Source organism: Ammodytes marinus (assembly GCF_949987685.1).
Source record: "Ammodytes marinus genome assembly, chromosome: 6".
Lineage (NCBI taxonomy): Eukaryota > Metazoa > Chordata > Actinopteri > Uranoscopiformes > Ammodytidae > Ammodytes > Ammodytes marinus.
The window spans coordinates 16,446,744-16,507,691 of record NC_137235.1 but is presented as its reverse complement, the minus strand read 5'-3'; the positions used below and the strand labels follow the sequence as shown (position 1 = coordinate 16,507,691).

Sequence of the window (60,948 nt, the reverse complement as noted above, 5' to 3'; positions counted from 1 at the left end):
GTTTCATACTTAAGGTACAAATGTAAGAGTGGTATCTATCCTTTATTTTACTCTGCAAGAAAGCAAATAGGTACTGTATATATCTTCAATGTTGAATTCTTCCTTTTCATTACTAATAGGTAACCACCTTTTTAAAAGATGAACACTTTAAGGGCTGCCCTCTTCTCTCTTTAGTTCAACCCTAGTATGGGTCCCACTTCAATTTATAGTATTCAAAAACATAAACAAATGGCTCTTGTTAGTAATTAAACATCATCACCTTCCCGTTATCCCATTTTCATAGCTGCAGACGTCATCAACAATCTTAAAATAAAAGAAATAAAAACAAAACAAATCCTATTCTCTAAATTTCACAAATTCAAACTGGGAACATGATCCCAGGCCTGTTTTAATCCCTCTACTGTTCTCACTCGCTCTTCTTCCGCAGGACGAGGTAGGTGATTGCTAAGATGAAGGTGAGGACAAATGAGATCCAGGCCAGGACATAGCAGTGTCCGTACCCTCCCTCCTTCATGGTTTGCAACTCGGCCGTGTAGATCGAGGCTGCTATCATTATACACAGGCCTATAGAGGGAAAGGGGGAATATTGTCACACACACATACTAACACATTCACACACCCATGAGGCAATTAAGAAGTCATTATTTTTCCTATTACAAGATAAATTTTGTGAACAAGGACGGTGCAGCAGAGGGTTCAACTGTAGCCACAAAATGTGAAAGGTTCATCTTGCTTCTGTTCCCACGACATAAACTCCAGACAATATTAAAAGCCTGTTACTTGTACTTTCTTTACATTTTTATGTAATTCTCAGATATTTTAGAATTTTCCTTCTTTATTTAATCTTGGAGATATTATAGTTCAGTTTTTTTTGTTGATTATTTGAAAAGATTATCTGCAGATTACTCGATCATTTGTGAGCCCTTATTGGCACATTGGTATTTGCAAAAAACACCCCAGACAATCGTTCACATATAGTTTAACGATCCCCATTTTTTCACCTCTGAAGATATATTTTTGGTTTAAGCCAACATTGGAACAGTAACATATTGAAGTTACAATAGTAGAGGCTGAAGTTTGTGAAGATGAATCCAAACACAATAACAGCTTCTCGGTTAATCTTAGCAACTGAAGACTTTTATTTCTAATCCTTGATCGGTAGATCAGTGGCCTTCGATGTCTGCGTCCATGTTTGTTTTAACACTATTCAACCCATACTGCGGCTGAGCTCTGCCTTCACAGATTTTGTGTTTAGTGTCATGTAAGAGAAGATGCAAACAGATGTGCTCTCTACATTGTTAGAGACAAGTCTTGTCTTATTCCTCCTCAACTCATCTGAGAGAAAACTTGAATTACTTGAACATTTACTTTCCGAAGCCTAGCCATTTTATCAAATGAAATTTACAGTTGCACAGAAATACAAGCCTTGGTCCTTTATGGTCAAACATTTATCACGCATCCTCCATGGAAATATGTAGACGTAGGAAGCAAATACACCAATATTTCTCAGAGCTGCAGGTGAAAACCTCTGACTCCAGGTAACTTACAAGCAAGTAGCTGTAAAATGCCGGTGAAAGTGAACCTCTGGCCTTTGGGCAGGGTGAAAAGCTGAGCCACGAACACGAACAAGGCCAGAATGGTGAAAACACACGCCAGCACCGAGGTAGCCTGCACCGTCTGGAGATATTCTGCAGCAGCACGATGACAAGACAAACATGAAGAGTGACAACAGCACAGACAAAAGGCAATGAAGCCCAATAGGTGCTTTATAACGGCTTCATTCATAATATTTAAATTTGTAAAACTATTACTGATCCCTTATGGACATACCACCAATTTTAGCAACATATGATCTCTGATTTCTGGTTATAATAAATTATCATGTTTGATCTGTTACGATCCTAAGATCAGCATCTTATTGGTTTATACATCTGAACATCTGAAATTTCCACTCAAATCAAGTCAACATATGAAAGTAACAACCCTCAGAGGTTCCTGATCACATTCATAGAGCTTACCCTCTGGGTAGTTTTTCAGGTTGGTGTAATGCCACACTGAGTTAGTCAACTCCCACCTGCCCCACAAGTCAGTTGACACTGTATTAGTGACCCACCAGGCCTGCAGACACAGAGTGAGTTATGAATGAACACATATATCAAGAACATAAAGTGGTTGCATCGAAGGTCAAGAAATATTTAAAGTTTGACAGATTTTTGCATCAACACATTTTTAAACTTGTCCCCAATGACTTGTATGTCTTTTGACATTTTCAGAGTGGCCTGATATTCCATAGAAAAATGCATACAGCCTTGAGGTAAACATACTTATAAACTATTTTGCTCTTCCTCAAAGCACAACAACAAAATACAACATTATCCACACTTACATTATCAATGGTGGCCACCAGAAGCAGGATGATGGTGGTAATGTGCACAACAACGATTCCAGCAAGCATCAACATTGTGGCCCCCTGAAAACTGATAACAGGGGAAAGGCGGAAACCTGAGCACACCATTATTTATTTTTTTGTAGCACAGGATTTTACACAAGGAAGCGTCCATTCACACAGAGAGACGAACACACACACACACACACACACACACACACACACGGAGAGAGAGAGAGAGAGAGAGACACACAGACACAGCTGTCTCAATTAAATAATGTGACAAAAATAAAAATAAAATACTGACGAGACCCTTTGCACGCAAGCCCAGACTTGCCTCACCAAGTTTTATAGATTCAGCTCAAACAATGATTTCGCATCTTAAAACCAACAAAAACAGACAAATAAAAACGTATTTTCTATAATTTGACACCACAAATAAACTAGCATCTTTTTGCAGCTACCAAAAACACCAATCCGTCTGCTTAAAGACTCGTCTTTTACGTAGCCTATTGAGACTATTTCCGTCGACAAGAAAGGCGCATTTGTGTAGATGGAGTTAGGACATTCCCAAACGGTGCTGCTCCGTTGCCAGCGAGCGAGCACACACACACACACACACACACACACACACACACACACACACACACACACACACACACACACACACACACACACACACACACACACACACACACACACAGGCCCTGTAATAACTTTGAAAAGAGCGCGAGAATACGGCCACCGAAAATAATAAACACACATTTAACTTATAGACTCGAATATAAACACTTTTGACTAATCGACTGTGTTCGTCTTCACAGATTGGACTCGCGTGTCCTCTTAATACTTAAACAGTACGTTGTATGCGTTCAGTCATATCCGTACACTTCTTTCAAGATTCAAGGCGCTGATGAAAATCTGTACACGGCTTAAGATAACTTTTCCTTCACTTTACAGGAGAAATAAACACACGAATAATGCACGAGACTGTCTCGCAGCCATTAGGTATAACTTTACAATTACGTAATGAGGGAAGATAAACGTTACCTGAAAAGAGCTTTACGCACGGCACGGGAGTTTTTTGGGGGGAATGTGAAACACTGTAGACCCACCCAGCTTTGAATTCACAGCGCACACATCACCCTGTTTTTGTCTCCATTCCCTCTCACCAAGCCACACCCAGAAAGTTCCACTTTTTTTTCCTCGGCTCAGTCAAAACCTTCAGGCGAACCAAAGGAGTAAGCCGCCTTCAAAGTCCAAACGGTGCGTAAAAGGGGGGAAAGTGTCATTGTCACAGGGATTTTTAACACCTCCAGCTGCTATAGATGTGTTACCTTTCCTGCTCTCTTTTCATCCCTGCAGTACCTTTCCCACAGGCTGCTTCAAAGTGATTTGAAAGCAGTATTCTCCATGAATATGAAATATAATTTTGGACATGCATCTAATTAAATGTTTCTTTATACAGCAGCTTTACTCTGATGGCTACATGTTTTAAACAAGCAAAAAAGGAAGAGAGAAATGAAATATTGCCTGATGTGGAGGCATTTTTTCAATTGATGCATGTGAAACAAGCGGAATCAAAATTAATCTTAGTCAATAAAAGGCCTTTACCAGATTTTTAAGCGTGCCTGTCAGTTTTAAACAGCATTGGTTCTGCTCTCACTGCAGTAAACACATGTCGTGGATGACAAGAATCTGTGCTGAAACACAATGGGATTTTGGGTGGAGATGGTCTTACTGTCTGAAACAATGACACTCAAAATCCTACAGCAGGGCATTTCGTCACTGAGTTATGTTAATCTGCATTCACAACAAAAACATTTTTAAATCCGTTTTTGTGTGAAGGAAACTGATCCTCTCCCAGCGTTCATATGACAGTACAAAACATAAAATTATATGCATAAAATAAAGACACATAAGTGGTAAGATTTGTACAAATAAGAAGGACTTCCAGTCACATGCAAATATCAGTCAAAGTTTTGCAAAAATTCACTGTTATTCAAAATGTTCACAAATAGTTTCCCCCTACTTTGCTGTCATTCCACACACATGTCGGTATGAAGACCTATTCATTGTGCCCTGACATTCAAATCCTAGGTATTTCCAAGTGGTTTTATAATAGACGCAGTGGCCTCAGCTTTCACAGGAAATGTACCTAAGTCATATAATATATGTATAGGAACCTTTTTCTGACATTTCTAAGCTCTTAAATTGACTGCAAGACATTTTAGTTTCCTGCAAGCTGACCGCTGGTAATGTAAACAAAAAGGGTACAGGAAGGAGTACATTATCTGAACAGTGTAGCGTGTTAAAGACAAGCGGACACATTTGAACCACAAACTGTCATATTTTTAATAGATCCTGTCAGATGGGTATTATTATTGGCTGCAGTCAAATGATATGTTATTATGGGATTACTAGGCAGACAGTGCAGATCAAGTAAAGCCTTTTATCACCTGTCTCAGATGAGAGAAAGCTTGAGCAGTCATAGAAGCAGTGTATAATGTATACAGTACAAATTCTCAAGCACAATGAATATGCACTTGCCTTTAAGCACTGCACATTGCTACTACTGCATTTTGCACATGCACACATCACATCAGAACTTTCCTTCTTACCATGTGCTGTACTTTATTAATTAATGCTGCTTATTTTATGGAAGTTTAATTTGTATTTGTCAATTTGAATGTCTCTTTATAATATTGTAGTGAATGTTCCTCCTCGTTTTGTTTCCTTACACAATTGTTAAGGTGCTCTCCATCTCCTCTAACCCAGAGGCAAGGTTTATTACAATATGTGTCTGTTTTAATGTGACCATGAACTGATTCGGATTATAAAAAAAAGTAGAAGGCTCATCTCTGACTGTGCCTTATATTCTCCCTTGAATCCCTCAGTGAAGATGACTTTGACTGATCCTAGTTCTACAATGGCTGCCTTATCCTCCAGGAGGTGGGCTGAGGATGGATGTATACTATAACTGCGTCCTTTGCTCTTTTAACAACTATCATTTGTTGAAAGTACAGCTTCGCTCAGTACTAACAGCCTAACCTGGAAACACACCAGGATGAGGAATTATACCAACCCTTTCCCACTCAGGTCATCTGTGGCCGGTATAATAATACTAATAATATGAAGCAAGAATGCACAGTTAACATGGCTCACTGCCTAAAGCAGAGAAGGTACAGGATGTACTATGATTGGAGTCAAACAGGAAGAGGAATGTATTTTCTCTGTGTTCTCTGTGGTTTGGCATGGCTCTACTGACGGCTCCCCTCTCTCCTACATTTGTTTATAAAACATCATTAATGGACCGAGATATCTTTAGAGATATTTTTTTAAAAGCATCACAGCTGCTCTGAAGTTGTTTCCAGAATCCTCAAAGACCCGACGTTTCTACTGTATTATCTAATCCAAGTATGTATAACGTATCGTAAAAAATTAACAAAGCATCATACACCAATACAACTACTAATTCAATGTTGAATGTTGGTTTGTGTTGTACAAACGAAGCGAAGAGATACGTAATTTTTGCAACCATTTCTGCTTTTGATGAAGTTACAGCAGTGGCAGAAGAAGTATTCAGATTATCTTCTCAAGTACAAGAGCTAATACCACTCTGTAAAAAATAATGCATTACAATTAAAAGCCCTGCAATCAAAAGTAGAATATTATGAAAGTATAATCATCTTAATCTAAACGTGAAGTATGAAAGGAAAATAACAAAATGCAATAAAATGTCACCCGTGACATATCATATATTCACATATCTGACATAATGTGTAGGCAGCATGTTACTGTTGGAGCTCATCCAGCTGGAGCAATATTTCTGCTGTAACTTACGATTACTTTAATTATGGCTTCATCAGCTACCATTTTCTCTGTTAACCGATTTATTGTTTCGTTGTTTTCAATTTAAGAAAATAGTTAGAAATACTATCACAATTACAGAGAGCTCAAAGAGACAACTTCCCACTGCTTGTTTTGTCTGAATAACTGGACAAAAATGATCTTAAACTTTTTTAGATGCTGGGACCATGCATGGTAACCTGTGGAGTTTTCCTGAGTTTTAACAAACATACAGCGCAGTGTCATCTCTGAAAAAGCACAATTAACTCTTCACATGTTGTGTAAAATCCAAATGTGTAAAGTAACTAGTCACTAGTGAGATAATTGTAGTGGAGTAAAATGTACAATCTGTATAACCTTAATTTAGGTAGCCTCACTGAGATCAAGATCTCCTTTAAGTAAAGAAGTAAGTAAGTAAAGAAAAACAACTTTAGTCCTGGATAAACAAAAAGGACAAATGCAATAGTAGGAAGTAGCATCAAATGGAAAGATTCAAGTAATGGACTTTAAAGCTATAGGACTTGAGTAAATTCAATAACTTTCCACCTCTGTGAAACAGTGGCACAACTCCTTTTTTTATTGTGCAGCAGACAAAATATTTTTTCCTCCCGACTGTTGAAAGAGTCTTTGGGAATTGTGGAAATACCTTCAGAACAGCAATAAATGTCAGATACTCAGCTTTGTGACTCCAATGTGGTAATACATGAGAGGCCCAGGCTGGGGCTTGGTTTTGTTAAAGTCTAGTATCTGCAGACCTATTGAAGCCAAATATCTTTTTTCAGAGCGATTACATTTCTCTCACATTCTGTGTTACACAACTTTGTGCAATGCAGAGTGGGTGCTGATAGAGCCATTAATGTAAGTCTCTGTTTTTATGGCAGGACTGCTGAGATGAAAATCATTTGAGAGACATATTATTGTCAGAGGATGTAGGAATGTAGGAAAGAACCAGGGGAAACACTTCCCCTGGTTGTAAGCATGACTAGAAGTCAAGTAATTGAAGCCATTATATCTGACCCCCGATGGTTTTCCATATCCTCAAAGTGAATAGTGAGTGGGTGCTTAGCAGTGCATGGTTCCCCTCGTACCGTGTCTCTTCTGAGTCACTAGAGTTTTCTATTCCCATCACAACATGTGGGCCCGACAGAAAGTCCTTTCTAACAGCCTTTGTGCAGCGGGTGTGTAGTGGGAAGACATTACACAGAAGAAGCTGAAAAGAACTGATATAAAATAGTGAAATCTTTCAGGAATAAATCTGAAATAATCTTATTTCTAACTGTGGCATTTTGTCTTAACAGGCTGTTAATTGTGGACATTCTGTGATGTTTGTGAATTAAAACTTAATACAAACTTCCAATTAGAAACTGAGTGAAAGTGTAATGGTCTTCTATAAATAAAAACAAAATTTCTTTACATTAGACATGTCTAAAATGTCATGTTTTTCATATGCATTTAATTTGCATCATCAGAAAAAATACCAAAATATTGTCTCACTTTCTAACACCAAGTTAACTTAAATTACAGTTATAAATAGCAAGTCCCAACATGATCTTCTTGATAAGCAGCTGTTTGTGTAAACCTCATCAGTGCAGGCACTTAAACACTGCACATGCTAAACTGCAATTATTATTCACAGAAAGTAGGTAAAGTGTCACAAAGTATTAACCTAGGCTATCACACTTCTTATTCCGCCTCACCTTCTGTGCCCTATTTGATTGGTCCGTCCTTGATGACTCTTAATTGATCGGCCTCATGTTCAGGTGACAGTGTCTGTGCCCATGTGAGCAAAAAGCATCAACAGTCAGGAGATGTCTCGCAAACTGAGAACAGAAATAACCTCGTTTTTAATTGTGGTAACCGTTTTCTTTAACACGTATCGAATTTGTCATTCAATAAGTTTAGGACAGCGGGAGGATGATGATTTTAGGACGAACCAACTTCAAGAGTCAACCTCGATCAAGAAGGACGGGATTAAACTAACCAACGACGCCCAGCACAAACTGCGAGACACGGTTGAACGGGTTACCCGGGGCCCCAATGTGCTAGAATCTAGCCAGCCGAATCTCCGGGAGCCTTGGCTTGATTCCACTGCTTCTTTTGACCCTGACATTAACTTTGTCCTAACTGTTGGTAATATCAGTAGGCAGGCGAGGTCTCCGGGTCCACGCTCTGGAGATGGATATCAATCACAGTTTACAGGTTAAATATACTTAAAGGGGAACTGTGTTTGCATGAGTTGAGGAGCCGTCTTGCTCAGACCCGCGCAATTATGACGCGCGGCTTGCTGAGCGCACAGCATTTTTGCAGTGTTTTTGCTGTGCGCTCAGCAAGACGCTTACGTCGTGTGTGCGTCTGTGTGTGTGTGTGTGTGTGTTTGTGTGTGTGTGTGTGTTGCCCACTCAATTTTATATGTGTGCTTTGCTTATCAGTGGTGTAGTTTTTCAAGAGATGCATGTGTGCTTTGACATGGATACGTTCAGGGGTAAACCTAAACCACTCTTTATCTGCATGTTGTTTTATATCTTTTAGATTTCGATGTTATCCATGGGAATGTTTTTGGCCCATCAATTGCCTTGAGTCCACATTTTTCTGAGTGGCTGGGAATGAGGCCTTTGGTTCAGTGTGATGATAGTGTCATGACCTTAACTGTCACCGGACAAGAATTTACACACCTTTTGGTGGACAGAGGTAAGATATATGATGCTACTCATGAATGTGACCGTGGTGATTGGACTGGTGCTGTTTAAGAATATTCTTGAACATGCTCAGATTGAACATGCAAATATAGGGAGGGGTGTCTTGTTTGCTGAGGATGCCTGGATGTCTTTGTTCAGAGGACACACAGCTTCAGTGCAGAAGCTTAAGGGCTTCATTTCACATGGCATGAAAAATGCATATTTTCAAAGGTTTAACATGCATGAGCCTGTTTCTCCATGTTATGCTGTAGAAAATGAGTACAACAGCAGCTAAAGTTATATACACGGGTTATCTAAAATGTACATTACACAGGTTTTGTAGGCCTACTATACCTCAGTCAGTCTAAAGCTAGAGCTATTAAAAATACAATCCTCTACAACAAAGGAAATGGGATAATCTTCACATTTTAGAAGCTGGAGCTAGATGATAAGTATTGAAGCTTTTCAAATGCTTAAACCATTAATCAATTAAGAATATTGTTAGTTAATTTTTCTGTGGATCAATTAAACATCCAATCCCCCCACCCCACACTACAGTTAGCTGTTCAACATTTTCTCTTTACAGTGGGAGCCTCTCCGCTCTCCCTCTTCCAGTTGCCTCCGGTCTGTGGTTACTCAGTGAAGAGGTCATGGGTTGACCTTGAGATGAACATGCCTTATGATGCATGTTACATTATGCAGAAGGTACCAGCAGCACCTGCATTACATATCCACCAGCAGCTATTCCCGTTTCCTGTGTTCATCAGCCCATTTGTTTTTCTGTCTGTCAGAATGGCAGATATGTGCAGCCCATGTTGTGGTGGGGCAGCCCACTGTATCTCTCCTGCCCGGTGCAGATGTCCACTGTTCCCCCCCCATCGGTCCACTCTGTCCCCTCAGTCTTCTGCTCCGCCTACGGCATGGCAGTGCAGATACATGGACAGGAGCATGTTGTACCGATGCTCGGGACCAATGGTATGTTGGCTTGCTTGGGGTACAGGTCTTTCATATAATTTCCTCCTGACATTTACATAAACATTTAACTGAACTCTAAACTGTTTCTCTGTAATTAGTACAGTTATACAGTTATTTCTAGGACACCTTGGACATTATTTATTTATTATTATTCTTTCGGACAATTCCACCAATACACAATTTTCTCTTTCATATCTTCATACATCTTACTTTGTGTTGTCCGAAGGGTGACGGAAGAAGCCAAAGGCTTATGCACTGATAGAATACATTGTAACAGTTTTATTTCCCAACATGTCTATATGCTTTTTTCAAAGCCCTCTTCTCACTATCGGGAATACAAATATGGTGGAGATATTTACAAATACTTTATTTATTTATTTATTTATGACCTAAAAGTAGTAACATTTTGAATATTCAGTGTCGCTGTATATGCCTAAAAATGTGATTTCTGTAGAACTGCAGAATGTTAACTTCTTTGAGGTCATTAAAATCCTTGAATCCCCCACCCCAAAAAATATATCTCTGAATCTGAACCTGCATTGACTGAATGAAACTACACAATTATGTATACTCTGGTTTACAGTGAATGGAAAGTTAAGTCCATTTGTATCCGAGGAGTGTGCTTTCCTTATCCACTCCCATCATGGCGACATTGCCTTCTTCGTCTCCTTCATTGCTCGTTGTATCAATCGTGGAGTAAGTTATTTACCTTGAGTGAATTATTTCAGCATGCTTCCGGTTGGCACCAATAATATGTACATTTATTTTTTCTCCAGGATAATCTTTATCTCCATCTTATAGTAGATGATCGGAGATACACCCTCTCATGTCCAATCAATTATCCGTTTCCCTACGTCCCCTCTCCTCCTCCCGGTAAACCTCAGTCTCCCTATATCCCAGACCCTGTTAGCCCTGCACCAACCTCCCCTACCACCCCTCCTCCTCAAACTCCAACCCAGGGGCAGATTTCTCAGTTTCCTGACCACCACCACTACACAGACCCTCAAAAACCTTACTTCCCCCCTCTGTCGCCTGCCAAAGAGACGACTCAAACTATTGCCCAGTCCCCACGGTCCCCACGGCCCACCTGCCCCCCTGACACTTACACCATTTGTAGCCGCTACCCACACCCCCATCATCATGCTCTATACCCACCACACAAGCCTCCAGCTTACCCCCCTGTGCCCCAGCATCTTCACCCTGCTCCAGCTTACCCCCCTGTGCCCCAACATCCTCACCCTCAACCACGAATAATCACCCAAAAGCCTTATACCCCAGCCACCGCCACTGGGGCTTCCAGCACTCCAAGTTTAACACTGCCCCCCCAAACTGAGCACACTCCACAGGTCCCCTATCTCCAGTGTCTGATGGGGAGGATGGTTGTCTTCCTGGCTTTTGCTCACCCAGACTCCATAGAGGTCAGAGGTCAGTGTGTTTGTGGATTTGTCTAAAATGTTGTACAGTCATCCATGAAGTGTTCCCCCGGCTTTTTTTAACACTACCAGCTGATCAAAGTGTTTACCTTTTTCTACTTGAGGAATAGATACAAAATGTTGTACAGAGATTCATGACCACCAGATAATTGTATTATAATTACTTTGGTGATCTTGTGACCCATAATATAATGACAGAATCTGGAAAACACTTAAATTTATTTAATACTTTTGTTTCTTTAGTTCTCTCTCTCTCTAATGCTTCCAAAACTCATGACACAACTCATACAGATATCAAAGTTCTTACAATCATTGTTTGTAACATCAGACAATAGGAAGACATGGCTGTCCCTCTCCAGCATCGATCCACGGTGTGGGTTCAAGCTACAGATGGCTGAGGGCTTCGGGGTGATCCTTCACTCTCCTCTGCCTGCCTGCCACAGCTGGCACCAGGTGAGAACCTCCATAATGCCTCGTCCCTGCCTGAGAATGTGTCATCTTAATATAATACCATTGTTTTAATCAAAAGTCCCTGTTAAAATCAAAGATATGATGAAATTGTGTTTCTCAGTTAAAATTTATTTTATTTTATATTTAATGTCCCTATGAAATTGCGTCATAAGAGCCTTCTTTACTTTGTAATACTGGTATGTAAACAAAGGAGCCCACTGTAGCTAGCAAACTGCTTGTTTACAGAGCCTAGGCTGTGTATGAACACTGGTCTTTTCCCCCCCTGCGCTTTCACATTACAATTGAGGAGAATCTGCACAATCTGCAGACTCTTTTAGGTACACTAGCTGGATCGCGTGTGTGGTGTTTTTAAACTGACTTAATTATTCTTTGTCTTTAGACTCCCACGACCATATCCTTACCTGTGAAGTTTTGGGACCTCTCCACAGGGAAGTTTAATACAATGGTCCTGCAATGCCCATTTCAAACTACCCATGAAACTCCTCCTGATACCACACCAGTGTTCCCTTACCAACCCGTGTTCCCTTCCCCACCCAGCTCCACCAAGGGCACGGGCCCGTCTGTTGTCACAAAGCCTAAAGTCTTCTGCTTCTCCGATCAGATGACTGTAGAGCTCCCCTCTGGTCCCATCTCTGAAATTGTTGTTCAAGGTGTGTGTGTGTGTGTGTGTGTGTGTGTGTGTGTGTGTGTGTGTGTGTGTGTGTGTGTGTGTGTGTGTGTGTGTGTGCTGGCTTGTGTATGTTGGTGTTTATGTTCTTGGTGCAAATGGTTGCCGTCAGCTCTGCAAGAGATGCATTTTAGCATGTCATGTGAGCCGCTCTGAAGCACGGTTGAATGAGGGGGAGAAGGTTTTTGTTTGGACTGGGCAACACATATACTTTGTCTTACGATGCTGAGAACTATAATTGTGGCATTTTAAATACCAAACAAAAATAACATTGTATTTTTCCACCTGTACTTTTTCAGACATCAAAGGGAACCATATGAACATCAAGGATGCCCCAAAACACTGTGGGTATTCCGCGAGAAAAAGCAAAGATGGAAAAATCCGTTTGAGCCTTCAGTTACACTCACGCTGCCACGGGAGGGTGGAGGCAAGTATTGACTCCGATTTCACACTGTGAACATGACCTTTCTAATAACCGATCATTCGCTGTACCCATTAACTCTTGTATAAACGTTCTTCTGTTAAAGGGTAAAATGTACATCATCGTTGTTCACTACACGACAATAGATGGGAGACACGAGGCTCAATTTTCCTGTCCAGTTGTCACCCCAGTGTCTGGACAAGGTAAGTGGATTTAATGTTAACGCCTCTGAAAGGCTATTCAATTTTCCAAAGGGTGTTTTCTCCGGGCCATTCAGAGATATTTTAACTGTGCGGCTGACATTTGTCATGCTGTCCCTCAGAGTGCAACCTTCCCAGCGAACAGCGTCTCCCCTGTGGATCCGGCTCTGTAACCCATGCACAGTGCCTCTCCCTGGGCTGCTGCTCCAGCAAGCACCCCCGTGCCTGCTACTACCCCATGGACGGTGAGCTGCAGCAGTTTGTGTCCCCCGCTGGTATTTCCACGCCTCTTAGCTGAGTACAGTAGAGCCGTCGTTTTGTGTCTGGAAGTGGATGTATAAAGGGTTGCATAGCATGATTCAAGCCGGCAGTGACACAGAATTCCTAAAGGGTCTAGGTTACCTTGGGTCTCATTATCAATTGCCTCCTGAGATGTCTGACCTTTTGTTCATCTGACCTTCATGTAACTATGTATGTGTGTTTGTGTCCTCCTCCTACAGAGTGCACTGTTGACCGCCACTTTGTCTTCACCGTGCCTGCCACCGTCACAGAGCCCCCACTTTCTCCTGCCCTGCTTGTAGCTGCTGGTAACTCTACCTGCAAACCTGAAAGAGTGACGTCTGACTACGCCCTGTTCAAGATCCCCATGGATGGCTGTGGGACACGCAGACTTGTAAGCTTTAATGAATTAAATTTATAAATACAAAATGTTTTAAAGTGGAGTAAGACCACAAGTTTTCATGAGTGTCCAAATACTAAATTGCATGTGTGATCCTGTACTGACAGATGGTTGGACAAACCGTGGTCTACATGCTGGAGGTCGTCAACAAGGTTCATGCAATCAGCCTCAACTATGGCACCATAACAAGGGATTCTCCAGTCAGGTCAGAGCATGTTGCTTTTTATTATCAGTTCCAAGTTTAGAGAGGATTGATGGCTCCAAACACTAAAAAGGTGATCTATAGAAGAGGGAAAAAAGTATCTATTGTTAAGCTAGTCACACTTTAAGGCTAAGTTGGATAAACATGCATTAACGTTCTTTGTGGCTAATTCGAGTCAGCAGAAACAAGTTGTGAGCACATTGGCATATATTCAGCTTTTGAGTTGATTGGGCAAACCAGCAATATCATTCATTTGGAGCTGATCAACTCGTAAAACAGTGTGTCCTAGGCCAATAATGAACTTAAAGTTTTAGCAGTTTTTGTTATGAAATAAAACGGACCTAGGTAGCCCTGGACGTCGTTAGGCCTTTTTTAGGGGGGCCAAAGCATCTGAGCACAGAGCTCTTTTTTTCTGAGCACACTTTCTGACCACACCATAGGTCGGCAGATAGGCATTTTTGTTTACTGGGTCTATTGATCAGTAAACTTGCTGCAAGGGATAAGTAAACTAAGACTCAGAGAGCTATAGCTTCTTATTGTAAATTAATTGGTGATCTAGTAAGTTATTTCAAGAGTAGGGGATAGAAGGTGAGGAGATATCTATAGAATAAAAATGAATTTGAGAGTAATTACGAGAGCTATTTAACTGCTTTTCTAATTTGCTACTCTACATTTCAAGATTTTTTTGCAGAATAGCAATAAAGCACTGCACTTGGAAGTAACTTGCATTACTCTAATGTGTAGTTACCCTTTATTGTGCACTGCAGGCAGTGAGCAGACTAGTACAGTATTACTTAGTGATGCATGTACACTGAATTTAGACTTGAATTATAGGACATGTAGTTACTGTCCAGCTACATTCTGAAAATTAATTATGGCTTCGCTATTAGCTCATATTTTATTATTTTATTTTAGATCCTGCTGGCCTCGATTTTACCTCTACAAAATCGTATACATACATGTTTTGACTGAAGTTAAAAAAAGATAAGAATAAAGTTTTGTAGATTGTTCTGATATGGTTTTAATATTATTCATAGCCTAGATGACCTTTTCCCTAGTCATTTTTACTTGTTTGGTTCCTTAGCTTTAATAAGGAGAGGCTCAATGCAATCCGAGAGGATCTTTTTAATAAATCATTCAGTAAAAATCCTCCTCGTGAACAATCTGCCCTCCTCACTTCTGAAATCATGGCTACACCCCTGAAAAGATATAGCCCAAAAAAGAGGGGCCTATGCCACAAAGCTATTATGTTAACCTATCTTGATGGATTTTTCAAACCAACAGTATGACACTTATGAATTTAAATACTTTTGCGTTTCATGTGAGGTGGCAGATGGTTGTTATACTGGTGTGGAAAGCTTTTGGTAGCAGTGCTATCATGGTTTACCCCCAATGTAGCATTGATGTGTCTAAAAGCTAACATAAAGTAACTGTACCAAAAAGGAAGCACAAAAAATGTCAGCTAACATCACAGGGAACTCTCAAAACCCTAGTGACGGCCAGGTCGGTAGCAACTGTTCACATATTTCTCTTGACTTATCAATAATTTTTCTCTTATTTTATTGAAGCGTAACCCTTACTGCCAATCTGACATTGACTGTCTTTGCGAGACGTGTATTTAATACAGTGAAGGGCGCATCCAATGGTGTAACACACATTCTTGCATTTCTTGATGTTTGTTTTGTCAAAATAAAAGCATTACCATGGTTTCTGTCTCATTCTCAGGGTGTTGGTGGAGTGCAGGTTTATGCCAGGCACTGTTCTGAGTGTGGGCTACATGGTTAAAACTCCAAACCTGGGCCCTCAAGTTCAGACACAGGGGGTATTTGGAGTACAGCTCAGGATTGCCAAAGGTAGATGTTCTTCATTTGAAAACTCTAAGCTGTTTTGAATAATTAAGAATTTTATACTGCTGTGTCTCTGAGCCAGTCACGTTATGCCTCAAACCTTTTCCCCGGAGTGGATGAAAAATGGCTAAAGATATAATGTGCTTTTATTCTTACACTGTTACTCCAGACTCTCACTACAGCAGCTACTACCCTCAGTATCACCAGCCCCTGCATATGCTGCTGGGGAAACCCCTCCACCTGGAAGTACGGCTGCTCAACAACCCTGATCCCAGTTTGGTGCTGTTGGTGCATTTCTGTGTGGCTTACCCCCGCTCGGGAGCTGCTGTATGGCTGCTGCTTTACAATGGGTATGTCGAAGCATCGCCTTGCATAAAGAGCACATCATTGAAAAACACCATTCAGCTCAGCAGCGGAAGGAAGAAAAATTGGAGATTCAATCCACATATCACATTTCGATACGTGTTTGTGACTGAAAGGAGATAACGGAGGAAATTAAAGGAAGTTTATCTTTGACACCCATTGTCTTATTATAGAATTGGCTCTCTTATTCAATGTCATTCCCTAGATGTCCCAACCCCTATGACCCAGCGTCAAAGCAGGCAGTGCTGTCCGACCCTGAACCGCCCTATCCTCAGGCTCAGACGCGCCGCTTCAACATCAGCACCTTCCAGTTCCTTCCTGATGGTGACTTCCAGGACCAGGATGAGGAGGTAAGGATCAGCAGAGATCCCTTGAGATCTGTAAATAATGAGGGGTGACATTGTAGAAAATAATATATTATGCAATAGTTTCATACTTTGGTTAATATACTTGTTTACTTCCTTTTTTGGAGAGTTGGATGAAGGGATAGTTGCCATGCTAATATATGTAGGATAAGTATGAAGCTAATGCAAGGAGACAGTCATTTGAGCTTACCATAAAGACTGGAAAGTTTTTGAAACGGCTATCCAGGGGCCATGTCAAGGTAAAAAAAAAATCAGACTACCTGAGTACCTACAGCTCACCTTTTGAACTCGTTACATCTTGTTTTGTTTAAGCCTTACAAAAACCTAAGTGTAAAAATTACCACGGTGTAGTTCTACATTCTTTTATTTCCTTTGAATAAAGCCAGGCTAGCTGTTTCCCCCCTTGCTTCCATATGCTAAACTTAGCTAATCAGATGTGAGAGCAATATTACATTTTTGGCTAGAAAACTATTATTTTTCTTTCCCAAATATCGTTGACTTCCCAGTGCAAATTTACACTGGTAATTGTTTTATGTAAACGAACAGTGCATGGAAAATTAAACCATTAACAGCTGTGTCACTAAATTTTACAAGTCAGCATTTCATTATGTGGAGAGGTCATTTTGTAAGCTGCAAATTCCTGCCAAATCTCAATTGGCAGCAGCTGTTTGTCATAGCACAGTGCCCGTGTTCAGGACTCTGGACTCTACATGAAATCCTGCTCTACTTTTCTCCCCTCTCAGATCTACTTCATGTGTTCTACTGAAATCTGCTCGCCTCATGACGGACCATGTGTCGAGGGATGTTTTGGCCAATAACGGTGGGGGTAATGAGTTCTGTTCTTAGAACATCCTTTTTATATGAAATCATATGAGCTCACCCATGACTGAGCCCCATTACAGCTCTCTGACAGCAGGACAATGATTTAGTAATGAGGAACGTTTTTAATTATTTATCAAGACTGATCCATTTCCTGTTTTTCCAGTTACTACATGGAAGACACTTGAAGGTGGTGGAAAGGATGATGATCTGGTAAATGATTGTATTAAATGTTTAGCACATGTAAAAATACACTAAGGTTACATTTATTTACTGACCTTTTCTCTTCCTTTTTTCAGACCTCAAAAATCACTGGTCAACCACCAATAAAAGCTCTTGAAGGACACTGGAAGTGTGTGTGTGTGTGTGTGTTTTTGTTCCAACAATTGCAGCCATTTGATTTTACAACAGGAAGTGGCACTCAGTGGCATCAAAAGGTCGGAGACAGCATTGTTTACGTGAACATTTGGCCCTTACGGATTGAGTGTAATTGAGACTTGCAGACTGCATACCGTAGAAGTTAACATGCACACAGCATGATCTCTGCAGGTCTAACACAAGTTTATTTGTCATTGTATCGCTACAATGAAATTTGTGTTTGTACAAACGGAGATACACAAAATTATAATCACACCAACATAAGAAAAGAAAAAAAAAGACAAACTAGCCATAAGTTCACAAAATACCCCCCCCCCCCCCCCCCCCGTGCAACGTTTGCAGTATTCCTCTGCTGGAATACTACATCACCCTAGGGTTACTACTTGGTAATTTGATTAAACACATTAATTCAGGATTGTGCTCTGTGTCAGCACAATATGATAGTCTCTCCTTAAGACGAGGCCTCAAGATCAGGTAATAAAAGCAAACCCCTCCGTTCTTTTTTCCCCCCACAAATACAATTACAATACATCAAATTGCCACAAACCACAGAGGACAATGAGGCTGGGGTTTTCCATGCCCACTAGGTCAGTCACCTACGTTGCCTGTTGACAACTTTTAATTTATTTATAGGGTACATCACCCAAAGAGTGTCTGATGTTTACATTTGTAACCTGTAAAATGTGCAGACACATGGCTAAGAAAGTCACATGTATGCATACACATGGGCAGAATCACATAAAGGTAAGAATGTTAATACAATGACAAAAAAAGGAATAGGTTTGGTTTTATATTTATTCAAATTATCCCCCCAATATCTCCTTTTATAATTGAATAAAGTAAATGGGTAAAAATGTAACACCAAAGTACAGTATTTTGTACTATCATGTCATTTACTAGTGCCGTCATCATCCAAGATGTTAGATGTGTACTTATGTGTAATAGCAATCTAGGAACAGGAAATAAACCAGCACTGCAGGGACACTGGCATGTAGGCTACTGTATGAGATTAGGGGGATGATTTTTAAACGCAGCATTTGCTTGTGCTGTAATTTGCTGCAGCAAATTGGCTCTGAAGTATTTGTCTCACAGTTGCCTTTTGACCACTGGGTGTCATCCAAGCAATAAAAATGCCAAGAGGAACATAAGGTAGGCCTACTCCATGCTGCATGACTCACAGCTGCGTGTGTGTGTGTGTGTGTGTGTGTGTGTGTGTGTTTGTAGACATTGTCCTGTGCGTTGGTTGTGTAATGGGTTAGGAATTACATTTTAGCTGGACTCACTGGCATTGATAGTACTATTGTCTGACGTTTAACGTGACAACCACTTAACGAAAGACGAAATCTGGTCTGTTCAACTAAAAGCATACGTTTTAAACATTATGCACAGAGGAAATGGGTTTGGGTAGCATTCTGTCGGAGCAGGGAATTCTCTCTGGGCTGTAAGACCCTCCTCCCCCTACACACACACACACCTCCCCTCGGTGAAATGTATGGAAGCACTGCGGCACTGCATGCATTAACAGGCTGCATGGCTGCCTGGCCCAGCGTTCAAACGGAGAGCGGAAGATAGGAGGAGGGGAATGACTACACCAAGAGAGTGGGAGGAGGGAGAGAGGACGATTTCCTTTCTGTAACACACACGCCACAAGATCACACCGGGAAAAAACGGAGAGGAATGAAATTAACAGGCAAAAGAGAGAGAGAAGGAAACACCGCAGCCTCTGCGTCCGTTACGTTGTTTTTTTTCTCCCAAGAGTGGGGCAACAATAAATCGTATGTTCTTCATAGGCAGACTTGCGGACTAACATGGGGGGAAAAGAGAGCTCCTGACGAGGATTGACTTTCAGTGAACCTCTGAAGCTCTGTGTTGCAAGTCAGTGGCAAAGGGGGAGAGAAAGAGAGAGAGAGAGAGAGCGAGAGAAAAAGCGACAGGGAAGACATGTTGAGGGGCTTTTCGTCTTTAGGTTACGGTAGGATGTGCTGTTAAAATAAGAAAGAAAAGAAAAACAGACGGCGAAGGAAAACGAGGGCAAATGGAAGTCGGGCGGTAGGCTATGTTCAGGAGCCATTGTTTTTGATCGGTGTTTGTTTAATTGGTTTGTTATGATCTGAAATAACGTAGGCCTTTTAGGAAGCTCCGCAGTAAATAGGCTACACAGTAAGCAAACAGGGGGCTACATAGCTGGGAATTAACCTGCTAATAGCCTATGTCAGGGGACATTTTTGGAATAGAGCCGCTGTGTTTCGTAGTGAAGGTAAAAGCAACATTTATGAGCTATGGGTTGTTGATTTTTTTAATCCAAAGGCGGTGTTTAGATTAAACATTCACATATAAGCTACAGTAACTATTTGGGGCTCATACAAAGGGCCCAGTAAAAAAAGCTATTTGGCAGCATTGAGAGACTGTTTTTAACTGCAGAGAACAGCGTCCACACAGGCTGGCTTTGAGCACAAAGGTGCACGCGAGTAGGTAGGTAGGTCTGCTTCCACCACTATCACCCCCCAGTTAAGCTCAAGGCAGGGGACAAAAGAAGATTTTTAAATGTTAATGTCGACCGACGTTGCATCCATCATGCTGCCTGTGTCCCGGGGTCTCATGGACCGGGATAGAGAGCTGGACGCCATGGCTGGGGTGGGCGCTCCCGCAGTGGTCCGGGGCATGAAGCGCGGAGACCCGGAGCCCGACGGACAGACAGCGGCGGCTCTGGTGGACTCGGCCGGGGCGGAGTGCAAGCGTCCCCGCATCGACGGCTCAGTGGGGATCGGCGAGGTTGGCCAGGTGAGGAGAGGGTCGGGTGAATGGGTTGGTAAGGGGGACTGTTTTGTCCAAATACAGAAAAGGAGCTAGGCACGACTTCTTGAGTTTGATCACCATGCGTGTTTCATGGATAGGCCTATCCGTCTTTCTGGTGCACGTTGACATTGTTTAAGTGCATTTATCTTTGTCATGCTTTTTTTGTTACTGTGTATTTTCATGTGCTTTATTGCTCGTCGAATTCATTGCATATACAGTAGTTGCAGTTAATCTGCAGCATAAGGGCCCTCCATAGAGCCAGTCAATTACCAGCACTGCAGGAAATATCTCCACATTTCACAGCTGTAAATGACTCTACATGCGGTTAATTCAGTTTTAACAGTGGATCGCAGCACCTAATCCACGCTTTTCACTAGGCTGTTTGTAGTTATAGCACTGTAGCTGCTGCGGATTATTTATAAAGAACCATATTAAATAAACTGATTCATTACAGCTAAGACATTTAGGAAATGTATGGGTTGTCACCATATACAGTCTTCTTGTCACAATGCTGCTTGCTTCAAAACTCTCAAAGAGCATCTTCTCTTCTCTAGGCTTTATCTGTAGCCTACAGCCCAGAGTCACAGCAAAGGGTGCGGAATGTAAACAAAGTCGACCTTTTTAATATGCAAAAACAACCCAATGCCATGTGGCAATGGCGAGGACAGCATTTGGTTTCCAATGTAAATTCATGTCCGTGTTTGCTTGTATGAGGGGAGGGGGGGGGGGGGGGGGGGTAGTTGATGTAAACAAGGGCCTCCAGTTTTATTGGTGGGACTATCAGCCCAAACTTCATCAATGTTGTTGCTTTGATCCCCTGCCCCATGCTTTTATCAACATTATTTTTACAGGGTCCAGCCTTACATTCCGTGCTTGGATCAGCAGATGTGATAAACCCTCTGAGGCAATGTTTCTTTTGGTAGCAGTCAAACCCATTTTTCTTCTCACTGTGATCCCAAAAATGGTCAAATATTTCTCAATAGAGCCTCACATGGGGGCAGGAGGGTGCTCTGGACATCATTATGTAGGGTGAAGTGAAGTACACCATTGGGAGACCGGATGCTATTTCTCTGCCTTTTTGAAAGCAACAGTAATGGAGCTGAAGTGGGCTGTTTGGAGAACTAAAAGGCTTGCTTTACATCGTCATGCTGTCCACGAGTGCTGACAGACAGCCTTAGGAACATAATGCACTTAAAAACAGTTGTGAGTGGAAGAGAGTGTGTTTGTTTGTTTGTTTGTGTGTCTGTGTGTGTGTGTGTGTGTGGGTGGGGGGGGGGGGGGGATCAATAGCTTCAGTCCTTAAAATGTATTGAACATGAGTCTACAGCCCGGAAATGAGAATGGGAGAGATGCCCCCCTTCCTCCTCCCCTCTCTCCCTCCCACCCTCCCAGTTGGTGCAGGAGCCGATTTGCCCTATCACTGACAGCAAAGAGGCTTTGTTTCCAGCTAATGGGATCACATCTTATACTGGAGGGGGCATTATAACCACACTGATTCTAAGATCCTTATCTAAGGCATAGCAACACGCATGCACAAGCCCACATACTCTGGTTTGATCAGATTAATAGTATAGCCTTATACATCAAACATTCATGTGTGAAGAGCTCGGGTGAAAAAAAAGAAGCAAAAATCTCTATAGAATATCTGTTTTCAGCCTCTCAGACATAAAGATGCCCTTCTTATCTGTGTTTAGAAGCATTGTGAATTGAATTGATTGGTCAGAAAGAATTATGACACCTTTTGTGGATATCTGTGATGGGTATAGTCTTAATGATTAATCAAGAAAGTAATCAGTGAATTAATCAATAATTAAGTCATTTGTTAGTTACATTTGTAACGTCAACCTTGAGGGTTGAAACCCTTTTTTATAGACACGTTTCCACTGTGGTCTGTGCCCCACACACACAACAACAATTACTCTCTCCGATTCCCGTGCGTGTGAAACATTGTGACGTATTTTTATTCCCCAACCGCTGACAAGATTAATATTCCCAGAGCAAATTGGGTCGAGTGGCATTTAATTTTCCTTCTCTTTAAAATCGGAGCTCTTGGCTTTCAAGGAAACATCTATTAAAATGCACACAAGCACTTCTGTGAAGCTAATCTTCAGAGGAGGGAAAAGGCATGGAAAATATTACAGCAAACTGAATCCTGGCTCTGATAAAGCGCTCCGTCTCCCTTCCTCCATTCTTCCCAGCCTTGATCTTAAAATAAAAAAAAACATTTATTTCCAGCATCATGGCAGGAGTTGAACTCTGACCTGTAAGTGAAGCCAGCTCAGCGGGGGTGTGGTCGTGGCAAAGGGCAATCCATTTTCACCACTGCAGCCCAATAATGGGATCTTTTCACCATTTGGCCACTGTCACGGCTCTCATTCTCATTAAGGCGTGGTGATGTCATCACAATGCGGGGGTGGAAATGCTCTATCAGGTCAAATCTGCAAAGTTTTCGCTGAGCAGCAAGGCATGTATAAATCAGTGCAGCGTGCAGTTCATAACCCGAGTGCTCAGTTAACGGGGGCGAATAAGGCTGGCTGAGTGCGTTTCAGCAGGATGAGTTCAAATGTTCCCTGCTGCGCGTAGAAATGAGCCGCTGACTTCATGGTGCTGACACCGTGCTCATTCAATAGTATGGATTTTAAATGAGTATTAAGTTGCTCAACAGACCACCAACTACAGAGGAAAAAAACAAAACACATTTTCAGTGTATTTTGCATCCCAGGGGAAGTCCAGGGATTTTTCAGGATGATGGGATTCATAAAAACACACCCGCATCTCCAGCCCAGATTTTGGGGAAATGTTGAGAGGAGGTTGTCGGATCCAATATTCATCCAGCAGCCTGTGTTTTGTTGTCACCCGGCACAGGAACCGGGACTCTCTCTAACCTAATAAGGTCTTGCCTGGGGTGACAGCGCCGAGGACAAATGACTTGACTCGGACGTTAATGTTGGTGGATCACCCCTCTGTACTTTCATCTCAACCCTGGCACAGAAATAGAATGAGAAACGTCAGCGAGAATAATGTACTCCCACTGCGTCTTGAGAATATTTATTTCGTTTTTTGGGCCCCTGATTTTTTTTCTATGATAAATTGCCGGCAGAGTTCTGTTGACTGGATTACGTTTGAGTCAGAGAGACCAGCATACTGAAGCCTGCGTCTTCCTGATGCTCTGGGGCAGATGCAATGTGCTCAAAGTATAGTTGTCCCGACTTTCAATTTTCAATTGCAGTATTTAAGTATTCCTGGTGATAATTTTGATACTGTTTGGAGCCATGTCCAGGCTCATCTGTTAAATAAATTAAATGATGAATTGATGAAAAACAAGAAAATCAATCTTCCTCTATGTTGGTAATGATTTTTCTCAAGCAGTTATGACTGAAGATTGGATATTTTATTTGACAACCGTGAAAAGTAAATTTGACATATTTGTGTTTTGGCTGTTGATCAGCTCATTAGTCTTCACTTCGGGCTCTGGGAAATTGTGATGGGACATTTCTTAGACTATACTACGAGGTAATTAATCAAGAAAGCACTCTGCATATTGATTAATCCAGTACAAGCCGTAGACATACTTCACATACAAATGGCCTGAGATGATACGGTCGGTAGAAATACGGTCATCACAACATGTTTTGAAAAGGTTATTTTAATTGCTTCCAGTTTGCATAACTCCCTCCGTTTTAATAAACAATTCTTGCATAATCTCATTTAATGAATTCCAATTAAAATGTCCAAAATAAACAGCAGCCAGAGTGTGAATACTAAAGATGGGCATCAACATCGGCCCCAGTCCAGTATCCAGCTCGAGTTTCAGTGAAACAGTGTTGCAATGACATAATGATGTCGAGTAATCATGATGATGGGCAATCATGTCATGCGGTAAATAATTACATGCGAATACTAATCGTCGCCAATCAGATGCAAAATAAATTGGGGATTAAAATTAAAAGTCTTATCTTGAGATGCAGAACATCGCAGTGGACGTCAGTTCGATTATGTTGCCTGTGATTTGCTTGACGATACTGCTTTGTGATGTTTATTATTATTATTATTATTATTATTATTATTATTATTATTATTATAGTTGTTGTTTATTATTATGCTAGATCTGTAGAAGCAGATTGAGTGCAGCCTACATGTCCCTGAGAAAGCATGTGTAGGTTTACTGTGGAAAGTTGGCGCCTTGTGAAGTGCTTTGAGGGAAAATAAACTTCAGATCATCTGGCCGCCTGTTTGGAGGCTTAGCACATAAGTGCTTTGTGGATGAAATGGATTCACATCCTCCTGAGTGTGTGGAGTGCCCTGCTTTGCAGCAAGGTAGGATGACTCTCAAAGCAGTGAAATGTAGTTCTCTCCTCCTCCTCAAAAGAGCTGCAGTCCCAAGGCACGATGGGAATAGACAAGAGTCTTGTGACCAGATTAGACATCACACACACTCGCTAAACAATCACACACACATGGACACATGGACACACACACACACACCAACCACCACCTGTAGTTTTTGGACAGGGGTAGCAAGGTTCATGAGAAAGAGGGATTACTGTTGCTGTGTGTAAATATGGCGTAAAGGAGTAACTTGCTGAGCTGAGCTCTTCATCCCATTCCTGTGATTTGGATTTTTTTTATTACAGGGATGGTCCTGTACCCTATCCCCTCCTCCCTCTTGAGCTTGTCTCTCCAACCCCCTCCTCCCCTCCTCGCCATCTGTTGACTTTGAGTCATTTTGTGACTTTCTCCTGATTTCTCGCCCAGTCTTCCCCTGCCGTGTCTTCTCTTGTTTTATCCAGCCCGCCCACAAAACTCTGGACCATCACCACCCCCAAACTAGTAATCAGCTGTGCTTCATTTTTCAGCACACAAGAAAAAAAAAAAACAGGCTTAGAGGTCTTTTTTCGTTTTTATAATGTGCTGTGCGAGCAGCGCTGGTGTTGAAAGTGAGGCTGATACACACTCGTCTTGTTCTGCCTCCATGCAGCCCTCCCGCTCTCATTCCTTCCAGTTCCTTAAGGAAATTAAGCACATGACTCCGCTCATGTATGAGTCATTGTCTTTGCTCCCTCCATCTCTTTTCCTTTTTTTTTGCTGTTCATTTCCCGTTGCATTTCCAGCTCTGGTTCCTCCCTCAGCTTCTCGCAATATCAATTCCAGATGTGCGTGTGTTTTTTAACAACACCTCCCCCTTCACTTTGACACAGCGATAAGCCACATAAATCTCTCCCTTTTTTTCCTTCTTTTTTTTCATCCTATTCTACGCCGTACCTTCAGTGCATTTAGTTTTGCGTTTGCCCCCCGCTGCAAAATAAGGTTTATGCTTTATTCATGTTATTCAAGCCTCTAAGAGGTGATTCATTATTTAGAGCTTCTACCTCCCAAAGCTAGTTCACTAAGTACATTTTTGGCTCTGGGATAGACTCGCGCAAACTGAAATTCTTTTCGATTGCGACGACACTTCTTCTTCCTCTTCCAGTCCAAGCCAAGCCTCTTGCAATCGGAGACGTTGTGCTCTGGTTTTGGTGGAATGGCCCCGTGAGGTCCACAGTTAGAGGGCTACAGTATTAATCAGGCAAACTGGAGCTGTGAAGCGCTCCAACAGAGTATCCCCCTTGGGGACGAAGCAGATGAGGGCCATTGGTTCCAGATGAAAGGGAGAGAGGAGGGAGGAGCTGAGTTGTTTTCTAATCTAGTGATTTGAAGCCAGAGAAGCAAATCTCTTTACCCCCCTTTCAAAAGTGTGATGTAATTGCTGTGAAATTTTGCCCCTTTTTTAATTGGAATACATTAGCATAAAGGCTGGAACACAGAGCTACGAGTACAGATTAAGTAAATCACAAAGTTATATTAGGGAGAAGGGACATGCTTTCCCTGTAATATTTGTCTTCTTGTTTAACTGTAATTACTCACCAGATGTTTTGATATAAGCGGCCTTTGCTTTACTCAGCCAGAACATTGAGAGGAACCTGTTTGGAGATTGCATCAGGGCTCTCGATGCCATTTCACACCAATGGGCTTCATGCTCGCTGACACTCCTGACCTATTTATGATTTAAGAGCCGCGGTGACACTCACTTTCTACCCGTCTTTCATCTCCCACTCGCATGATCTCACCCGCCCCCGTTATCACGTCTTTGCGAGCAGACAAAAGATCCGCTGGGTGGAAAGCTCTTGGAGGGGGAGATAGCGGGAGTGTGTCACCGCCGGAGTTAATTTGATTAGGAGTCGGTACCACCGGCAAACTGCAGAGTGCAACGGAGGGAGATCAAAAGTGTAAAGACGGAGTGCAAAAATAGTAATAATGAATGAGTAATAAAGAATGACATCAAGCAACTTGTCCACATGTCTTGCTTCGCTAATTATTAACCACACATCCAAATATCTTGTCTCTTTCTCTTTCAGAATAACGACCCTTTGACCCTTGGTTACCATGGCTACCCATCTCATAGTCAGGTAAGGATGGAATTTCATCTCAAATATGCATACATTTTATGATATTCCTACATTCATCCTAGATTCTGGTATTTCTAATATATCTTTTACAGTCTCCATATAGCATGAACAAGGCTCAGTGACACTCTGTGAACCACAAGGTGGGGTTGTAGATTATAGTTTATGAGTCGTGTAAAATAAGTCATGCCTCCACACCCTTCACTCCCTCAGCCGTACACTCCCACTGCTTTTCCTTCTGTTCACAATCTTCTTTGAGCTTTTAAATCTATTTTACGTTGTTCATTTACCTCTGTTAAACATGCATTGGTTTACAAACAAACACTAATAAACTCCCATACAAACGGAGCAGACTATATTGTGTATTTCAGTGTGTGCATGTGTGACTGTGTGTGTGTAGAAGGCTACAATCTGTTTACTCCGTGTTTGTATTAGCTTGATGGTTGTGTTATTAGCCTGTTCAGTTTATGTGGTTAATCCTTAGATCATCCACCCTTCATCCACTCATCCTCTCATGCTCTGCTCATAATCCCCTCATCCCTCGCTCTCCGCGATGCCCCACAACCTCTGGCTGCTTATCTGCACTTAATCTAAGTCTTTAAACCTTCACTTGCATTCTCTTAATGGCGTCAGTACAATTCAGTTTTCTTTTGTTGTCTGTCGTACTGTTTAGCGGATGTATTGCGGAAGCCAATTAGCCATTTTTAATTTCAGCGTAAAACAATACAGCTTTGAACCGTTCCTTCCTTATGACAGTGTTTTATCATAATGGACTGAAGTGTTACCTTGTGAGAGCAATCTGTTGTTTGGATGCAAAGAAGTCAGTCAAGGACTTACTTGAGGGACTGGGAAGTGTGAACTCGCCACAAAAAAAGCAAAAAATGAAAATGAAAAAAGGGCAGCAAGGAAGAAAACATTGCTGGGCTACGGAGGCTCCCAAAGCACTGAGGTGCTAAACTGTCAACAACAGTGTGAGAATGATGTGATCAAAGGCTCCTGGAAGGAATAGAGCCTGGAGAGCAGCAGCAGCAACTCCATGTGTGAAGAAAGAGACAAGCACTTTTCAGACATGGGATATGAAACTGTACTGCTTCTATCTCTCTGTTTAAAGTCATGTGGTTGTTGTCTTTACTTTTCTATCAGTGATGGATGTGAAAACATGTTTTTCCACTGAATCCTGCAGTTAAAAGACGAGTGGTGCAGTGTCCGTGCTGCTGCTTGGATTTTGCTATGTGTGTATTTGTTTTGTTATGGTAGAGGCTGGCTGGACCCGGTCTCCGCAGTTTTCTACAGAACCGCTGATCCAAACAACTTCACAATATGTACTGCACTCCCTAGGGCCCTCAGCAATACACTTGCCAAGTGTGAAGTAGATCAAATGAGCGCTTGGCAAGAAACTCGAAAGACAGACACACACACACATACAGACTTCTTCATATATATAGTTAGTTTTAATTTTCATAAAGGCCTTATATAAAAAAGCCTGCCTCATATATTCTCATGTCCAGCAGCATCAGACATACACTAGCTAAAAAATAACATCTAGCTCCTATTTGCACACATGTTTTATGTAAAGCGTCTGGCTGTTTGCACTGTAAGCATTTGACATGATTGAAAGTCTATGGAGAGTGAGACTGTTTTGAGACTGTACTTTTTTCCTCTTTTGCCTTGCCTCGGGGGCACTTAGGGACTTTTAAAGATTGATCTGACAGGAAAACAATCACCTCAACAACCTACGACTCTCTTAAACGTTAATAAAAAAGGAATAAAAGGATATAAATGAGTGACAAATTTAAGACGGCAGAATAAGATGTGCATTTACTGGCTCGGTGCATATTTAAACCGCAGCATCGTCAGCATTTTAGAAGTAATATTTAATTTACATTCTGTAATTGGCTCTGTAGTAGCACAGTCATTTCACTAGTTTTTATCATTACTGGTGGAGCCTCATTCCCTATGCAAGATTCAAAAGGGCCACCCATGCAGAAGATTCAGAAGAAACGATGCATGCATCTATGCATGTTTTCTTGTCCCCTGTGGTCGCCACACGTGTCTATTAAATGTTTTTTTTTTTAAATATCTCTCTTTTTAGCTGCTAAATGTTCCTCTACATTTGCCAGCTAGTTGCTGACTTTGTCCGTCTGTGGTTTGGTGCAGGAACGGTAGTGAACAGTGGAATTTTTTATAGCTTTTGGCTGGAAACATCTTTCACATGATTCAAGTGGTTCGTTGTAAAGCTAAAATAATTAGCTGCAATATGCTTAAAAGCTTGCGTAACGCTATGGGGAATCGTAGAGTGGGAGGATAATTATATTTTTTGGTTTGTTACTATGATCGACCACTTCCACATTACGTTTACTCATTTGACCCATTGTTAATATAGAAATCACTAATTAGTGCAGCGTTGAGGAGTATGCAGACTGGAGATGCGTTGGATGTGTTATGAAAGTGCAGTCGTGACTTTTACATCAAAGTGCTCGAATTCAAACTCGTAAAAATTGCCCGCGCGCTTATGTAACGCTGTGCGTGTCGGAAAGGAGCCAGAGAAAGAGAAGGAACGTCTTCACTTTATCTCCCTGTGGTGCCAGCAGCCCCAGTTTTAACTCACCTATATGGAGAAAGAGAACAGAAGAAAGAGAGAGAGAGAGAGGAGGGGAGGGACTGCGACACGAGAGAGGGGAGGGGAAAGTTTGCAGGTGTGACAGATTCAGAGGAGTAGGAGAGGGGAGGCGTCAGGCTTTCTGGGTGAGAGGAGGAGAAGAGGAGGACTGGAGAAGAGATAAGCACGCACGGGCACAGCAGCAAGACAGAAGGCTTGGGGTAGAGGGAGAGGAAGCAGCCAGTGGGAGAGGGAGAGAATAGAGAAAGAGGGGAAAAGAAAGCTAGTAAGCGAGCGAGCGAGGGAGAGTGACAGGGACAGAGGCCAGCAGAGGAGGAGGAGGAGGAGAAGGATGTGGAAGTGGGGATGGGGGGAGGAGGATTGGCATGGCAGACAGAGCGAGCGGGGGTAGAGAGAGGGAGATTTTGAATCTGTGAGACACACAAGAGAGACTGAGCTGGTGAGGTGACACAGGCATCGGAGAGAGGGAGAGAGAGAGAGCTAGGCAGCGTGAGAAGAGGAAAGGAGCGACGACAGTTTGGGAGTTGTTGCACAGAATACGATGATGGGACTGTACTATCCTTCCGTGTTGTCGGTGAGTGTTTATCTTACCTTTTTCATATCCTCCTCCTGCGTGTATATGTGTGTGTGTGTGTGTGTATGTTTGTTAGAGTGCGATGCATCCGCTGTATATCCTTTTCAACAAGGCTCGGGCTACACTGTACATGAAACGGCATCAGAGCGGGCAGCACTGTCAATGAGCATTAAATGTTAATTAACCACCAACAGATGAGGACTCTACTTGACCCCTTTGCTGGAGCGGTCCAGTCAGGGCATTTCAGACTCTCGTTAGGACTCAGTGTATCAGTTGCTATATGAGGGATATAAATACTGGAAGTAGTGAAGTAGTAGGCGTAGTAATTAGTATTCACTATGGTGAAATGTTTTATTGTACGCCGTTGTTGTGGCATCTGTTCCCCTGCCCAGAGCTAGAAGCGCACGCAATCTGAACATCAAGCGCTGCCACTGCCAGAAACTGTGCTCTTGCCATGTATTATGTATGCTCAGAAGACTCTGATGTGAGCGCACAGTACAACGTGTTAGTCCGTACAGCTGGATGTAGCAGTTTCTTTTGATAGCCCTTTCTGTGGTAAAGTATTTTATAGACGTTTCTGAGGCAAAAGATTGGAAACGGTAGAGGAATAGGGGGGAGGAGAGATACGTAAAAAGTCTTTCTTCTTTATTGGCCCTGCAGCTGTCTCTGTACATCGCTCAAGCCTGTGAGCGAAAGGGACAGGTGTCCCCAAAGCAGTTGTCTCTGTCCTCTTTTTTCCTTACACTTTCTCTCTCTCTCTCTCTCTTCCTCCCTACTGCATTTCTTTCTATTCAGCTAACAACACCTCCTCACTGTAATTTCTGTGTCACACACATTTCACAAACACACGAGGCTAAACTACACAGTGGGCTGCAAAGTTGTTGCATGAAGTGTCACGTTCATATCATTTCATGCAGTGTTTGAGTCAGGCTATGTGTGTGTGTCCCTTCCTGCCTTTGCGTGTGTGTGCGCCTTGCTTTCAGCTGTACCTTGGATTCCTGCTCTCTTTACTGTTTGACCTCTTTTCTCCCTCCTCTTGCTCTCCCTGGGGCCCTGGCAGCTGTTATCTCAATGTTTTACTCCAAGAGCCTCTGGAAGAGGGGGATGGGTTGAAAAAGGGAGAAATGGAGAGAATGAGAAGCAGGAGGATAGAAAATTGATTGTTTTTTTAGGTGACGGGACACCCTCTGGCAGTTACCAGGGAAGTCCGTGGACGAGGAAGCTGAAATTATGCTGCCTTGGAATAACGAGAGGAGTCTTCAGAGGTGGACAGCCACACGCAGTTTTGACAATATCATAGGTCAACTGGAGAGGGCTAGTTTGCTCAGTGACGCAATTTCAGACTGTAGAGCTGACTTTGCAGTTACATGTGTATGTGGGTAACTGTTTGGAGTTGCCTCATGACGGGGGTAATTCATTAGCTCTTTCAGAGCGCTAGTGTACGCCAATAGTTTGGGCGCTTGCTTAGGAGAGAATTGAAGCGGCAGATCGGGTGCAAAAGACTGAAATATTTTCTCAAGCCCCACCTAAGAGTGTGGCCTGAGGCAAGGGAGAGGACGCCTACCTGCTGCAAAACCCTATACACACTGCCACGCTTGCATAAGTTGAACCCTGCACCTCCCACCCTCCCCAACACACACATAAGCTCCTCCACCTCCCACCCTCTCCAAATCTTATTATTGATTCTTTGCTGGGTTAACAATGATGGTCATTAAATGATCCCAATGAGCCGCGTTGCCGTGGCAACTTGCATGAGTCATTCATTTTGTACAGATTGTTAGATGGTTTGAGGCGCGAGCAAAACGTTGGCTGCTGCATAGGTAAACACCTTTTGCACTATGCTTTTAAAAAAAGGAACAAGTTGATTATGATATTGCCACAACTTAGGGTTGCCGTGACGGTTATGCCTCTGTAGCAGCTCTCTGGGTCTTTGAGGCACCTGCCTGCCTTTCTGATAGAACCTGCCTTTGAAATGGATAAGGGTTGCCCTCGCTGGCTCTTTAGATGGTGTGGTTGACAGTGACAACAACGTTGTGTGGCTGGCTTGTGTACCTTTTTAAAACCATGCAACAACCAGAGCAGCTTTGCATTATTACAGAGTCCTACCTGAGCCCCAAACAAGACTAACTCGTTTCATGGTCATGTCTAATGTACTGGAAGAGGCGTTTCCATGTTGGGTAAACACATGTCTTGTCTAAGAGTTTGTGTGTTCACCTGCACATATGTTTGTCTGGGGAATAAGTTGGACGAGTAATGTCATCGTCTTTTTTGTATTGGATTGTTTACCTTTCATAAAAATGCTGCAGTGGAGCCGGACGGACCATTGACACGGCAAGTGTAGAGATGACAGGGAAAGTCAGCGATCGTGTGTGCACACATGGATGTGTGTTGGATGGGGTACTGTTCCAGAAATGGCATGTGGAGAAGGGGAACATACGTGAAACCCTACAAGGGAAAGGATGGGGGGGGGGGGGGTCTTAGGAGAGGTTTGTTTGACAGGCAGACATGTTACCCTATAAGGAGATGGAGATGGGTGTGGGAGGAGGAGCTCAGGCGTAGCTTATGTACTGTTGCTATGAAGCAAATAGGCTTGATTGACATGCGTGGGGGCGGGACGTATGCAAGGGTCCCGTCTGGATTTTATGAAGCGTAAAGAAGCGACGCAGAGAGTGGGAGGAAAGGGCGAGCAGCAGCTAGAGGAGTGCAGAAGAAGAGCAAGGGGGGGAGGGGGATGAGGGGTTGATGTGGGATGGAATAATTTAACAAGAGGGTGTCTCCTGTCTCATCGGTATGCCACAGACACGTCGCAAACGTTTCTCCAGCTGTTTGTAGCTCGCTTAACACCAGCACAGAGTCAGAAGCCAAGGCCTGAGCTCAACATAACTCCCCTAGTTCCCTATGATTATGCCCAAATGTGACCAGAATCACATTTTCCATTGTCAGTTTGTTGAATTAGGCTATAGATGCATGGCTGGAGGCCCAAGAAAGTAAGATCCTGAAATGTCATTATTCATGTGAAATGACCCAGTGCTGCCCTAGTTAGCTCTTAGCCATGTCTCTTCTTCTCTCCTCCTCCTCCTCCTCCTCCTCTTCCTCTTCCTGTAGCAAATCGCGACTGCTGCAGAAGAGAACATTTTATAACACGCTTCCTCAGACACACTTGCTGCTGCTAACTGACCCGAAAGTAAGCCAGCTACAGCTACCGCTCTGAGTCACTGGCTTTGCCTGGCCAACGCAGACACTTACACAACCCTTAATGCCTTACGCCTTGACGCCACGGGGAGCGGATGCGCGAGCGCACACACGCTGACATGCACACAACATGTACACAAACAAAACGTACACAGACCTGAGTGCTGGCACAAAAGCTAAGCGCACAGGTTGTCTGTTTTCAGGGCAGCACTTCTCTTTGAATTGACCAGGAATGCCCTCGCTCCTTGTCTCTGTGTTCCCCCTTTCATCCTGCTATCCATGTGCATTTATTCAGTGAATGCTTTTATCCTGATGTGGAGCACAAAGGCCACTCACAGTCAGCAAAAGGCCCATAACTTAACGGTTTGGCGGGGGAAGCATAAGCTATTTTTGTAGATACCGGACTCAGGTAGAGAGGAGCTGTTGAAATGCGGCTTAAATGGATCTCTTGTGAAAGGGCCTATCGTCGAACACAAATACAAGGTTGTTTTTGGCTCGTATTGCTGCTTCTATTTTGGTCTGGCAGAAGGAGCAGCAACAGCCGGGGTAGTCCATTCTCCTGCTAGGCTGTAGTCTGTTTCTGTGCATAAGCAACAACAATGAGTGGGATGTTATGATTGATGGAGATATAACGTGGAGATAATAACGTACAGCTTTGCAGACAATATATCAACTCCTCAGGTCCTAAGCGTGCCGTATTAAAATCCAAGTCACTATCATTCTGTCTGAGTTGCATCACAGCTTATCAAGTCCAAGACTAAGACTGACTCATCTGTAGTGGAGTGAGTTGTGTCATGAGTCATCAGTGTTGGGACTTGAGTGCGACAACACTAGAGCCATATTGAACATTTAAATGCGGAGAAGGAGGTTTTTCCAACACATTTGACAAAGGTAGAAGGTGTTACCCTTCCTCTCTTTTGATTTCAACAGTATTCTCCACAGCAACTATTAGGGCAAGGTAATCCCTGATTAAAGTTTCCCAGGATGTCCTCAAATGTCCTTCCCTTTTTTGATTATTCTTCCAGCTCAAGACTGAATGTCCCATCGAAGGCAACCAATTTTGCAGCAAGTAGCACACATTATACACATAATAGCTTCATATTTTGACCAATAACTCGTTGCTGGCCACCCAGTTATGGAGTGCGGCCGACGGCCTTTCAATTTAGCTAGAAATACTTTGGCCAGGGATGAGAAACAAACAACCCCTCTTAAGGCCAGGACACACCAGTCCGACTACCCGAAAATGGAGTTTGCCGATTCAGGCAGCTCCAGTCTTCCCGTCGCGGCCAAAAAAGTGCAAAGAACACACCAAGCCGACTGCTGACTTTCAGTACGCTCTGCGCTTGTGCGGGACGTAATGTCTCCATAACAGCAGGCGGCGCTAATCTGTATTGTGGCCCGAAAAAATACGGAAGCCGGAAATGATGGGACGGCTCTCTAGACCATAAACATAGATAGAAATACGTATAGTATTTATATTTATGGACCATAAAGAGCACAATTTTTAGCAGAGAGTGTTGAGCATGGTGTCGAGCAGTCAACAAGGGTTGATGCATGTGAGTACTCGCTGTACGAAACAAACAAACACATTAAAACAATGGCTAACTGTTGTTAGCTGTTTGTGCTACCCGCCTCACTTCCGGGCTTCACTGATTCGCTAGCCCTCCACAAATCAAATTGCTCCAACTGAAAGACTGCCCGCCGCCAAAAGAAGCCCGACGACATCTACGACGACCGATTTCACGGCACACTCCAAACGGATTCATGTCCCCGCCCCCTCAGGACTCTACGACGGCGATTATCGGGCCAGTGTGTCCGGGCCTTTACAAGCAGCTTCTTTCCGAGCATAATCCGTCCCTTAGATGTGTTTGGAGCTAAATGCTAATGTCAGCATGATAACATGCTTTGACAACAATGCTTGACGATGATGTTTAGCAGGTAAAACTTTTCGCAGGTATTCCATCATGGTTTACCAATGTATAGCATCATGCTAACATAGCTAATCAGCACAAAACACACACAGTACAGCTGAAGCCGGTTTTGCGCAACACGTTCATTGAAAGATGAAAGGGATCAAAATCAAGCAATTCATCTTAATGGAGTAATGAAGAAGTGTGTCAGATTTTACAACAATGTATCGAATGGGTAATGAGGTATATTAGTCCACAGTCCACACTTAAGAGGTGGAGACCCACTTCTAGAGTGGCTCAAAGTGTATGTTTCCATAATAATAGGATGAAACTAAACCTACATGTTTACAGAAAATGTTCCCTCATTGTCGTCCCCTTTCTACTTTCCCCATTTACTTACTAATCAGCTGACCCAACCTCGGTGATCAACTTTCCCTTTAAGGCAAGACAGAGGAGCGTGTCACATTTCTCTATTTATGTTTGTCGATTCAGGTTAGTTCCTACTTGGTGACCCATAACGACTTGCTCACCCCACCATCCTTTTTACCTTCTTCTTGAATGCCATTAATCTAGGATGGGTTGATGCACGCCGAAGCCATTCACTGTATCATTAAGCATTTAATGTGTTTTCTCTATTGCATTTTAAAGCCTGAGCTTAACTGTCTAATTTCCTTGTTTTTGCTCTCCTTTTCGGCCTTTCTCTGAATAAAATGAATTCCGGATGTCTCATCAGAGGATTTCAGCTCATGTTCACATTATTACCATCGGTGATGTAACAGTTTCTACAACAAAGAGAAAAATCCTTCAAATGTCAACAATTTTGTGGTCTATTTTGAAGCTTTTGTTCATCATTTAGAGCATAAAATTACAGCTGCTATTAACAGAAAACGCATTAAAAGGATGGGTGATGTATGGAAACATCTTGAAATCCAATACAGTCCTATTTTTGACTGAGTGAATAAAAGTTCCTTATGCTGTATGTTGTTACATCAAAACCATCACATGGGAAAACTGACGAACAGTCTGTACCAAAAATGAATAAGCATTTTCTGATAACCAAGGTATAAGGCGGCTGCATGAATGTAAAGCAGGGCGGGAAGGTAAGGATGTGAGGGATGTTATTGCTCAGCGCAATCTTGATTTTGATGCTTGTGGACAAGCTGCCATTAAAAAATGGGAATGATGTTCAACTTGAAACATGCGGTCGGTAATCTGTAGACTGTGTGTTGCTCAGATAGAGAACGTCATTCCTATTCTGGAAGAGGTGGAGTCTCTTCACCTGGCAAGAGAGCAGTGTCTGGGATTTCATTTAGGTATGAAAAAATGATTTGAGCGGGCGAGGAGGGCGGTGGCACAGTTGGGTACCAGGTTCACAGTGTTGAGATTAACGATGAACGCGTGTTTACTGTATGTTATCACGCCAGAGGAGCAAGTGAGATAACAGGATTGCTGTGATCATCCAGCTAAAATCACAACAGGCAGAGCAGTGCTGCTGCAGTCGGGAAAGGTTGAGTTCAAAGTCATTCTTTTAAAGCGTCCGTTTCTTTTGCGTTCACCTGAGCACGGAAAAGATCAATAGCCAACTGGTACTGAAATTGAGAATGATGCTTAAAGTTGTCTGTTGTGTCTTTTATATAATAAAAATATCTTCAAACCCTTACCTATGTATGTTATCAATTCCATGGTGGCTTGACATGCATATTAATTGTAATTATTTGTGACACTTTTATAACATATTACCTTATAATTACTCGCCTCTGAAAGAGGAATCATCATTTGTACATATGGATTAATGAAGGTATTGAGGAAGCTAAAATTGGTGCATAAATTAAGTTTGTTTTAAAGTAAGTAAGTTTAAAAATTATTCAATACACAGGTCAGGACACAGTTAGTTGTTCCCCTTGGTAAGTTGTTTCTTGACTTCAAAGGGTGGCATTTATTTTCCATTTTACATCTAATAACAAAATAATTGAGCAACTGTGAAAACTATTTTGTTTTCCAACACTTCATTATTTATTATTAAAATGGTCCTTAAGCTAGTCATCGTCAAATAATATTCAGGTTCAGGATAAGTAGATGCACCTTATGTGATTTTTATTCCACACTTGTTCGATATTCAATGTTAAAATATGTCTGAGCACTGCCTTCAAAAAGCGAATTGTTGTAAATAACGATGGAAGGTTGTTTTGAATCTTCAAATTATTCAAAACAATGCAGACAGTCCTGTTGTTTTGGATGCACTTGCTTTATTTACGATACAAATTTCTGTCTGGATGTTTACTGGCTGCAGCTCGGCAGTAGCTGCTCCTGTGTCACAATATCGATGTGATCTGTGTCGACCGCGTGCATCCCTCGGTTTGTCACAGAGACAAGGGGCCAGGCTACTGTGTCACAGGTGTGACGCTGACAAAGGTCAAAAGCTGGGAGACAGATGGCATGTGCGTGCATACACACAAAAAAACTAACACACAAACTTGTACATGCACACCCTCCCACACACTTTTAACACTCCCAAAGGGACAGAGATCTATTGTGAAACTCAGATGGGCAACGCTGCAGACTGTCACTCACACACACACACACACATGTGCCAAAAAGTGCATGTAGCCAAGCAGATGTCTTGTAATCACAGTCTCTTTATTAGTGGTGGTGGGGGGGAAACATGCATTTGCTAGTTATTTATTATTATTATTATTTATGATCATTACTGCCTGCTTTTGGTGCTACTATTATCGCTAATTCTGCCAATGATGATGATGATATGATAACAAGCAGGGGGAGCCCAGGAAGACTAATAAAAACAAGGAGATTAAGGGACACTGGAGACCCGGCAGCTTTTACTTAATCGTAGTTAATAATATTTTTTTTAATAATCCACCTCTCTTTGCATTTAAAACTTGCTCTAAAACCGTTCTCCTCCTTATTTTAAAGTCAGACAGTGACTGGCTGTCTCCGTCTTGATAAAGGTCATTGGGACTGTGTGTAAACACCAGGGACAACAATGAAAATAAGTGCAGAACTACAGTCTGATGCATGGTATTTTCATTAGCCATGCTAGCGGCGTGTCATGACATTTGTCCATAGCATTTGTCGCATGTTTTGGTGGCCCCTTCACTTTCCACATAATGCCACCGGCAGGGCAACATTTAAATGTGTCCATACTTTGGTTTATGGCCAAATGATCTCTAAAACTGAATACATTCCCATCAGCAGCAGCTGTACTTTGAATTTTGCCACTTGACTAAATTGGTAAACACTATACCTGCATGTTGGCATTGTGACGGCGAGCATGTTAACAGAGGACCACTGAGCCTTAGAACAGCCTCACTTATTATTGAGCTATAAAAAGATCTGAAAGACAGTGACGGTTTATCTTTTGGCAGCTATGGATCAGAGGCCGGCCATACCTCTTCTATCAGTCATCACCTTTTATCGTCCATCCCCTTGTTTTCTATTCCTTCCCCTGCTGTCTCCCTCCACTCTCTCCCTCTCTCTATTACCATTTAGGGTATCTATGCCCACTGCCAACAGCGAGGAATGTGTGTTTGACTGTGTTGTGTTTAACTGTGTGTGTTGCCTGTGCCTGTGTTATCCTCCTACGCACTCAAATATAGAGCTAATTTTCTGGGGGTAACAAGGTGCATAAAAAATACTCGGGCCGGCTTCATCACTAACAGTTTGTCTTCCTGCGTGCGTTTAGTTGTGTGGGTGTTTGCGTGTCAGAGGTGGCGTGTGTGTGTGTGTGTGTGTGTGTGTGTGTGTGTGTGTGTGTGTGTGTGTGTGTGTGTGTGTGTGTGTGTGTGTGTGTGTGTGTGTGTGTGTGTGTGTGTGTGTGTGTGTAGGCGTTAGACACTTACCATTGTACAACACTCTGAGCATGGAGGCATCTGACCCTCAATAATAGATGTGGCTGCTGTGAATATTTAATGGGTGGGGGGTGCAGATACATGCACTACTTTCTCACACACACACACACTCGCACTCACACACGGAAATGGGAATATAATATCCATGCCTGTACAACCATTAGACCGGAGCTCTTGGGAAAGTGGTCTCTATGTGGTCGGGGTGATGCTCTCAGTAAAAGATACTGTTGAATTTGACCAGCACGCAGAATACTTTACTAGCGTTGTCTCCCTCCTCATTGTTCTCCTGCTCTCTCTTACAACAGGGCTCCCAGGATAGTGCTGGCGGTCAGGAGGGACTGGTACCACCACCTTTCTCAGCGTTCCCTCCACCTCCACCTCCACCCCCCCAGAACGGCCTGGCCCTGGATTACGGGGGCAGCCTGTACGCAGCGGGGGCCATCCAGGGTCCCGTGGAAGCCGGCGGAGTTGTGAACAGCGCCATCAACGCCGCCAACGGCCTCTGTGTTCAAGTGAGTGCACTGTCAGCCTACTTCTCTGTGTTGCAGCCCACATCAGATCTTTGCCGTGAAGTTGATTTAGTAATAAGTCCCTGGGATGCACCAATCTGACTTTCTTCTCACAATACCATTTCTGATACCCAGAGAGTCAACAAACCATGCAATTTTCATTTGTTCCCAATTGAAAAATTGTTAAACCAATGATTTGTATCTTTTTACTAATGTGTTTGTAAGTTATCCAAAGTTGTAGCTGCACATTCATTCTTAAAAAGTGTGTAAACATTTTAGCTTACACAGCCTGGATCAGAAATTCACAAGACTTGTTTCGAATGCAAAATGACGTGCTTTGAATATCCTTCACCTGCTATCTTAGCGTTACCTATGAGGGGCTTTAGCATATGTAGCAGATTTGGAGAGGGACAGAACAAATGTGTTTTAGTGTCCTTGTTCAACCCCACATGACATAATGTGTTGGCATTCCTCTCCTCATCTCTGTGTCTCTTCCTTTCTCTCATGTCTGTCTGTCTGTCCCTGCAGTCCGATGGGTCCTCCCAGATTGATCAGTCCGGGGTGGGATCAGGCGGAGGAAGTGGGGGCTCCATTGGGGACGATTCAGAGAAGGGGTCCCCCAAACGCCTCCATGTCTCCAACATCCCTTTCCGCTTCAGAGACCCCGACCTACGTCAGATGTTTGGGGTATGTAGACCGGAATATCCCCCCCTTTTCACTTTGCTTCATAACGTAACAAAAAGCATGCCGTAAGCATAAATAGACTCAACAGGGCAGTGTTGAAAAAACCCAGTCACGTCAGCACTGTGACCTCAGATGGCTTTTTGCTCGCTTTCTCCAAGTGGAATTTTAAATGGAAAAAAAAGGTTATCGGTTTCGGATGAAACTACTGCATTTTTGTCCGAATTGACTTAAATCAAACCCTTTGCTTAGAAATGACATCTTGTAGAAAGGTTATTTAAAGCCAGGTATACAAATCTGGCCATGTGCTGTTCTGAAAGAGGGAATGTCTCTCAAATGTGGTGCAGTGAAAAGAGCAGAGGCAAGGAAGATATGGAGGGAAAGACGGAGCTGGCTTAGTGCCAGCTCATCTTGGCTGAACAGTGCTGACACCCTGTGGCAAGATGCAGCACATCATTCTCCTGCTGGTTCAGCCTTTTAATCCACCCCTCCCCCCCCCATTTTTTTCTTCTTCTCAGCAATATGGCAAAATCCTCGACGTGGAGATCATTTTCAATGAGAGGGGATCCAAGGTAGGAAGGTGGAAGCCTTGTGGAACATTTTCTGAATTTGTTAAGAACAAAAGAGCTCAGCAAAAGCTTAAAAGCTATTTTCAGCTTCCGTCACTCTCCCCCCTCCTTTTCCAACCTCTCCTCTCCTTTTCACAGGGCTTCGGTTTTGTAACGTTTGAGACGAGTGCAGATGCAGAGAGAGGCAGAGAGAAGCTTCACGGCACGCTGGTGGAAGGACGTAAAATCGAGGTAGCTCACCACCCTTGTCCCCCATCCCCCTTCCTCCTTTTTTCTTTTCTTTTTTTTTTAGATACAGTGACCATTTTCTCCCCCGTTTCCCCTTCCATGTCCGACTATGAGAATGACTTTGTTCCCGGTCATTTCTGCCCCAGAGGTTTCCGGGTGGCTGTATGTGTTGAACTCTAACCCCTCTGGCTTCACTATAGCATGGTGCAGTGGTGCCGCGCACACAGGCGTCTCCTCTGACGGCACTTCCTGTCGATGTGTATGCCGCCGTCGTTGTTGATGTGGGCTGTCCATTGCACCTTGAATATTAAAGCATTTGGTTTGCAAAGCATGCTGGGTGGAGTGGCTACACAACGGGCATGGCTGGCGAGACGTCATTACGACACGGTCGCTGACGATATCTGCTTCCGTCACAGCATGTAGGATCTTTTTTCTTCATTTTTATTTCTTTATCCCAGCACCTTTTTCATCACCATCATCACTTCTTCCATGATCATGATGAGTGTCCATTTTTTTGTTTGTTTATGGTGTGTTCATGAGCGGAAGGGCAGCTTAAAGCCTCTCGGTTAATTTATTAATCTGCTTGCTGGTGTCTGTAAGAGATATGTTGCATGGATGATAAGGGCAAATGTCATCTTGGAGTTTTTAACGCTCTTTACATGGGTGTCTCTGGGTAGAATTTTTTTTTCATGTTGGATGGTTTAAGAGACTGATGCATGATGGGGCAGTTTTTTGGGAATGAGACTGCCGTGAGAAGTGTGGTGACATTTCCCGATGCTTCAAAAAGCTGTTTGATTTCAGATGTGCAAGATGGATGGTAAAAAAAGAAAGAGTGCTTTGTTTACACACACACACTTGCATCCACCACTCCTGAAAATGAACACCAGATCTCATGGAAGTGCATTTTGTTGTGACATAATTATTTATTTATTTTTTGTATGTATAATTTATCAGCATGGCTCTGATTTCAGTTTCAAATGGCCTTGGAGGTCAAAAATGCCATGCTTTTGCCATTAGCGCTGGCTCTGGATGTTTATATCACGCTTTCTTTTTTGTTTTTACTAGCTACTAAAGCATCTTTGCATGGTCTCGAACGTCTCGCTCTCTTGTCTGTCTGTGTGTGTGGGTGGGTGTGCAGAATTAAAAAATATGGAGGACGGAGAGAGAACGAACATGTAAAGGGAATGCAATAAATAGCTGTCGTTCCCTCGCCACTCTTTATTTATTTGTTCTTTTTTATATTGGTTCCCCTTCATCTCTCTCCACTCTTTTCCACAATGCCAGTCAGTCTGTCTGTTTGTCTGTCTCTCCCAGTTCGTGTGCCCCATATGCACCTGCATTTCTGCTGTCTGTCCCTTCCCCCATATATCTGTCCATTTCCCTGTCCTGTGATGTAGTCAGGTAGCCTACAATCAGATTAAGTTTGATTTTGAGTGATTAATTGTCAGTTATTATTACATAATTTCGGCAATAATGCCGGTTAGTTTCCATCCCAAATTAGATTTTTAATTTCTAACATTTTCTGTTTCCATATGTTTGCTCCTTTATCAACCTTAATGATCTGTGTTTTTTAGTGGGTTTTAACCAGCTGAGGCTAGATTGTTGTCAAATGGCTGAAACTTGGAGGTGACTGCTGACACGTGACCTGTTACATCACTTCCTCTCTGCCAAAGGGTGGGGGTTGCTTTTCATTACCTCGTTTTGTTTATGTTTACTTTACTTTTTTGTTCTTTTGGTTCATCATTTCTTTCTTACATATATTTTTCTCTATTTCCCTGATGATTTTTGTATGTTGTTGTTGTTGTCAGTCTCCACGGTAACTGCTCGCGTGTCCTCACGCCGTTTCCCTGGCAACGGTAAGTTGTGTACACATGGCATCATCTTTGAATGACCCCTCCCCCCACCCCGTCCGTCAAATTTCTTTAAATAAAATGCACCCAACACCAAAATGAAGGACTCCTTTACTGAAGGGAGCGTGATTGATCGATTGGTTGACAGAACCCGATTGGCTAATCCTGTGATAGATTGGGGAGGTGGTGAATGAAACGATTACGAGATTAGCCATTGACCGCATGGCAATATAAAGGCCACTTGTTTAACTGAATGTACTGCATCTATCTGCAAGTGCAACAACTTTGACTACCACTTCTTATGCATTCATTCCAATCACCTCTCTAACTGCATTCAGCATTTAATTCTAGAGCTGTATCCTGCATGGTTTACTCTCTTTCTCGTCATCTGTATGACGTCATTTAGTACTATGTCAGCCGATAGATGCATTTTTTCACCTTAGTGGGACAGCATGCTGAAGCATGAGTGCTATTTTAGCTTTACTGGAGAGGGGATAATAGTTGTCTCTATCATGGAGCACTGTAGTTCTTGATCATCACTTTTTAAAAACGTGTTAGATAGTTGAAGAGGAACTGCTGCTTTGACTTAACATTCAAATTACATATATACAGTATGTAGATGAGTAGTGTGCGCCCCAAAGAGGATGCAAGCATTTTCTACTTTAAAAGCAAATTTTATGATTCATACCTACACTTTTAAGATGTAAGCCTTTTGCAAAGCCAAGCAAACATGTGAGGCACTGACGACAGGTGACGACAGCTTTTCTCTGTTCTTGATATCTGTAAAGAGGTGTCCTTGTTTTACCTCTTGATGAGTTTGGTTCTGGATGGTGTGTGTTGGTGGTTGTGTGCTTCGAGGTCTCTCTGGTGTGCGACACTGATCTGGAATGCCTGGCGGTGTTTCACCACCATGATTTGATTAGATTTTTTTTGAGGAATGATATTTGCATCCCCCATCCTCTCTCTTTATCTAGACTTTAGACTCTCTCTCTCTCTCTCTCTCTCTCTCTCTCGCTCTCTCTCTCTCTCTCTCTGTCCTTGCTCCATTTCTCCATTGTTGCTCATGTACAGTTAGATCCAATGTAGGCAAACGGTCAGATGTACAGTATTTTGTATATGTGTGTATATCGCATCTTGTTTCTGTTTGTTCATTAGAAGATTTGCACATTTGGATGGATTGTTCACTCTCTCTGCCTCTCTCCTCTCCACATCATGTATGTGTTTTTTCTGTGTCTTTTCATGTGGACTGGCTCCTCCTCCCGCATCCCTCTATATTTCTGTCTATGTTCTCTGTCGTTCTCTCTTCCTCCCTTTTTCTGTATGATATGTATTTGATTGGGAGGGCTGCCAACCTTTCTTGATTGGTCTCTTGCTGCATCTGATGCTTGCTGATTGGCTAGTTTTGCTCACCTCTGGTGATGTGATGCGCTCTTGATTGGCTGCGTGTAATTTGTGTATGAGCTCTCTGATTGATGTTTTTTGCATTGTGTTCAACTGATGAATCTGCCGCTTAATTCACCTTCTTTTTCCCTCCCTTTTTTGAAAGGTAGCAATATAATGGTCTTGGATTTCTTTTTTGAATGCTTTTGTTCTGAAATATGTTGTTGTTTTCTTTGTTCTGTGTGCCAATGGTTGCATTGTTTGTGTGCAAAACTGCCTGACTACTCACCAGGATCCTTGTTTTCAATGTCTTTCTCCTTCAAAAGAAGCGCATGCATCAAATACCATCGCTGCTCATCAACAGAATTAACCTCGTCATGACTTAAAAAAATCTGTTTCATGTATGATGACGACACACACTCTAAAGCACATGTTTAATATGAAATCTCAGATCATGGTTTAAGCACAGTAAATCCCTCTTTTTTTTCACTAAATATACTCTTCAGAAAGCTTAAATACTACAAAACAACGATCTTGTGATTGATTTCTGCATAATTTTGGTTATTCCTCATTACTGATTTATCTGTTAAACCGGGTTGCCTAGCTCCTGACCACTATTTCTGGTGTCCAGGTCAATAATGCGACAGCCAGAGTGATGACGAACAAGAAGATGACTACCCCGTACTCTAATGGAGAGGGCCTTGCAACTCTGCCATACGGTAATACACTTTGGACGCAAAGACAACAGCCGAATCTACCTTTTAGTTTGACAAGTGGTGAGTGACTGGGAAATATGGCTGAAAACGAACATCACCACTTCTTCTATAAAAATATTTCCAATTTGGATTATAAATCACAATTAGATTTCTTTTTAAACAAACTTAACATCTTTGAACACTATTTCTTTCAATTATTATATTAGGACAAAAGAACTTTGTAAAACAATGACATTATAAACTCGTATTCATGATGGTGCAACTGCACTCAAACTCAATATATAATAAAATTGAATGGTGCTGTCCTAGTAGTGGCACTGAGTGAAAGCTCTCACAGATGTGCCCTGTACTGAGAAACATTCAGGGAGCTACACATCCTCTCTTTGCCATTGACAGTAGAGATCAGTGAGAACAAGTATACATAAAATGTCAGATCGCCTAATGCAAGTTATGTGTCAAATTCGGCTTTAAATGCATCTTGTCATTTTTCTCATTGACTATAGCTGGGTGGAAGTTGAGTCCCATGGTCGGAGCCATGTACAGCCCTGAACTCTACACAGGTACGACAACAAGGATTTGCTTCATAATTAATGAGACTGATGGAGACAAATTGCAGCTAATATGATATTGTTATCTTGAAGGTATTGAAGAAGCAGATTTTTTCCTCACCTTCTTTTTCTATCTATCTCTGTTTCACAGTACCAGGTTTCCCATACCCGGCAGCAGCGGCGGCGGCGGCTGCCTCCAATGCTGCCGCCTTTCGAGGTGCTCATCTCCGGGGTCGTGCACGGCCCGTCTACAGCGCAGTTAGGGCAGCTGTGCCACAACCTGCCATGCCTACCTACCCGGGGTACGTACAAACAAACACACATACACGCACACACACATATGCATGAATAAAAACCAGTAAGCTGCTATTGATGATAAAAACATAGACATAATGTTATGCTTATGACTATTTATAAATGCATGTCTTAATTTAATTAAAAATTGTACTATATCATAATTGTGCATGTTGTGTGTTTGAATATGTTTTGATTGAGACATTGACATTGATAGTTTGCGGAGCTGAAATACCATTTCCTTGTATGTCAAAGGTCATACTGCTATGATATTAAGTGATCTTATTGATCTTATTATGATGAGTAGCATTTTATTTCAACAGACGTTAAAAGTCTGAAGTAACAGTAGTAGCACGCTATAGTAAGTGCACTTATGTACAAAGAGGTGGTATTTTGTCTTGCATGTTGCACGGTGTGTAATAATCTCACCCTTCTTTCTCTTCTCTCTTTCACAATCTGTTTGGCACCATTTTCTCACATCTCTCCCTCTCCCTCAATTGTCCCTCTTGTTTGTTATTTTCTACAATGCCCACATGGTGGCGCATCACACCACTTTTTTGTTTGTTTTGTTTCGGCTCTCCACCACCGCTCCTCTGGACTCTCTCCATTTCCCTTCCATCCATCCTTCCTTTCTCGTCTCTCTCTCTCTCTCTCTCTCTCTCTCTCTCTCTCTCTCTCTCTCTCTCTCTTAGTGTGATGGCCTATCAGGATGGCTTTTACAGTGCAGCCGATCTCTATGTAAGTATACCTCTCTCCTCTCCTGCCTCACTCCTCACCTACATTTCCCCCCTCTTGCCTGTCGGTTTTCAAGTGTGAAACTGCATGGACCAAACCCATAGAGGCGTGTACTTCTGGGTGTTTTGATTCATCACACCTAGACATTTAAGGTTCTCCTGACATAATCTATAATTATATTGTTTGGTATAAAGAAATAAATGTAACTCATCACTATTCTAAGTGCACATCTCATTCATGAAAAAATGTCCTTCAGTAAAGCACCCAAAGGTTATCAATACATACACACACATACTTTCATCAAAGTGTCCATTCATGAGTAGACTCCTCTGGGGTTTGTCTCGTGCATTTGTGAGTTAGTTTGTACCAATGTGATTATGATTATGTGTGTCTGTGTGTGCAATAGTGTGTGTGTGTGTATGTGTGTGCGTGTGTGACCAGGTTGACAATAGCTGTTTCTGTTCTCTCTGTAGACTAGTGTTTCAGGACTTTAGTGGCAGATTGGCCCAGGTAGGGTTTACACACTCTGTGTGAGAGCCAGTGTGCATCCTCCTCGTCTCCAATGACTGCGTGCTGCTAGACATTATTGACCATCTGAGATTGAAATGCCTTCTCTGTCTTCTTCTACTAACTCACTGGATTCTGACATGGGTGGAGTTGCGGAAGGGGGTGAAAATAATTAGGATCTAAATTTGTGAAAAATATGACAAAAAACTTCCATTCACAAAATATCTAACGGAGATGGCTGTACAGTTGAGGATAAATTATATAAATGCTCTATGTAAGACCAATACTTACACAGTTGGTCACTTATATATAGTATATATACAATCATATGAAAAAGTTTGGGAACCCCTCTCAGCCGGCATTATAATTGACTCTGCTTTCACACAAAAAAGATAAAAGTGGTATGTCTTTCATTTACCAGGAACAGCTAAGTACTGGGATGTTTTCCAAACAAAGATTTTTTGAAAAGCAGTATTTAGTTTTATGAAATTAAATAAAATGTGAAAAACTGGCTGTGCAAAAATATGGGAACTCTTGTGGTCTTGCTGATTTTAATGCATGTAACATCATGTAAAACTGAGGACTTTAAACACAAAATTGGTTGGATTATGTTGTTAAGCCTTGGACCTCATATAAAGGTCTGTTTAATCATGATAAAAGGTATTTTAGGTGCCTAAATGCAAGTTGCACTTCTCTTTGACTCTCTGCAGAAGTGAGACAGAATGCGATCATCAAAACAGCTCCCAAAAGATCTGAAAAACAAAGATTATTCATTGTCATGGTTTAGCGGAAGGCTACAAGAAGCTTTCCCAAAGGTTTCAATTGTCAATTTCTACTGTAAGGAACGTTGTCAGGGAATGGAAGGACACAGGCACAGTTGCAGTTAAACCCAGGTCTAGTAGACCAAGAAAAGTACAAGAGCGGCATATGCGGCGGATTGTGAGAATGGTTGCACACAACCCAAAGATCACCTCCAAAGACCTGCAAGAACATCTGGCTGCAGATTGTGTATCTGAACATGGTTCTACAATTCAGTGCAATTTGCACCAAAACATCTGTATGGCCGGGTGATGAGAAGGAAGCCCTTTCTGCGCCCACGCCACAGATACAGTTGCATGGAGTATGCAAAAGCTCATTTAGACAAGCCAGATTCATATTGGAAGAAAATGCTTTGGACTGATGAGACAAAAATTAAGTTATTTGGTCTTTATAAAACGCAGATGTTTTGGTGCAAATTGCGCTGAATTGTTGAACGATGTACAGATACACAATCTGCAGCCAGATGTTCTTGCAGGCCTTTGGAGGTGATCTGTGGGTTGTGTGCAACCATTCTCACAATCCTCCACCTATGCCGCTCCTGTTTTTTTCTTGGTCTGCCATGCCTGGGTTTAACTGCCACTATGCCTGTGTCCTTCCATTTCCTGACAACGTTCCCTACAGTCGAAAATTGACAATTGAAACCTTTGGGAAAGCTTCTTGTAGCCTTCCCCCAAACCATGACAATGAATAATCTTTGTTTTTCAGATCTTTTGGGAGCTGTTTTGATGATCCCATTCTGTCTCACTTCAGCAGAGAGTCAAAGAGAAGTGCAACTTGCATTTAGGCACCTAAAATAAATTTTCTCATGATTAAACAGACATTTCTATGAGGTTCAAGGCTTAACAACATAATCCAACCAACTTTGTGTTTAAAGTCATCAGTTTTACATGCTGTTACAGGCATTAAAATCAACAAAACCACAAGGGTTCCTATATTTTTGCACAGCCAGTTTTTCACATTTTATTTTATTTCATACAACCAAATACTGCTTTTCTAAAAATCTTTGTATGGAAAACATCCCAGTACTTAGCTGTTCCTGGTAAATTAAAGACATACCACTTTTATATTTTTTTTGTGAAAGCAGAGTCAATTATAATGCCGGCTGAGAGGGGGATCCCAAACTTTTTCATATGACTGTATATATAGATATTGTCTATTCCAGAACATAGATACATCTAACAATATACATTTTTGTACATTACTAACACATGCATTTGGTCTTATTTTAGGTGACCATATGTTAACACCCCAAAGCAAAATCGACCTATTTGACACATGTCATGATGTTATTTAGGCAAGGCACTTTCAAACAAATCAAGAAACACCTCATAATATTATTGGACTGTTTCCCAACACAATTGTATTCCAAGATCAGAGAATAATTAAATGATTGAGATAAAAAAATAAAAAAAAACTTAAAATGTTACACAACATGCGCATAGTGAAAATTATAAAGTGTCAGCAAGCTGAATTGTCATGCTCGACATACAAACAAGCAAGGGAACTAAATAAGACCTGAATGATGGCACTGAAACCTGAGACTTATCCAGTAGTTGGAGGGATGCAGGACAGTTTGTGTCAGCAGTTAATTCAGACCCCTTCCAGGAATCTCCCTATCTGTTTCACCTGTGGCATGCTAACTGAATCAATGTCGGCATGCAGACATACTTACAAGGCTGACTCCTCCCCCTATTTCCTCTCCTCATTTATCCCCCCCCCCCCCCCCCCCCGCCCCCCATCTCACTTCTTTTCACTCTGCTCATTCCTTCCTTTTCTAATAAACTGGTACATTATCGGTTTAAGTGTAATTTTGCACTGGCACTTCTCTCTTCTTCAACCCTTTCTATTACTATCGTACTCTTTTCTTGCTTTCTTCCTCCTCCTTTCCTATTTATCTACATCCCCTACAATTCTGTCGCCCCTTCCTCTTCCTTCTTCCTCCCCCGGTCCAGCCTTCCTCCCATAGCAGCAACTGTGTGGTCCTGAATGCGGGGACTTGGTCGTGACTGATCCTTTAGGGTAGAATGCAGCGGTGTGTGTTTTGTTTTGTTTTTTAGAGGGATGTTTGGCCTAATAAACTGTACGTTCTGAGTTTTTGGGAAAGCATGCTGTGTCTGTCAGTCATTGTACGCTGGCCACTTGAGCGTGGTGTGTGTGTGTGTGTGCCTTTTTTAATCCGACTGGCTGACTGTCTTCTTACACCTGTAGATTTGTTTTGTGTCTGTTCATCAGCTGTCCATCCAAACAAAAATAATGACACAATCATCTTGCCACCCCTTCCCCTTTCTATAACTGTGTGTTTTTGGTAGGGGAACCGGGGCGGAGCACAGTTATGGGTATGAAATCTCTCTCTCCATGTCCAATACATAGTGGGAAAGATAATGCACTTCAATGTTGCCCAGGGGGACACTTCAAACAGTAAAAACACATAATGTACAGTTAATGGTATTTTTTCCTTGTTAGTCATGGAGAGAGAGACCCACACAGCGCCTGAGCTACATCCTTGTGAATGCTGTACTGCACCAGATTAGCCAGTTTTGCTGACTGTCTGCTTGTTAATCTTCCGCTCTCTTCTCAGCAGTTTTTCTCACAATGTAACCCCCCCTTTCTAGAGTCACTACTAGTCTGTTAGCGTGTAGAGGAAATACAGCAGACGTTTAACAAGAATTTACTCTTGTCTCCGTTTTGTCTCACGTCTCCCTCCATTGTATCTTTCCCCCTCTATCACACCCCTTCCCCCCTCGTGCTGTCCTCCATCTCTCTCCCCTTCACCGCCTCTTCACAGGGTGGCTATGCAGCGTATCGTTACGCCCAGCCGACTGCAGTAGCGAATCCTGCAGCAGCAGCCGCAGCAGCAGCAGCTTACAGTGACAGGTGAGCGGACTGTCTAGCACGTCTATTGACAGGGCAACAACATTATATTGTTTGCTGGTCCAAGTGCATTTAAAGTAAACAGAAAATGCTGGACAGATATCATGGTAGGTTTGAAAACAGCAGTGTACGAACAGGCAACACAGATATTGGACATACCGTACACTGGGAAGTCCAACAGAACAAAAATGTACTTCGAGAGCAGGATATAGTGGACACATTTAGATAGAAATCAAGTCTTGACAGTAATATTCTCCAGACCATTTGACTATAACAGAGGAAAGGACTTGAATTACTTGAGTTTGGGGTTTCCTTCCTACACAAATCATAGACCAGGAAGTGAGTTTACATATTTATACTGTATATGTCACATTGTGCTATTAGCAAAAAAAATTCTACCCTTTAAAATATTTAAGCGTAAATTTAAGAGGCCTCATGTTTGATGTGTTTTGCTGTTTTTCTGATAGCTATGGACGCGTTTACACAGCGGACCCCTACCATGCTGCGCTTAACCCAGCTGCCTACGGTGTTGGAGCGATGGTAAGTCTCACACTGTCAAGAATTCAGAAGATATGGCAAGAAATATGCTCTGTTTTTCTTTTTGTCAACAATTGAAAAGGGAAAACCCAACGATGTGTTTAATCTCTCAATGCAATATTTCCAAATTGATCAAGAATATATAGGTACATATTTAAATATAGGAATAAATAAAAAATAAAATAAATAAACTTTTTAAGCTGATGATAGAGTGCATTCACTGTTCATCATACCACTATGACTGAATTATAAATTGACTTCATTGACAATAAAGAAAAACATGGAATATCACCAGACTAATCATTGAATGAATCATGCCACCTAGAAATGGATATCATTTACTAAATTTTGGCCGTTTTGTTTTTTCACAGGCCACACTGTACAGGGGAGGCTACAGTAGATTTGCTCCTTACTAAAGACACTACATTTCCCAGGAGCTCGTCTCTTCCATTGAATTTCTCTGAAAGAGCTCCCTCTGTTGTCGTGGAGGTGGACTACACCCAGTTTAAAATTTTGGAGTCGACCACAGCAAAGATATTTCACATCCCAACCCAGAGCAGTCCCACCTTTTCTTATATACGCTACTACAGAAATAGAGGAATGCTGTATTAAAAACTGATGGATGGCCTTTACATAAAAAAAGAAGAAAAATGGCCACCTTACCTATTGCACGGCTGTATTATAGTTCCCCCTTCCTTGTCTCCCTGCCCGTCTTAATTCCCTCGGCACTCAGCAGCACAAGACTTGAGATGGAGCCTAGATGTTCTTCCAAAGGCTGCATGTGGATAACTGACATTTTAATAGCTGTCAACCATGTATGAGAACGAGCAGAGTGCTGTGTGGCTTGCACACACTCAGCATTAAAGGAAATAAAGAGGGAGAGGAGCAATCGAAAGTGTCAACAAAAAAAAATGTTGGAGCGGTAGGAAGCGGGGAGGTTCATCGAAAGAGCACCTAAAACATTGTGAACCAGATCGACGAGTCATTTCAATGATTAAAAACACCCACTGATGGATTTTCTGATTCTTACTTGGAATCAGAAGCGTGGGTGGAGAGTAATGAAGGAGGATTTCTGTTCTTGCTGTGTTTCGATAGTGGGAGATTGAACACAACGAGAGATGTGACGGTTTATAACGCTACAGATATCACGTCCGAAAGCTGAAGAAGGGAGGGTTATTAGAGCTGTTCCTTACCTCAAGTTTTCTTAGTATGTGGAAATGGTGAACCTTTAAACTTAAAATGTTATGATATGCAAAGAAATTAGTTTAGAGAAAAAAGTTACCAAATTATTATTATTATTATTATTATTGTAATTTTTCACCTTATTATTCTTATAAAACCATGACTATGATAGACTCAGCAGTCAAACATAATCTTGAACCTTGGGGTTAAAAATCAGAAAAGGAGCCTCTGTATTACAAATGTTCCAATATCATATGACTATATGACATACTTAATCTTCCTCACGCATAGGATTTAACCACAATCTATGCACAACCATAGCTTAACACTACAAAACGTTAAACACTACACTTTTTTCTTCCTAAAAATAGATTTTTGGCTTGAGGTCCAAACAAAAAATCCCCCAACCACAACCCTGGGGTTCAAGTAATTGTTAATCCTTTTTAGTGTAGAGATTTTATTATTTGGATTTTCCCCTCATGCTCCATCTTTTCTAGAGCAAAGTCCAACAACGAATGAGTCTTCCTGAAAAACATACTTTAGTTTGTGATTGTGTTTGCGATGCTGCCAGCAGCAATTACTGAGCAAGAGAGAGATTCTGTCAGTGAGTGAATAGATAATATTTAATGCAAAACACCTTACTATTGTGCATATTTCTATACCGGTGTAATCTATATTTCCAAAACGTGGCTTTTTTTTTGGCTTTTGTTTTTTGTTCCAAAGATTTGTAGAAAGCACATTTTTCTGACGTATGTATAAATATATTCTTTGTTATTTTTATTATCAAAATCCTTGATTATCCTATTGCTGTCTTTATTTACTTCTTTGTCATCATCCTTTCATTTTTTCTTTATCCGTACGTTCCTTCTCCAGTAAATTAAATTGAATTTATTTACATTTTAGTTTTTTGCGTTGGAGTAAATATCTTTAGCCAATGCATACCTGAGTAGTGACAAGCTGAAGGTATGCGTGCAACACTACCAGAATGAACTAAATATTCAGTCAAGCCAGCATACCGCTTTCATTGTTTTTGTTCTGTTTTCAAGGTGATCATAGGAACTGTTAGCATGACATTTGATTATATTCCAAATTATACTAGAATGGCTGTATTTTTATTTTTTCAGGTGAGTGTGACATTTGGAATGAATGAACAAAGGTCTGTAGCGCTTTGGTTAAAACAAACTGTGTTCCTTTTACTTTTTTCTGTGTATTTTTCCGTGTGTGTTTTTAAAGCATTTCCCTCCCTACATTTCAGCGACTAAATCTGACAGCTCTGCCAGTGTGGTCGCTCCAGATTAGTTTGAAGATATCCAGGAAAATATCAGAAAGTTATCGCTCATACATAAGCAGGTCAATATTCCAACATGGTGAAAAACAAAATGTCATTGTGGGATATAGACCAATCAAAGTTGTGTTTTATGAGGCAGTTATGTTCTGTTTTTTTATCTGTTAACTAATTTCAAAACTTCTGTTGTGTTTTCCATCTACTTTACTTGGAAAGTCAATAAGATATATATTTTTTTCTTCTATCAAATGTGCTACTGTTGCATTTCCCATTCTCTCACATACAATTTCTTTTAAAATATCTCCAAGTTACTATACAATGTGCTCTGGATTAAAATAGGGGGGCGAGGGGGAGTGTAGCCAAAGATGCTAACTAACTAGTCCCTGGCACGTTTGGGTTCCCAACTTGAGAAGTGCTACACAAAATATACAAAGACGGACTTACTAAGCCAAGCATGGACAAACCAGCATGAGCGATACTTGTCAAGTAAAAAAACAAAAAAACAAACTAACAAAAAAAAAGTTCTGCATGAATCTTGTGTCTTTCATATTTGACTCCCAAGCAGCTGAGCCCAGTTGCTTTCTTCTTTACCACTAAACTCTATTGGGAATGACAGGCAGCAAGTATTGAGAAAAAGAGTTGACACAACAGAGAGCAGCAGGGCCTGCTGACATACAAAAGGGCTGCCGCACTAAAGAACATGTGGTGTCATGGTTTTTTCTTGCCTCTGTATTATAGTAAACTATGTGGCCATTCTTCATAGTTGCTATGGTTTCTCTATGATCAGTCCCCTCCCTCTGTCATGTCTATATCCCCCTTGACTGCCATTATGTTTTTTTGTTATTGAATGTCCATATAAAATGCTTTATATAAAAATGTTTTGTTGTGATCAAGCTCTCAGATTCTCTTTATTTAGTTCAAATAAGACGTATAGGCCATTATTGTAAACACAAACAGTATGTGAGTGCTGCTTTTTAAAATATAAAATATTGAACACCAAGTCATTAACATAGCTGCTTTAAACCTGCAACAGATTTCTACTGCAGGACACGACATTCATAGTACTTATTTTTATTAAATGGAAACTTGTCAGCAATAGTCCCAACGTCCAGAATTAACAAAGCAACATTATCATTTGTTTGCAGGTTTAGCTTTGTGACCGTGTCCACCAACTCCCGAGGGAAATATCTGGCTATTTAGAAGCTATAAATGCTTCTTTGTTCACCAGCTAGTTGCTAACGTTGTATATTTTGGTTGGCGCTGGGCAGGTAGCGTTAACATACAGTGCCTGCTGTAGCTGGAAATGGTGCGTGAATGTCAGTCATCCGTAATGGGTGCGGTGTCTGTGTGAGTGAAGTGTATGGTATGTGTAAAGCAGCACTAACTAAACCAAACCATACATCAAGGGAGGGAGAGCCAAGTGGCTGATTCCTGCAGCTTTTATAGCTCAGGAGAGCAGCCAGCATGGGTGTTTGCAATCAGCAATCAGCTCCTGGAAGCCTGCCAATCAGGAGGTGCCAGGAGCTGTCACAGTGTGCAACAGTTATTACAGAGCAATGCCAAAAGTGCTTTTTAATAGATTGCAGAGTCTTTCAGACAATTTGTCAGCCCGCAAGTTTAGGCTACAAAGAGTCAATATGCAGCAGCGTTTTGCTTTGCATGTCAATGTAAGCATGCGCAGGCTACATTCTCAAAATGACAATTGTTATGTTCAGCAGCTTTAATGTTAGTTTTATTGTAGGCTATTGTTGGGACATTTCAGTCCAGCAATCCACAGAGCCACACAGCCAGCGTGTCTATATTGATTAGCCTATAGCAGCTTTAAGGAAAAAATCTTATTTATACTGTTTATACTGTTGAAGTAAGCGATTTATTTATGTTAATATAAGTGTCCAATTGCTCTTTATTCGTAATCAGAAGAGAGAACGCTTCAAACCGGCACCCGTCTCAGTGCCGGTGCACGTGCAGAGCGACAGATGGGTGAATGTGTATGCGTCTACAATGGCGGAGCAGGTAAAAATCCTTCCCAATGTCTGTTTTGATGGTTTTTATCATGTTTTATCACATTAAATGGATCTGAGATGATGCTAGATAACTCGCTGCTTGAAGACCGCATTGCATTAATGTGGTGACGTAGGGACAAGGGAGGGGACCGCTAACTGCAGTAACTGACAGGAAGTTATCTAAACTGACCATTCCGCTTACTGAACCTTTAATTGTGAGAGGATTTTAAATATTTTGTTCAGGATCAATCATCAGTGTGCTTAAAGAAAACCATGAAGAAGATAACTTTGGGAAAATGTTTATTGACTACTCAACTGTGACTCCCATTCCTATGGGTTGTGAGCACAAATTTACATTTGTTTTTTAACAAAAATAGAAATTTATATATAATCAAACAGCTGTACATTAAGAAGGAATAGCTCCAAATAGGGTAAGGTTTCATGGAATGGAAAAGGCAGGAGAGAGTAGCGCAGGTTTACTTGTCATAAACTGTGAAAAGAGCCATCAAACCCTTTTACAACACATTTTGTCCATTGTCTCACACAAATGCACAAGCCAGGGGCAAATGATGGGGAAGGAAGACAGTCTGGAGTTATTGCTTAGTGCATGGACAACTCAGTGGAGCATATATAAATAGATCATCATAACATATTTCTCATTTCGAAATTACATTTGCCAATTTTGCCATATTTGATCCACTTTGGGAATCATTTCTTTTGTGCAATATTTCCAAAACCCATGTGGGCCTAATAAAACAACAGGTTAGGTATTTTGTTAGGTGAAGAAGCGCAGGGTAAGGGCTAAAGGTCTGGGCAAAGGGAAATTAGTGCCAGGAGAAGAAATAGTTGTGGTAGAGGTAAGGAAGGGTTTCTAAACGATTCCATATTTCGCCAGGTCGCTGAGCTCCATGTCCCCGAAGGCTTCCCATGGGCAAACCACTGTGATGTCTGTGCCAAGACCCTCCATGCCGGGGATGTCGTCTCCGAATCTAGAGGAGAAACAAAAACATGTTTTTAACATGTTATATGAGACTTCCAATGACGGAAGAAGTACTCAGATCCTCTTATAATGTAAAATAACAGAAAATTCTTCCATAATACGCCTTCAAAATCACAGTATAAAAGTATTATCAAAAAATGTACTTGATTTATCAAAGGTGAAACGTTTTCCCCTCCTTTCTCTAATCTGTGTTATTACCTGGACTACAGCTGTTATTAAAATCACACTATGCGAAAAGTTGAGAGGGGAAATATCTATTTAATGGAGCTGCTAAAATCTTAAATACCGCGAAACATGTTAAAGGGCCCTGGATCTAGATATTGTATTGTTTTTTTGTTGTTGCTGCAGATCACAATTCAATATGGTTAGAAACCATGTGTTTGTCTTTAACCATGTGTTTTTATTTTGTAAAATTGTGATTTTTTTATGTGAAATCTTACTAATAAAAGTAACTAACATATGGTTGTGGTTAAGTGGGGAAAATCACTTGGTGATTCGCTTATATTTTCCACCACTGGTGATTTTAAAGTCAATCTCACCCCTTCTGGCCTGGTTTGGGTGCCTTGCTCTTGAAGGTACGGGTGGTCCTCTGCTTGAACTTGGGAGGAGCCTTCTTCTCAGCGGGAGTTGCAACATCTGCCATTTCGATTGGTTACTGAAACAAAAAAGAGGAAATAACAAATTTTAAATTGAGTCTCGGTTTTCCACTGCTTTGATTGAAATCGCACTGTGAAAAAACAATTAACAGTCAATGTGTTATTCTTGATTTGTAAGATTCTCCTGCCCCTCTTGCTTGGATGATATAACACCACCCTGCCTGTTACACAAACAGATATGTCTATTTTTGTACCTTAAGCTTTAAAGATTACCTATTTACAAACAGTTAATCTTGAGTTCAGGTCAGGACCTCACTAACTTTAACTAATTCCATAGTAAGGCTTGAAGTCAACACACATGCTAATTATAAACCCTGTGCAGATTTTGCCTGGAACACCTTCTCAGTCTGCTTTAATCTGAGCTTTCCCTGACCTCAATTATACGCCTTATTTAACTTGAAAGCTTAGCGATGCTGTAGACTCTACCAAAAATGTCCATAATCATATCATTTTGTGGATTTTCTGTCATAAAGTCTAGGTTAGTTGTCAAGTTTCTCCCCCTCTTCTCCTCAGCAATGACTTCAAACTTTCCATTAAATCAAATCAAATCATATTGTGTTTTTGGTCATTTATATGTTTTTGTATTAAACCTATTGGAGTTAATAGCCAGATAGTTCAGGTTAACTTTTACTTCTGACGCAAAAAAGACGAACATTATATTTAAATAGAAGTATGCCACCTGACCATAAAATATTAACTTACAAGGTGGAGAAAAGGCCTGATTTGAAAAATTCAGGATTTCAGGCGCCATTAAAACATTTTCACCGATTTGGCTAATGGTAGGATCCTGGGGCTGCCTTCCAAACAATTATTTGCAACAACACATCCAAGAACAAATACTTTTGTCCACAAAATAATTTATGTTAACAATTATAAGGTCACGTCTACGTTTATGCAAGCTCAAGTTAAGCCTTGACGAATTGAGAGTTAACAAAAACTCAGCTGAGTGAAAATCAGAGTTTGATCTTACTTGGTTTTGCAGTCGCACAGTCAGCTTCTGGTTGATGTCTCTTTGGTCGGTTTGTGTTTGTTGTGTGGTCTCAGTCCTGCTTTCTTCTTATATACTCCTCTACTAATCCCCCTGGCGTGCCCATCTCTAAGTTTCTGTTCTTTTTTTACACTCCACCCTGTCATAAGTATCTGCTCTCTTAGGTAATGGATGGGGCTCCATGATCTACCCATGTGTGTCCTGCACCATGTGAGGTCATGTCACCTTACATAATAAAGCAGCCTGTGCGAATTGTAGACCCAGTTTCCTGTTTTTAGCTGACAGAAGTGGCACCTGGTGGGGTCTTCTGCTGCTGTAGCCCATCTGCTTCAAGGTTGGTCGTGTTGTGCGTTCAGAGATGGTATTCTGGATACCCTTGTTGTAACGAGTGGTTATTTGAGTTACTGTTGCCTTTACAGTAAATCAACTCACACCAGTCTGCCTATCTTCTTCCGACCTCTGACATCAACAAGGCATTTTTGCCTACTCAACTGCCGCTCACTGGATATTTTTTATTTTTTGGGCCATTCTCTGTAAACTCTAGAGATGGTTGTGAGTGAAAATCCCAGTAAATCAGCAGTTTCTGAAATAATCATAACAACCCATCTGGCACCCTCAACATTGCCATGTTCAAAGTCACTTAAACCCCCTTTCTTCCCCATTCTGTTGCTCGATTTTAACTTCAATAAGTTGTCCTGTCCAGGTCTACATGCCTAAATGCATTGAGTTGCTGCCATGTGATTGGCTGATAAGTTATATGTGTTAACAAAAAATGTAACCGCTGTACCTAATAAAGTGGCCGGTGAGTCTACATAACCTATTATTATTTCATAAAAAGCAATACAATCAGTTACAGACTGTAACTGACTCCACTGTAACTTACAGTTGAGTTTTAAAACATAACTAGTGGATTGTTAAAGTCCCTTCTGGTGCTTGAAAACAATAATATGATAGAAAAACCTGAACTCAAGATCTGCTTGCTAGTTTTTCCAGAGCTTTCAGTCACACCAAACAATCTTCATCAGCATAGTTAAAAGAACATGAAACTGCCGGAAAAGGGCTAGAAAATTACTTACAGTTTTTTTGTTTAACAATAAAAAATGTGTAGGTCTATTAAATGTTTTAACACTTTCGGACATGTCTTCTTTCCAGGTCACAGGTCAGTTAAGTTGGAAGGTGTAATCTCAGTAAGGTCCCTTTTTAACTTAAACCCATGTCATGAGGCGAGGGATTAAGAGCTGAATGGTTTAGCGTTCTTTACTTATTTTTTGCCACTAAGCGATGGATCACCTGCGTGGTGTCTCAGGGAAGCCCATGCTCCAGATCCCAGAGCAGCCTGTCCCAGGACACCTGTTTGTTTATAATTAAGGGAAGACCTATCCCAATTACGCAACATGTTAAGCCTTTGTTATTATTGGTGTTATTATTGTTGTTATTATTGTTATTAGTATGACTAAAACTGCTGTGAGGCTTCTTGTAATATTGGGAAGTCCTCGTGGCAGTACATTAACTACATATTCCATACATTTAGACTTTTATTACTTGTTGTATTAGTGTGTTGTAAAAACAATGGCAAAATGCAACAAAAAAGTGAGATCATCATGACTATTATAATCATTCATTTCTTTGAGAATATTTGATCACTTTCCTACATCAAACATGAAATACATTAACATGTTGACATAACAGTTACTTGAAAAACACCTTGTGTTGATATGTGTCATCATTGGCTGAGCGGGTGCATGAGAGGACAGGGCAGAGTTGAAGTAAAAGAAACCCGAGGGGATTAGTAGCTCGGAGGACTATAAGAAGGGTCAGTCAGACTGACAGAATCATCGCAGAAGCAAACTTCAGGAGAAAGCATCAACAAACGCCTCTGAGACTTAGACCAAAGGTAAGATGCACCTGCAATTTTCTCTTCTCTGGTACAGGTAGCTACTCACTGCTTTGTCAATAGTAACAACAGGGTTTTGGCTTCATATTTATTTTTCTTGAGTCTCGTGGCTGAAATGAGACCTGAAATGCACTTCACACAGAGCAGTTGTGTGCGTTAACTTCTTGCTGGTTCTTTTCGAGACCCGGTCTCTATTTCTTTATAATGTCCTCTTAGGTCTTTTTATTTGATGGATTTTGATGAACTCATAGTAGTTTTTAACATGTGTTGCACTTTTTCTTATCAACCCTTAATGCATTTACTCTTTAGTGATGTGCCTGGGTGTTGTCAAGCTTTCTAAAGAAGAGGAGAAAAACAGAACTTTAAGAGTGATGTGTTTACATTTCTCTGTGGGGCATGAATGAAATGTAATGACGCCTAGAAAGGCGTAACCTGGAACATTTATTTCCTTACCATTAACAGCAAGGTCATGTAATGTGCTTGACATGTACCAAAAAAGAGCACCAATACGAAACCTGAAAGAAACATTGGGCATTTGACAAAGACACATGCAAGTAGAAAGAAG

The 60,948-nt window shown here is 41.6% G+C and overlaps 2 protein-coding genes across 6 annotated transcripts; one reads left to right on the top strand and one right to left on the bottom strand.

Annotated features, from left to right (window-relative positions):
- Window positions 1-403: 403 nt before the first annotated feature.
- LOC307252075 (epithelial membrane protein 1) lies at window positions 404-3,547 on the bottom strand. The gene is made up of 5 exons (XM_080029641.1): window positions 3,437-3,547; window positions 2,387-2,477; window positions 2,019-2,118; window positions 1,548-1,688; window positions 404-564 (listed from the first exon to the last, which is right to left on the bottom strand). The coding sequence occupies exons 2-5, from the start codon at window positions 2,459-2,461 to the stop codon at window positions 407-409; spliced, it is 474 nt and encodes a 157-aa protein (XP_079885767.1). The 5' UTR covers window positions 2,462-2,477; window positions 3,437-3,547; the 3' UTR covers window positions 404-406.
- Window positions 3,548-19,397: 15,850 nt separating this feature from the next.
- On the top strand, window positions 19,398-54,731 carry rbfox2 (RNA binding fox-1 homolog 2). 5 transcript variants are annotated; one of them, XM_080029495.1, is made up of 13 exons: window positions 19,398-20,511; window positions 26,922-26,972; window positions 39,437-39,643; window positions 40,169-40,327; window positions 40,840-40,893; window positions 41,029-41,121; window positions 44,980-45,067; window positions 45,568-45,624; window positions 45,764-45,914; window positions 46,599-46,644; window positions 50,753-50,841; window positions 51,306-51,378; window positions 51,747-54,731. In XM_080029495.1, the coding sequence occupies exons 1-13, from the start codon at window positions 20,275-20,277 to the stop codon at window positions 51,789-51,791; spliced, it is 1,350 nt and encodes a 449-aa protein (XP_079885621.1). In that variant the 5' UTR covers window positions 19,398-20,274; the 3' UTR covers window positions 51,792-54,731. The 5 variants fall into 5 exon arrangements, with proteins under 5 accessions (XP_079885621.1, XP_079885620.1, XP_079885623.1 ...); XM_080029494.1 differs by having other exon boundaries at window positions 44,980-45,124; XM_080029497.1 differs by lacking the exons at window positions 51,306-51,378; window positions 51,747-54,731 and adding an exon at window positions 47,115-47,151 and having other exon boundaries at window positions 44,980-45,124.
- Window positions 54,732-60,948: the final 6,217 nt, after the last annotated feature.

Excerpts from the sequence above, each read along its gene's own strand:
- LOC307252075 (XM_080029641.1), bottom strand. The coding sequence starts at position 2,461 with ATGTTGATGCTTGCTGGAATCGTTGTTGTGCACATTACCACCATCATC. Across the intron at positions 1,689-2,018 it reads CCTGAAAAACTACCCAGAGG|AATATCTCCAGACGGTGCAG; the intron begins GTAAGCTCTATG and ends GTGCTGCTGCAG. Across the intron at positions 565-1,547 it reads CATTTTACAGCTACTTGCTT|GCCTGTGTATAATGATAGCA; the intron begins GTAAGTTACCTG and ends TTCCCTCTATAG.
- rbfox2 (XM_080029494.1), top strand. The coding sequence starts at position 20,275 with ATGTTAATGTCGACCGACGTTGCATCCATCATGCTGCCTGTGTCCCGG. Across the intron at positions 39,644-40,168 it reads CCAACGGCCTCTGTGTTCAA|TCCGATGGGTCCTCCCAGAT; the intron begins GTGAGTGCACTG and ends CTGTCCCTGCAG. Across the intron at positions 50,842-51,305 it reads GCAGCAGCTTACAGTGACAG|CTATGGACGCGTTTACACAG; the intron begins GTGAGCGGACTG and ends TTTTTCTGATAG.